A 70,796-nucleotide genomic window follows, 5' to 3' on the forward strand; every position below is an offset into this window, starting at 1 on the left:
CTGAAATCCCTCGGCCTGCGGGGAGAATGAAGAGAGGTCGTGTTTACTGGAGAGGCTCGCTCAGGGCAGGGGCCCGGGGCTGGGGAGTCGGTACCTGTGCAAAGGCCCGCTTCCTGTCCCAGGGTTTCCCCTCTTTCAGATGGAGATTGGTCCCCAGCACCACCGCCCCCTCCACCCCAACCCCGCTACAGGATGTTCCCCGCTTGCTGGGCTGACCGCTTCAGCTCACTCGCTGCCGCTGCCAGACCCTGGGCTGGAGGCTGGGATTTGGGGATGGAGGGGGTGGAGGCCTGGCCTTCATCCCTTCTTCTTGCTGAGCTCTTCCCGGCGAATTCCAAAGGGGCGCTCTGCGGGGCGGAGGAGGAAGATTTGGGGAAGAGTTCAGGCAGGGCCTGGACATAAATGGGGGTGGGGGTGGGGGAAGGGTGACGAGATACAAGTCATGGGCCCTGCTGATCAGAGGTCGGGCTAGAGATGAGGCCACAGGCAGGAGGCGGGTTGGGAGCTATGTTGGGTGAGTTGGCCTGGGCAGCGAGGCAGAGACAGGCAGTGGCTTCGGCAGGAAAGTGGCAGCGAGTAGTGGAGGATGTGGCAGGCTTTGTGGCCCTGATCCTCACCCCGGAAGGAGAATTCTTTTTTGTGGCATTACAATTCGCATTCTACTGAGAAGGCAACGAAGGCCCTGAGATCAGAGGGTAGCCCAAGGCCACACAGATGGTCAGGACAAGGCCGTGACCAGAACCCAAGACTTCAGACAACTTGGAAAATAGTCAGCTGGCACCTTTAGCACTCAGGGTTCTTAACTGCCAGCCGCCAAAACGATTCTGGCCGATACGAACCCAAAGGGAGGCCGTGAAAAGGGTCCGAGAGTCCAGGAGGGCCAGAGACCCAGGCCTGGGGTGGAAACCAAAGGGCCGAAGCGGATGCACGGACACAGATGCCTTCCCCACTGAGTGCCGGCCGCTGTCGTTCGCTCCCTGACGTGCCCCAGCCCCAGGGACTGGACCGGACCTGGCCACGGCTGCCCGCCAAGCGGCCGCTACTGCCCGGGAGCTCCAGCCACCGCACCTACTGCTTGTCCCTGCCCCCGCCCTCCCCCCTTCCTTTCTCACCAGCCCTGAGCCCCATCTGGGCCACGGCTGCTGGGGGGAAGGGCAGGCCAGCAGCACGTGCTCTGAGCTGGAAGTCAGGGCTGGTCGTTTTTAGCTCTGCCTCCCACCGGCTCGTGGGTGGTTAATACATAGAGAGGGGCGTCAGAGTTCCGGGGCCAGGGAGGATGACACGCGTCCACTCCACCCGGTTAAGGGTCACACGCCGTGTGCGAGGCCTGAACGTCGGGGATTCCAAAGAAGAGACACCGCTGTATGGAGAAGCTTGGAGCCTGAGTCCTAAACCGAGATCCTTCCCACGGTCCCCATAACACCTCAGCAAGGTGGATAAGACAGAGCATACGGACGGAGACACAGAGGCCCAGAGAGTGCAAAGGATGTGCCCGAGGTTGTGGAGCTCACGAACACACGCTGGCCTCGTACCCAGGAATTGGGGCTCAAACCCCAGCCTCTTTGTGGCGCACGGAGACCAAGTTACTGCAGGAAACAGAGCTCGACTCAGAACCGGGTCTGCCTGTTTGACGCTTGAACTGGTCCGGGGAGGCGGGGTGCAGAGAGCAAGCATCAGATCGGCGATGCAGGGTGGCTAAGCGCCCTGTGTTTATTGTGCCCGGACTGAATCCACCTCTTGTCTGTGTGTGGGAGTGCGGCGGGCTGGTGGTGGAATTCAAGAATGCCCGTTCTTTCAGCAGGAAGGGCAGCAAATGGCCCCTCGTGCGTCGGTTGGTCTCCGCGAGGACGTGGAACGCATTTCTCCGAGGCCACAGCTGGCGACATCTGTGGCATCAGGGGGCCGCAGCTGCCTCTGAGTTCCAACTGCGGAGTCTCTGCCCCGGAGCTGAAGGGCGGGCCACTGGCTGGACTTCACTGGTAGCCTGGCCTCTGGTCAGCTTACTGCGGCCACCGGAAGGCAGTGGGAATGTTCCGGCCCGGGACCTGGGGCCCCCGGGAGGAAAAGCGTCCTGGCAAGGGAGTGACTGGCTGTGTTCCCGAGGCCCCCGGCCCAGTTTACCTTGTCTGCAACCCCTGTGGCAACTTCAGGCTGGGAACCTGGAGAGACATTCTGGTCCTGGGGGAAGAGCACTGAATTTGGAGTCACACGACGCAAGCACCAGTCTCAGATCTGCTGTGGCCTAAGTGCCCAGCTCTGGGTGAGTCACTTCCCTATGCCAAGCCTCAATTTTCTCTCCCCTCAAATGGAATAGTGATATGGTGCGGAACGATAGAGCTTGCGAACGTGGAAGCCTCGGATCACACAGTGCATGACAGGTCCCTCCTGGAGACCGCTGTCAGGAGCACATGACAGTATGAGTTGGCTGAGGGCGGCCGCGGGGCCCCAGGAAAGGGTGTGTGTGAGGGCCTCTCACGCTGTGGTTTGGGAGAGGCCAGAAGTGTCTTGTCCACCAGCACCATTCTAAACGCAGCAAGACTGAGCCCTGGAGACGGGAAGGGACTTGCCCGAAGTCACCAGGTCCCATCCCTGGCCCCCTCTCTCTTCTCTTTAATCTTGCTGTGTTACTCTCCAGCTTGTGGTCATCAGATATACAGGGGAGGCTGCTGTTAGTAACACAACTAACACGGGCTTTCGAATCCGTCAGACTGGGGTGACGACGCCTAGCTGGGGCCTCTGTCAAGGCTAGCTTCGTAAGCCTCAGTCCCTCTTCTCTGTAGAATGGGGATAGTAATGCTAGCCTCCGTGAAGATTAAACGCCTGGTTCATTGAAGGCATTGAAAGGAAAATGAGGACAGATGTGGCTGAGCGGATAGAATCAGAACCCACTTGTCCCCTGCTGGATGCCATTGACCCCGGGGGCTGGCACGGCAGAGTCACTGACAGGGCACAGAGGAGGGGAACGTGGCTGTTCTCCTCCACGGGAAGACAAAGTCAGACTCAGCACAGCGAGGGCTTGGGGCCAGGCCAGCTGGCGTGACCCGGGGCCAGCGGCTGCCCTCCTCTGGCCTTGGTGTTCCCATCTACAAAATGAAGGGGTTTGTGGTTTGCTTAGATGATTTTAAGAGCTCTTCATCTCTGATGGTTAAACATTCTCCAACTGTATTAATCTCAGAACTCCTGACGGTATTTCCAGGGGCCAAATTTCCTACCAGGTCAGTTTTGAAATAATGGCGAGGGAGCTCATTAGTGCCTCTGCCCATACAGGCAATTCCTGGGCGGGGATGGGAGGGGGGGCACATTTTCTGCACTCGTGCACAGGCCAATTTTCCACCATCTCGTGTTCTCAAATAGTAATAACTGCTATTTCTACTAGATGGCTCACTCACAAAGGTCTCTCTGTGCCAAGGTGCCTGAGGCTGGGGTCTGGGCACACAGTTCTGGCAGTCTTTTCCCTCTGAGAATATGTCTCCACCTGCAAGGCAATTAACCAAATAATTTAAGTGAAAAACCCAAAACTTTACACCTGAAATATGCTAATAATTGAGAAGAAGAAAAAATTTTGTGGGAGTGTATCTAACATTAATTATCTGAATTGCCTCAGATCTTCACTTAGAGTATTCAGAAGTAGAACTCTCAGGAAAGTGAGTTTTCCCAAAACCAAAATACAGGGTTTCTGTGTCTTTCCTTCAAGGCCCAGAAAGGTTGGACTTTGTCAGCGGCTTCCCTGAAAAATCAGAGCACAGGGAAAAGAGCTTGGTCTTAGGGTTCAGGAAAACCTGGGCTTGAATCTACCACTTGCCGGGATGTTTCTTGAAGCATGTCATTTCACAGCGACGTCCTCCGTGAGGCTAAGTCGGCTGGTGTGTGCCCATGAGTGAGCTCGGGTGGCCCAGAGGAGTTCCCTGACTGACCGGGCGAGGCTGGGTGGAATCTCACCCTCTGCCCTCTTTCTCTTACAGGCTGCCCTCTCTTTAGTCATGGCCCCGACCTTCAGAGGAGACTCTTCATTTACCTACAATGCTCGCAAACCCTTGGCAGCCTAACAAAGGGTTCCCCATTCTCCGAGGCTCTCAGGTGTTTCTTTCTCTGGGAAGACTTCCCTGACCCCCACCTACCTATAAACCCAGTCTGAGCTCTTCAGCCCTGAATTCCCCTGTGTGCCCTCAGAGGGCTGGGGACAAGGTTGTCCTTACACACGGTTGAGTGAGTGGATAAAGCGGAAGCTCCTTTCACAGAAGCGTGTAGACCTAAGTAAACCTGAAAAAGCAAGCGTCCTCTTACCGGATCTCTTGGAGCGCACAGCAGGGCCTGGTGTGTGAAATGTAGTCGAGGAATTTTTACTGAGACAGTAAGTGCAACGCCGAATGAATGAGTGACCTGGAGAGTTCGTAATTAGGTCAGAGGCAATGCAAAGGATCTCATTCATTCGTTCCCTATTTACTGCGAACACAAGATGTCAAGGGGAAAGTCAGACACGGTTCTTGCCATTATGGAGTTCACTTCTATGGGGAAAGAGAGTCATTAACCAAGTAACTGCAATGAGGTTAAGGGTGGCAGGATATGGGGATAGATTGCAAGGGAAACCAATCTAGTCTGAAATCCTCCTGAAATAAGTGAGGCTAAGAGGGTTCTTAAGCTAAAAACTGAAGTATGAGAAGAAACTGACTGGATGGAGGGGCAGAGATGATATTCTGCTAGAGAGACAGCACATGCAAAGGCCAGGAGGAGGTGGGGGGCAGAGGATCAGGGAAGCTGAGGTTTATGAGGTGAGTGAAGGACATGTCTTGAGAAACTTTAGAAGCCATATTAAGGCGTCTGGGCTATGTCAAAGGAAACGGGAAGCCATGCAAGGATTTTTAAGGCTGTGAGTGACAGGGTTTTAAACCACAACCTGGCTACGGAGTAAGGAATGAATTGGAAGGAAGCAAGAATAAGGAAGGACCAGTGTAAGAGAACGGTATCCTTTGAAACAGTGAGAGTCTCCTTTTTTTTAAAATTTTGTTTGAAGTTTATTTATTTTTGAGAGACAGAGACAGAGCATGAGGAGGTGAGGGGCAGAGAGAGAGGGAGACACAGAATCCGAAGCAGGCTCCAGGCTCCGGCCATCGGCACAGCGCCCGATGCGGGGCTCGGACTCACAAACTGTGAGATCGTGACCTGAGCTGAAGTCTGACACTTAACTGCCTGAGCCACCCAGGCGCCCCTGAAAGGGTGAGATTCTAAAGACAACGACAATGCATAGAACAAAAAAATGTGCAGGGTTGAAATGATCATTGAAATGACAAGCATCACCAAATACTTTATGCGGAATCTACTATCATAATGATTCTTGGGTCCAGAAGCTCACAGTGTGACTGGGGAAGTCTCCATTCACACAAACATTAAAGACCTCATAGTATACGCTCTCACCTAGGCTAAGAAGAGCCTCAGTGACTGTAGGGGGGGAAAGATAGAGAAACCACGTGCTAAAATCTCCCAGGAGTCATTCTTGTCAGAGGCAAGGGGTGTCCAAAGCACCGACAGTGACAAGCAGATATGAGTAGTAGGAGGGAAAGCTTCCCAGGTCAAGGCTGGAATGAGAATAGCATGCCATTCACACCGAAAGAAGACTTACCTTGAAGGAATTATCGGAACCTGAGCTGTTAGAAACATCACAAGGTGCTGATTTCTTCAGATTTCATTTCTCATCTTTTAAAAAAAGTTGTTTTTATCTTCAAGATATGTCTAGAGACATTTGCTTATGCTAAGTTGGACTGTATTGTTTGAGGCTGGAAGCATTTGGCATCTTATAGGTATGCATTAGACCAAACTGGATTAGCATGAGTTGGGGTCATTGTTCTCAGAGATGAGCTGTCTTGGATGGGTTGATTGGGTGACATTGGATGGAGTGATTCAGATAGTAACCGGAATATGATGGAATTTGTGGAGATGGAAATATTGAGATGGCATGGGTCAAATTTAATTGAATTGTGTTTATTGTCATGAATTTCTTTGGTCATTCTAAGCTTCAAGGAGTTCAGTTGACTGATCTGAATAGGATTTCAAGTGGCTGACTTGGAATGAGTTGGAATAGATTGGATTGCATTAGGTTAGCACTGGTTAGCAAAGGCAGGTCTTTGGAAGATTTAAAAAATTTTTCTTTTAATGTCTATTTGTTTTTGAGAGAAAGAGAGACAGAGCGTGAGCTGGGGAAGGGCAGAGAGAGAGAGGGAGTCACAGAATCCGAAGCAGGCTCCAGGCTCCGAGCTGTCAGCACAGAGCCCGACGCGGGGCTCAAACTCACCAACTGCGAGATCATGACCTGAGCTGAAGTCGGACGCTTAACTGACTGAGTCAGCCAGGTGCCCCTAGAAGATTTCTAAAACTTCCCGAGAGTGTCTGGTGAATCCTTTTGGGGATCTATTTGCAGAGTGAGAGAAGAGGATGTGCCCCCGGCACCGTATTAGAGCTACGGACCCCTGGGTCGTCTGGCGGAGCAAGGTCTTAGGCAAAGCCAGTTTGGACCCATCTTGCTTCCCTGTCTGAGCTCCATTTTTTCTCTGAGCCTCGATCGCAGCTTCTGTGAAATGAGGGGAATGAAATTGCTCACAGTTCGCACAGCACTCCCACGTGTTGTTCCGTGGGACCCACATCCACCTCCCTGGCCAGTCCACGCCATCGTACTGATGGAGGACGAGGGCTCCTCAGGGTCACGCGGCCAGGGGGGCACCCGTCAGTTGCAGAGGCCTCTGGAAGGGGCCCCTCACAGAGCCCTTCGGAGCCTCCCTGAGGCTGGACGCTGGGGCCCAGTCGGGGGTTCCAACGTGCCTGCGAATGTATGTGGTGATGTCTGCCCGCGGAGAGGTTTGCGTTTGTCCCCCTTTGGTGTTTATGTCGATACAACCCCGCGAACCTGTAATGGAGCAGTGCTGGGGTTCACAGGGAGGAGTTGGGGGGGAGGACAGGACTGTGGTCCCTGACAGCGCGGAGGATGAAAGGAAGACAGTGAGCTGGGCTGGCTTTTCTGACCTGAAGAGGCACATGTCAGCCGCGGTCAGGGGACCCCCACCCCCCCCCCCCCCCCCCGCCCCCGGCCAGTGTGCCTCGCTGGACAAGTGTGACGGGAAGTGGCCAAGAGACCCTGAGGTGAGTCCCGCTTTGGGCCATGTTGGATGACTCATCCCACGTCTCCAAACCTCGGTTCCCGCCTCTGTGAGGTGGAGACTGTCCGTGGGATGGGAGGGCAGGACGGAGCTCAGGCCCCGGTGCATGGCAAGAGCTGTGCACATGGTCCCTTCTCCTCTGCCTCAGGAGCTCCACCTGGGAGCCTCGTAGGCTGAGGAAATTGGTATCTCCCGTCCATTCCCAGGTGACCTCCTGCAACCCCTTCCACCCCGGGCAGGTCGACTGACCTGTGACCCCGAGGTGTTGACAGAATCTCTGGCCTCTGGGAAGGAGGGGGTCACTTTACCGAGTTTGTGCAAATAGATAAAGAACAAAGTGGCCCATAAATCAGGGCAACAGGAAAAACAAATAATTCTCTTCCCCCTTGGGAAAGGAGCAGCAGGGATGTGGGCGGGAGAGGGGAGGCGAAAGCTGGCCGGGCAGATTCTCTCAGGGCTTTCCCCGGATGCAGGGGTGCAGTGGGGAGTGGCAGCTGCGGGGGGAGGGGAAGGTGCCCCTTTTCTCAGCCGCACCACTAGACCTCTACATGTCTCCCCGGAAGCTGGCCCCTGAGAGGAGACTCGCTCGGGGTTGGGGCACGAAGCTCTCTTTTCCCTGTGGGCATTACTGGTTATTCTGTGTCACCCCAGAACGACACGGGCCAGGAAGGGGCCTCCCAGGACCCCAGCTGGAATGTCAGGATCTGAAAAAGCACCCACTATGTGATCTTACACCAACCACTCCTGCCCGGACTCTGTTTCCCCATCTGCAACATGGAAAGTTAATCCCTGTCCCGCCTGCTTCTCTGGTACGTGGTGAGAGGGACAGGAGACAAGGCCTGCGCAAAACCCCGGGGGCATCGCAGTGTCCTGGGAAGGACGCTGGCCCTGGAGCGGGCCACCCGGATCAAACCCAGGCTCGCGGCCAGGAGAGTAGGCAAGTGACTGCACACCTCCCAGCCTCAGTTTCCTTCTCTGTAAAACAAGAAGGGTGACTGTGCCTGACTCCTGGGGTTATTCTGATGCATCATCGGAGACACCAGGTGTTATACTAGGTGTTGGCTGAAAAAAAAAAAAAAAAGTCTCTCCATCCTTTTCTTATTGAAAACACACCCCGACCGCTGATACCTTTCAGGGTTGGCTCTTGGGGGATCATGGAAGGGTAAGGCCTGAAGTGGCAAAGCCCGTGTGGCCGGTGCTGTCCCGGCTCTACCCACCAGCCTGCACGTCTCACCTGCTCATTTGGCTTCATTCTTCTGTGCTCCTCACTCAGGGCTTTGCACTTCCTGTTCTAGAGTGACCAGCTGCCCGATTTCCCCAGGACTGAGAGGCTCTCCAGGCATGGGACTTGCAACCCTGACCCATGCTTCACTTTCCTGGGAAGCCCACGCACGCTGCCGCGCCACCCCCCCCCCCCCACCTTCCCCCCATGCTCGGGCCTCCTCTGACCGCCAGATGCAAAATAGCGCCCCTCTCACCTTTCCTTCCTCCTTGTCCAAAGCTTTTATCACCATCTGGAATATTGTACGCGTGCTTGTTTATTTGTCTCCCTGTCTGCTGTACAGTGTAGGCTCCATATAAGCAGGGAATTTCATTTTGTTTTTAATTTTAGATAATGTACCCTTTTATTCTCTAAATAACCCCCACGGGCAAGTACTGTCATCGCCCTGGTTTTTACGAGGAAGGAAACCGAGGCTGGAAGGGGTTCAATCCCTTGCCCACACCTTCTGGAGATGAGCCTAGGTTTGAACGGGGAGGGCCCATTCTATTTCTGGTTTTGTTTTTGTTTTTATTTATTTTATTTTCTTTTTTTGCCGCTGTATCCCCTGGAGCCTAGAACAGAACTTGGCAGGTGGTAGGCACTTTTCTTTTCTTAAATTTTTAAATTTTGGAATGTTTATTTATTTTTCAGAGAAAGAGACAGAGCGCGAATGGGGGAGGGACAGAGGGACGGGGAGACAGAATCCGAAGCAGGCTCCAGGCTTTGAGCTGTCAGCACAGAGCCCGGCGCGGGGCTTGAACTCACAAACCGCAAGATCGTGACCTGAGCCGAAGCCGGACTCTCAACCGATGGAGCCACCCAGGTGTCCCTGGATGCGTTTTTCTTGAATGAGCAAATAAACGAGTGAGTCTATGGTCCTTGGGCCTAGATAAAAGCGGAGAAAGGGCCAACTGGGATTGCTCCTTTAAATGAGCATGAAAAATAAAAGTTAATGTCTGTCCCGGGCTGACTGATGAGGTGTGCAAGCTCACGGACAAGGCAGGAAGCGACGCTGGATGCTTAGACTGGACACAGAGGGACAGGGAAAGTGGAGCAAGACTTCAAAGCACCAACAGCTTCTCTGAGGCCGTGTCTAAACACGTGAGCCCCAGAAGTGAGGCAATTAATCAGGTAATTTCGGCCCCCTTCCAGCCAATGGCCTCAATTATCTGGCTATTTGAAAACTACCCGTTTTATGGGTAATGAGTGTTAATAGGATATTGTCCGGAAACAGTCTCTCCTCCAGTTTGCTCTTTGGCATTCAAGGGGCCCCAGGCTGCAGGAAAGGTCCGGTTAACTCTTCGAGACTCACCGTCTGCACGTTTACTGGGGACAGGATGACCGTCGTCAGCAGGCCGCTGTCAGGATTAAATGGCAGGCACAACACCTGGAATCCTGGCTTCGGAGCTCAGCAAACGTTCCGTCCGCTGTGGCCAGCCACGTTCCCCTCTGTCCCCACCAGCCTGGAGCCAGGCCCTCCTACTACCTTCCTCCAGGCGCGCCTCGTCTCTCCCGTTCTGCACACCCTTCTGAATGCAGCAGGAGGACTTTGAGAAGAAGAGCTGCCTTCTACCTCTCCCTGATTGCCCCTTAACAGAGCTTGCCTTCCTGGGAAAAGAATCACTGAGGAAAAAAAAAAAAGAGTGAGAAAGAAAAGGGAACTCTGATCTCTCACGGCTCTCCTGTGGGTCAGGCAACGTGCGGGGTCCTTTAAAAGCACGTCCTCAATCCTCACGACTCTCCTGCTAGGGAGGCTACTGTTACGATCCCATTCTGCGGCCTGGGAGACTGAGTTTCAGAGGTTTAAGGAGCACGAGTAAAGTTAGACAGGCAGTAAATGGTGGCACTGGGAGCCAGACCCAGGGACCAACGGCGTCGTCAGCTCCTGGGCTTTTAGAATTCTACAGGTAGGGAACCAACAAAACCAGGCCTGGAAAAGTCTTGTGAGATCGTGGGATGCCACCCTTTGTTTTACAGACGGGAAAACCGAAGGCAGGAAAGTGGAAATAGAGGCGGTAGCCTAACGGGAGGGTGACGGCGCGGTGGCAGCGGTCACAGCCGGAATCTAAGGTGTATCTGCTGGGCGTCGCATCCGTCTCACTGCCAGGCCCCGCTCCTGCCTCTCTGTGCGCCGCCTGGCCCCGGCCCGAGGTCCCTGCCTTCCCGGCGGCGGCTGCCCTCTGGCTGGAGACACCAAGGGGGCGGCCAGGCCGCTGCTGCAGCCAGCTCTGCGTGGGCTCCCCGGGCCGGCTGCCCCCCCCTTTCCACTCACCTCTGGGCCCCGTGTCCATCATGCCTCCTGTTTTCCTCCTTCAGATCCCCGACATCTGTTCCTCTGGCCCAATTCACCCTTAGGCTTTGGAAACTTGAATCTGAATGTAGTTTTCCCAGGCGTGCCTAGGTCCCTCTGTGCCCAGAACCCGCAGGTCCCCTCTGGGTGCATGGCCTCCCTGGTGTCCGGGAAAGATGAGACTTCAGGGCTGTGTGGTCAGAGTAGCAATCCCCTTGCTTTGCAACAGTGCCTAGAAGGCCTAGCCCCCGTCCCTCCCACATACCTCCAACCACTGTCCTGGCCATTTCCCTTTCAGAGGTCAAGGAGGGAAATCAAGGCATGGCCAGGAAGGAGGCGATTCCTCCAGGAACAATTGAGCAAAGCGCTCCTGAGGAGGAATGAGACGCTTCCCCCAGCTTCCCCCACCGGCACAAATCCTGCCCCATCTTTGGACCTGGTCTTGCCCCAAGAAGCTTTCTGCTCCCCCTCACCCACCTTTGGGCCCCGGCAGGCCCCACTGCTCAGCCAGCCGAAGGTACGGGGTGACGGCCATCCCTCAGGTCTGAGTGGTGAGCACTTCCTATGTCTCTGAGGAGCTCCCTGTGCGTTACTTCCTTCCGGCAGGTGGGACAGGGTGGCCCAGAGGATCGAAGGTCAAGAAGTAGAGGGATGTGTCTGAGTCACCCTGTGCAACAGTGGGGGGGATTGGGGCTGGGACCCGGATCTCCCGTGTGCCCCACAGGATGCCCACAGGGCCAGGACGGCAAACCCTCCCACTCGCCAGTCTCTGGGAACGGATTTTGGTCTCTGACCTCCCCTGGCCTTTTTGTCCCAGGCAGGTTAGCCCTTGACAGGGGGGTGGCTGTAGCCACAGCCATGGAGCACGTAAGTCAGGGTTGGCTTAGAAGGCCTAGAAGACACAGCCCCTCTGACGGCCTTGGGTCCCTCTCCCCCCATGAAGTGAGAGGTTGGGCGCTAGGCGACCTGGGTCCCAGCACCTAACTGCACACTCGTGTGACGTCCAAAGGCAAGCACTGGTCACGTTAAACCATGTGTGACACGCGTGTAAACGTTTCATCCATGTACAATTTCCCCCTCAGTCTCTGAACACACAATCCATCCTCCAGAGGGGAGCATGTCAACCTCCCCTGTTGTGTTGACATTGCAGATAATGTCATCTCATCGCCTGTCCCATTCTTCTGGCCTTCCTGAAGCCCCCTGCCCTCTCCCCTTGGAACACCAGGGCAGCGGGGGGCAGGTGCTCATGTTAGCCCCCGGGGCTGCCCAACCCTATTGGCCAGCTCTTTAATTTCTGACCGAAGCAAACAACGCAGAGAAGTTGGACAGCCCAACCCCCTTTGGTCAACTCCCCAGCCAGAAAATGTAGTGTGAATGATGTTGGGGAGGGCAGAGCGGTGGCCGAAAGCTGTGTCTGCTTGCTCCTCTCACTGGACCTTGTAGATCTGTCAGCGCTTTTTTCCCCCCGTGGTAAAATATACATAACCTAAAATTGACCATTTCAACTATTTTTAAGCGTCCAACGCAATGGCCCTAAGTACATTCTCCTTACTGTACAACCACCACCACCGTCCATCTGCAGAATTTCATCACCCCGCATGGAAACTCTGTCCTCATTAGACAATAAATAGCCCCCCAGGCGCCGTCCGGAGTGACATCTGTGCTCTCTTGCTGTGCCTACGAATTTGACGATTCTAGTCACGCAAGTGGAACCACAGTTTATGCCTGTTAGTCGATGTCAGAATTTCGGTTCTTTTCAGGGCTGAGTAATATCCCATTACACGTACGCACAGCATTTGGTTTATTACCGGCACGTTTTTAGCGTCCACCATCTGTCTGGCTCTGTTCCAGGCACTTTGGTATATGGGTCAGGAGTCTCATGACACGAACATAGCATTTTCTTTCACGCAGGATGGCTAGACGTTTTTGAAGTGATCGGCAAGTAAATCAGGGTGCTACCAAACAATGGTGGCTGTTTGGTGAGAGGTAGGAGACACTTTCCAAGGACCGGTCTAGTCTGAGATTTGGGGAGTAACCTGAAATATACAGAGTTTTCTGCATACCTGTTGATTCTCTCTTACAAGTTGTTCTTGTTTATACTTGTGTTTGAGCAGGCAGAGAGAAGGGGGAGCTAACTGTGATCTGTCAACTTCCCCTCTACCTGTCAACAATTCTGTTATCGCCGCTCCTATTGTGTGCCAGGCTGTGATGCCTCAACCTCCTTACCTCTTTCTCTTATTTGCCGTTTCAAACTTTTTTTCTCCTTACCATGACAAATATCTTTGGGAATGAAACAAAGTAGAAGAAATAGCCCTTGCCTGTAATCAATCTGTCAACTTGATTTCCTTTTGTTTGAAGTTATTGATCAATCTCACCCACCCCTTCCCCCCCCCCCCCGCCCGCCCTTCTGTCACCTCTCTGGCTCTCCTCTGTCCTGCTCCCAGTTCTGTCCACTTGGTTGCTTTAGAGCCGAGAGCTCAATATCTTCTGTGGGTGCATCTTCTAATCAGCAAGGTGGCCAATTAGAGCATGGTGTGAATGCCCCAGGTTTTTCTTACTCCTTTGTTGCTTGTTATTCTTTACATTGGTGCTATTTTGGATATCTTAGATTAATGGAAACCCCCTGGTAAGTGAGGGTTTGTGATATTTATTGATGTGAAGATAGCTTATTATGATTTATAATGAACAAACTCTTTCAAAGAGTCTTATCACCCACGACAGGACAATACGCACAAGGCTGGTCTTCTCACTCTGGAACATTCCAACAATACTCAGCTAACCGCTGTGGTCCTTATATACACGTTTCCCTCTCTTTGCTTTCACCCAACATCTCCCATGACCTAGATGTTGAAACAAATACGCTATGCGCCTTTCTGCAGTGGCACCTCTAAGGCTTTGCTCCCTGCATTTGTTTAAGTGTCTGCCGTCCCCCGTCTGGATCTGAGCTCTTCCAGAGCAGCGAGTGGTGCACAACAATGAATAAGTCACAGTCCTTTTGCTCAAGCCACTAACAATGACATGGGAAGACAAACATATCAAAGCCAACTACAAAATGAGGGTGTGGGGAATATGCTTTGGAGGAAGAAAGAAGTGCATAGAGGGGATGAATGCCTTGGGGAGTTTCAGTTAGAAACTGAAAAATGAGAAAGATTTACGGATGAAGAAGAACCGGGGAGGGTCGGCATCTCAGCCATCGGGAACAGCATGAGCAATGGCGTGGCGGCCAGAAAGCGAACGGTGTACACAGAAAGTGTTGCATTGGCTGCTGAGATGAAGGAAGTGACTTGGGAACTGGGGAAAGCCTTGGATTCCCAACCTAGACCGTCAGTGTTCATCCTGGGGCAATGTGGAGCCATTGAGGGCTGTGGAGATGGGTGGCTCTTGTCTCAGTTGGGGTGGCCGTACCGAGGGCAGGGAGACCAAGGCAGAGTCTCCTGCGATAGAACTGGAGAGAAGGCCAGAGCGGATGGAGTTGGGTGGGAGGGCATACCTAGGGGACTTCCCTGAACACGACTGTCACTTCCCGTGGGTGCGTCAGTGGGAGGAAGAAAGTGGGTGAAGAAGCATTTCTCCACCGACAGGGCTGTCGCCAGAAAGAAAGTCACTCTGCCAGGCGCACTGTTTATTGTTCTCTGTCACAGTCTATCTTCTGTTACATAATGCATCAGGCTGACCCTACCCCACAGACTCTGCCCCAGAGCCCTTTGTCGGCATCTGCCCGTGGGCCTGTGATTGGGCAGCTGGGCCGACCGGCCCCCCCGACCAGCCCCTCCTGGGTCCCCCTGGGGTGGGCGGGCTCCTGAAGGCAGCTGAGCTCCTGGGAGGGGCTTCTACCCCAGGTGCCGGCGGACCTACAAGGCAGGCAAATGAGGGCACATCAAAAAGCTGTCATAGCTGGTCCACACCTCATTATTTGCCTTGGGACAATCAACTGTCCACTCACTCAGTTTACTTATCTTACCTGCAAGAGAAGAAGATTCTGTCAACATAGAAAGTGCTGGAAGGAGGTTGCTCGATGTTGAAGCAAATAAAATAGAAATGGTACAATCTGCCCCGAATTGGACCATCTCCTCCAATACCGGTGTCGTTATGGACCCTCGTTCCCCTTTGGTCTTTAAGGGCTGGAGTAAGGGGTTGGGGAGGAGGGGCTGCTGTCCAGAGCTCTGGACGCCTCATAAGTGAGGAGAGGCCTGAGTGGTGGCAGGACTCACACTCGAGTCCAGCTGGAGACTGTGCGGGTCCGAGGAAATCAGTCCTTGGTCTCTAGACCAGCCACAGCGGAGCACTGAGGAGTGTGTGTGTGTGTGTGTGTGTGTGTCGGGGTGGGGGAGGGAGGAGGCAGTGTTTAGAGCTGGTGCCAGTTTGGACCCACCTGGCAGGGGCCTGGTCTGCCTGGGATGTGTGGAAGCCGAGGGTGGGCCCAGCACCACAGCGGCCTCTCTGACACGGCGGGACTGAGTGGGAACAGGCCCCGGGAAGGAGCTGCCCGAGCAGGCCCTCCGTCCATAGTCAGAGACGCCCCCGAGGGGCTGTGGGGTGCAGAGCCCTCAAAGCCAGAGCCAGAGACACTTGAGCCTGGTTTTGCACATCAAAACAGAAGCCGGCTCGCCCGCCGGCTCTGGCAGAGCCCAGGGGCCCTCAAGTGCACCCATCAGCTCTGTGTTCAGCTGACAAACGTGAGGCGTGGCCCCTCCTGTGCTCCACGCACTTCTCGGGCCGGGTGCGGCCGTGAACGCAGCAGGGGAACGCTGTCCCTCCTCGGCCGCCATCCTACAGTGAACGAAATGAGGGCTCACACAGAAGGTGGCGGCTTGCAGTGACCGCGATGGCTCCTTATCATGAATATGACAGAAGTCAGACGTGGGCCAGGCTGGAGGGGAGCTGCCGATGGAGACAGCCCCTCCCGGGGGTGCCGGGCTTCGCTTTGGGGGACAGCGTTCTCTGCTCCCCTCCAAGCGGCTGTCTCCTGGGTCCTCCTGCAATTTTCCCCATGCATCAGACATGTTTGTTTTGGAGGCTGAAGGACCAAATTTGTACCAGCTCAGAGGAGTCCATCCCTGGACAAAAGGCAGTGTGCTGGGACCCCTGTGCGCGCAGGAATCCGTCCCGTCACCTCTGTGTACCATCCATAACCCTAAAAGACTGCCCTGTCATCTTATCTGGCAAGCGAGGTTTTAGCAGTCCCTTCATTAAGCCTGGAGAACAAAGGCGGCTGGGTGAGGGTCTCCGAACGTCCAAACACCCTGTCACCCGGAGTGTGAGGCCGAGGCTGCCCCAGGGAAGGCTGGGCCTGTTTACAGATGGGAGCAGATAACGTCTGAGGAAGGTCACCCAGCCTTTTTTTCCCATCCTTTGGCTGGGCAGGGGAGAGGCGGTGGGGGCGGGGGTGGAGGGGACCCGACCACCCCGATGATGCTCCAGCTGGCCCCAGGGGGGGGGGGGCTCTCTCCAGCTCAGCAGAGGAATGCAAGCAGAGCCCAGGACCCCTGTCTTCACACCCTGCAAGAGAGGAGGGGCTGAGATGGGGGGGGGTGGGCAGGGAGCCCCAGAGAGACCAGGAAGGGGATTTTACAACAGTGTGACTACTGCTGCTAGGGGTGGGGAGATTGGGAAGCAGGTTACTGTTTGAGTCACCCTCTCCGGCTGGGCAGGAGTGTTCTGAGAGATCTCTGGTTTGTACTCCAACTAGCCTAACCTCCTCCCCCTGGGACAGGAATCCCCTCTGTGTTATCAGAGACACGGGGCTACCCGGGGCTGCTTGGATACCACCAGCCGACGGGGAGCTCACTCCTCCAAGGGGAGGTGGTCTGTTCCTTTGGAGGGCAGCTCATGGGAAAAATCTCCCCAGGTGAGCTATCATCTGCCCACCCACCTCCTCCCCCCCACCCACACCTCGCAGCAGGCTGAATGTTTGTTTAGGCTGAAGTCTTGACTTTGTGCTCTAAGTTCCTCCCAGGCTTTAGAGAGAAACTTTCTCTGGATGAATTATAATTATTCTCATTACCACCCAAACTAATGGTCATCATCATCATTAGTAATGACAATACCTTGCACCGAAAAAGCACTTCTCACAGCGCTTTTACACGCCAGAGTTGACCTGCCCTTCCCAACAGCCCTATGAAATAGGCGTAGAGTAACCTCATGGTTTAAATTAAAATTTATTTATTTATTTTGAGAAAGAAAGAGAGCATCCCAAGCAGGCTCCAAGCTGTCAGTGCAGAGCCCGATGTGGGGCTCGAACCCATGAACCGTGAGATCATGACCTGAGCCGAAGTCAAGAGTCGGACGCTCAACCGACTGAGCCACCCAGGCGCCCCAACCTCATTTTTTTAGAGAACCAAACAGAAGCTTGGAGAGATCAAGTCACAGGCACAGGCCATTAAGGAAGGGGTGGGGCCAGACCCCGGGTTTCCTACCTCCTAGTCCATGATGGCTCAGCCCGAATGTAGCTCACACCATTTCTAGACATTCACAAGGGCTGACTTCATGTTTTGTGCTAAAAAAAAAAGAATCCCTCCACTCTGAAGATAACGGCGGTCCTATTTCCCACCCCAAAATGGACAGGTGTCGTCACAAGATTTCCAATTCCGAATTCAAGAAAAACGTTTGAGCTTCGAAGCTGGAAGTGTCTGCTTTGAGAAGTAGCGAAGTCCCTGTGCCCAGAGGGGTGCATGTGAATTGATGAAGGACTTAGCATGGACGCGTCACAGGACATCCGAGGGCCAGCTGGGTGTTGGAGTACATGATAAGTGCCTTTTGAGTTTTAGTTGCAGGAACACTTGCCTGCCACGCCCCATCCTCAGCAGAATTTGCTCTGTCGGACCTTGGACACCTGTCTTCTCCTTCCCTTGGCTATTGGCACTCCTGATTCCGGGACCTTCAAACCCGGACTCAATTACACAACCAACCTTCTTGGTTCTCCAGGCTACAGATGGCAGATCGTGGGAACTTTTGGCCTCCGTAATTGCATTAACTCTTTCCTATAATAAATGTCTCTCTCTCTCTCTCTCTCTCTCTATATATATATATATCTCACATGGTTCTGTTTCTCTGAGAATCCTAATATACTCCTCCAGGACTCAGCTCAAACCATGTTCTCTAGGAACACAGTCTTGACCACCAGCCTCCCTGTCAGACAGCTCACCACGTCTGCCCTTCTTTGTGTTTCTACTGTATGGTACACACACCCATCCACTGGTTTGTCCAGATCACATGGAAGGGTATTGGTTTATCTGTATACGCGCCCTGGACGGGGTCCCGCCTAGGAAAGTATGCTCTCCTGCTCAGAAAAAGTAACTGCCCGTATGTCCAAACGATTTTGATGGTCTGTATGAAATGCCCCTATCCACACTTACCGCTCTTGATGGCAGGTGTGAATGTTCGTATCCACACAACACACGCGTATACCACACAGCGCACAACACACGTGCCACACGGCCTACGCCCGTAACGCACGATACGCGACACACTTCCCACTTCAAATTCCCACACATCTGCTGTCTTTTTCTGCCAACACGTGTATCATACACAGCTGTGTGGCCTCAGGCAAGTTCCCTGGCTTCTCTGGGCCTCATCTGTCCATTCCTGCGATCTGGAAGGCTCTTGACGAGAGGTGCAATGCTCTAAGATTCGAAGAGCAAGGGTAGGAAGGAGCTCTCTCTGAGGCCTGCCCCTCAGGACATTCGGGAAATGCTTCCTCCACCTCACGGGAAGACAGACTCATGAAGGGCCAAGTGTAGCATGGCAGGAACACAGGGCAAGGGGAGCAGAGGCCACAGAGGAATAGAGACGCTTCCAAGAAGGAAGCGCTTTGGAGGGAGGTCTCAAATAGCACCCCCTGACCCGTGAGCGGCGGGAAAGGCCGCAGGTGGCAGGGGGCCCTCTCTTTCTGTCCCTGCCAGGTGTTGAACGGATGTTCACCTGCCTGAAGGGACACTTCTGTTTACACCTCCCCAAAGTCACAAGTCCAGTGATACTGGGTGATCAGCAAATCCCCTGTAAATCAGGTGCTCCCGGGCCGCAGGGGCCTCTCTCCGCCTTGCTGTGGCACATCAGCCCACGCTGGGGCTCCTACCTGGGCTGGCTGGGGAACCCTCTTTCTGGTCTCTGAACAGAAGCCTCCCTAGGCAATCCCTGCCTGGTGCCGTGAGGCTTTTCTTTTGGGATCCCAGATTTGTGGTATGTCTACGTCAGTCGAGGGACGGGAGCCCCCGTGAGGATAAACCTGCAAGTCTGTGTGCCCGGGAGTTCACTCAGCCAAGAGGAAGAGCAGAGGTGAGGGTGTCTTCTCCGAGGCCTCAGAAGAGGAGCAGGGATGCTCCTGACGGGGAAGCAGAAAGAGCTTGAGCAGAGCGCGGGGGACACGAGGGAGCCCTGGTTCCCAGGGACACTGGGGAGGCAGGGTGCTAGTTCAGAGCTTGACCGAGGGAGCGGGGCTCCGAGCCCCGCTCCCTTGAAATGGAAAAAAAGGAACCCACTGTACGGGGGCTGCCGGCCGGTCCCTCGTCCGGCCTGGATGTCGGGGGGCTTGGGCTGGAACCTCCATCGCCACCAGGAAATAGCCCCTTCTTGGGAGAGATTGCAGGAGCTGGTGGGAAACGGATTTGGGGACATTAAGGCTTGATATTACTTCTTCCGATAAAAAGGCGTTGGCTTAACCTTTTTGTCTTCTGCTTAATGACTTTCAGAGGCTCATTAGGCTTCGAGGAAGTAAACTTTCAAACTCAAACCACATGCCGCCCTCAAAGAACAGACCCCCGCCCCCCCCCCCCACCCGCCATCACCACCACCATAGTGAAAGCCTCGTCAGTTCCCAAGCACAGAACCGTTTCCTCAGAGGGGACACTGCAGGGGACTGCAGGCCGCTGAGCGGCATGGTCCCAGCGGGGCTCGAGAGTCTGAGGCAACGGCGACGGCTGACTCTCCCAGACCCTTCGGTGCACCTGGCACTATCCTAGGTGCGTCGCACACGTGAACTCACTACGTGTCACCCAGAGGCAGGTACCATCATGATCCCACCGCCCCCCGCCCCCCAGAGCAGACCCGAGCACAGAAACGTCCAGTAACCTGCATCAGATCGCACGCCGCACAGTGGCAAATCCAAAACCCAGGATGCCTGGGTTTGCAGCCTGGCTCTGCCGTTGACCTGCTGCGTGACTTCGGGCGCGTTCCTTAGCCTTGCCGAGTCAGTTTCCTCACGTGTGGGGTGAGCACAGCAACCACATCTGTCTGCGAGGGGGCCACGGAAGATCGGGCCCACCGGGGGCCCACCGCGGCACCTGGAGTGTCGTGGGTGGCCATAAATGGATGTGAGGTGAGCAAATGAGGTCTACCCGAGATGCCACCACATTCACGAGGCCTTTGTCCCTGAGTGTGCTCAGTGTTCGCTCAGGAACAGGCGGCACCGGGAAACCTCCCCATTTCCGCTGTTCCGTCGTGTAAGACCGCACCGCTAGGCAGCGGGAGAGCCAGGATTCGCACTCCACTAATCTGGCCGCAGTGCCGTGCACAGTGGAGCCTCCTCCAGACAGCCTGCCTTCTCCACCGGACATTGGGCCCTTGGAGGCAGGACTTTGATGATTTGTGCTGATTTCCCAGCTCCTCACACGAAGCCTGGCCTACGGTGCTCAGAGAACGTATTTGGTCAATGAATGGATCAATGAACATAGTGACCTTCGCACTCTAAGGTTTTCGAATTCCACAGGCAGACAACAAAACGAGGCAACGTTTTCCCTGGATTATTTTGTGGAGAAATTCTTGCCGGCTGCCCTTTTTCTCCCAAATGCGGTGATTGGACCCAAGATCCCAGAACTCATTTCTCCTCTTTCTCTGACAGTGTCTGCCATTTCATTTCTCCCACGAAGGGGGAGGGAGCAGGTCAGTTATGAAAGCTTCCACAGAGGAAGTGTTTGTACTGAGCTTTAAAGAATGAACAAGGGCGATTTAGACACGAGGAAGCTCATGTTGGATTTCTTTTTATGTGGACAGAATGCTGAGCCTTGAAAGCGGGCCTGTGCCTTAGGTGTCTTTTTATCTTCTCCTTTTTAGTCTCTGTGTCTAGCACAGGCTATTCATTAAGTGCAGTTTATTCTTCCACCCATCCTTCATGTATCCAACTTCCTTCATCATCCATCCCCCCGCCCATCCATCCCTCCATCCACCCGTCCATCTGTCCTTCATGTATCCAATCTCCTTCATCCATCCATGCATCCACCCATCCATCCATCCTTCATCTATCCAAAATCCTCCTTCCTTCTTTCCTTCCTTCCTTCCTCCCTTCCTCCTTCCTTGCCTGTCTCCCTTCCTCCTTCCCTGCCTCCCCTCCACCTTCCTTTCTTCCTCCCTCCCTCTTTTCTTTCCTTTCTTCCTCTATCCAACATCCTTCATCCATCCATCCATTCATCCACCCGTCCATCTGTCCTTCATGTATCCAATCTCCTTTATCCATCCATGCATCCAGCCATCCATCCATCCTTCATCTATCCAAAATCTTCCTTCCTTCCTTCCTTCCTTCCTTCCTTCCTTCCTTCCTTCCTCCCTCCCTCCCTCCTTGCCTGCCTCCCTTCCTCCTTGCCTGCCTCCCTTCCACCTTCCTTTCTTCCTCCCTCCCTTCCCTCCCTCTTTTCCTTCCTTTCTTCCTCTACCCAACATCCTTCATCCATCCACCCATCCATCCATCCTTCATCTATCCAAGATCTTCCTTCCTTCCTTCCTTCCTTCCTTCCTCTATCCAACATCTTTCATCCATCCAACCATCCATCCATCCATCCATCCATCCATCTATCCATCCATAGAATACTTACTGAACACAAACCTGTAGTACCTCAGAAACACACTGAGGCCACTGGATGGAGGCCCTAGAGACAAAATGTTATCTTATTATCAATAAGGTGCCCTAGAATCCAGTTTGGAGGGCAGTGAACTCCTGGCCTTTGTAGCATATCAACCAGGATGGTCTATGTGTGATCATAAAGGCTTTGATTGTCAGTAGGAGACTGGAGGAGAGAGCTCCTCCTCAGTTTCCTTCAAGTGGAGAGTGCTGATACGGCAATCTGAGTGTGGGGATATCCTCAGCACCCAATATCCTGATGTCTTGTGTCCTTAGTCACTCAAGAACAAAACAACTCCCTCTTTAGAGGATCAAGACTCCCTTAGCCCTTCCTTTCTGTTGAGGCCTCACATCCCCCACGGCTGCTCCTTCCTGGCCAGAGGCTGCAGCCCCCGCTCCTCTCGGCACGGACAGTATGCGCCTGGCTCACCAAACACACAGCCCCCTTGTTCCAGGAATGCAGGCGGCTGCTTGGAGCCATTGCTGGAAATGGCCTCCCAACAGATGTGCCTTTAATTTGTTTCCGGGTCAGTGGCCCCCATGCCCCGAGGAGGCCGCCTCCCAGGCAGGAGGCCCCAAAATAGCCCTGTGTGTGCGTCCCTGGATGGGGTTATCCATCACTGCCCGGCCTCTGCCCCCGGATGCCTCACTCTGGTGGCTGGCTCTAATCGGACCACTTGATGTGGAGGTGGGGGAAGCCGGCTCTGTCCCCTCGGGTGTTGGCCCCTCAAAGGGCCAATTGTAACCACATGGAAGTGAGGCCTTCTGCCCTGGTCTCAGGGTCAGCCAAAGATCTCCCCCTGAACAGAAACTTCTAGGAAGGATGTGTGAGAGGTTTACAAAGTTGCTAGAGCAGAGACCATGATCTGAGGTTGCAATGCATTTCTTTATCCAGCATCCATTTGTTGAGTGCCTACCAGGTGCCGTAACGTGCCCTTTGTAGGCATCAACACCTGTCCTCTGATTCTCAAGGTAGACACAGTATTCCCATTTTGCGGACAGGGAAGCAAAATGTCAGAGAGTTTACGTCTTCTCCAACCCAAATAGTAAATGAGGAAACAAGAACCTCCGTCTGAAAAACCGGGGCGGTTCCCACAACACCACCACCTCCCTGTCTAAGACAGAGAAGCTTGCACCCAGCAGGCACTTACTAAATCAGCGTGTCTCCTTTATCAACATCCTTGCCTATAAAACACATATAAAAATAACTGTCTAACTGCATTGTTTTAAGGTTTAAATCAGGTAATGTATGTAAAGAGCCTAGAGTAGTGCTCTTTCAGTGTGGTGCCCAGTTAGCAAACAGTAGGCGCCAGTGCATCAATAAATAGAAAAGACTCAATAGGAGGGGTGCATGAACATATGGGTCACAGGGTTCTGTGTCCCCCGGGATGGCTCACGAGGCACTCCTGGCTCTGTGCAATGCTGTGGGGACATTTGCATTATACAGGCCCAGAGAGGGGAAGGTAGCAGGGCTCAGGCCCTGGCCAGCGCTTTGTCACTGGACCATGCTGCGTGCGCAGAGGGCATTGCTGAATGGGACTGTCACCAGATGTGTTCAGATGCTCCAAAGCGGGGCTGTAATCATGTCAACACCTCTCCGCAGACAACTTCCTGTGAGTCCCCACTGGCTCCCTGTTGCTACTGAATAAACTGCAAACTTCTCCTGGCCTCCGAGGTCTCTATAATCTGGGGTGCTAGAGTCACAGGCCCCGGTTCTCCCTCCTTGTGTGGAGCACCACGCGAACTAGATTATTCCGCGTCCCGAATACACCTGCGATTTCATGCTGACCGTCTCTTCCTCAAGCTATTTTCTGGGCTTGGGATTCCTTCCCCCCCTCTCTCTTTTTCCCCTCAGTTTCTGCCTATTGAACATCTTGTCGTTCCTTCCTTGAAGGCTTTCCAACACCTCATCAACACTCCAGTGGTGGTTAATCCCTCCTTCGTTGTGTTTCCAAATGACTTAAAATATAACCTAGGTCTTAGATCAGGGGCCCTCAAACTACTGCCCAAGGGCCAAATCTGGCCCACTGCCTAGTTTTGTAAATAAAGTTTTATTGGGACATAGACATGCTCACTTTTTTACCTGTATTATCTACAGCTGTTTTGACGTTACAGTGCCAGAGTTGAGTAGTTCCTTCAGAGACCATATGGCCCCCAAAGCTAAAATTTCCTTTACAGAAAAAGCTTCGCCACCCTTGTCCTAGTGTGATCAAATGATCTGTTTCTGTTTCCATCGTACTTATCCCGTTGGGAAGACGGTGAGGTCAGGAGCACCTATTTTCCTCTCAGTCCTGGGTGCCATGTACGAAAGACAGTGTACAAGGAAGGGTCATACAACCATATGGCAAGGATGTGCGCACACACACCCGGTCTGTTGTCCCAGCTCCATGTCACACTGTGGTGTGGACACAAGCTGCCCCCGTGACCCGACACCATGTGGTCCGGGACCGATCGGAACCTCGGCTCCATCCTGGCGACTGTCAGAAGTGCCAGAGAAGAGTGACAGGCGTCACTGGGAACTCAGTGATCGATTGAGGGGACCAGTGGGAGCTGACATGGTCGGTACCGCCCATCTATGGAAGCTCCGGACAGCCAGGCCATCTTCCTGGGCAAGGGTAGTGGCCCAGGCCCTGCTACCGCCTCTCCTGGACCTCCCCCTCCGCCCGGCTCAGCACCTCTGCCCCTCACAGGCTCTGCTCTTACCCTGCGGATGCTTCTGCTCAAGCCCCATGCCCTGCTCTGGGCTCAGTGGTCATACTTCCAGAACTCCAATCTAGGATGCAAGGATATTTCAGGAGTGTGCAGAGGTGTTGGGAGCTGGGAGAAAGCAATGGGAAGAGGGAAGAAGGAGGGGAGATCAACAGGACTACCTGTGGGGCAGCGTGAACTCATTTAATCTTGACAAAAACCGTATGGGGTTAGTTGCTAAGAACGATCTCTGCTTCGCAAGTGGGGAAACTGAGGCATGGTAAATTTGGTGAGTTTTTCCAAGGTCACATGGCTAATAGGTAGGTGCAGTGGTTCAGACCCTCAGCTCTTAACCTCTCCTCTACCTTCTTCCCCGTCCCTGTCCAGGGAGCCCAGATACTCCCTGGCCAGCAGCATGGACATCACCAGGGGGCTTGTTACAAATACAGACTCTTCGGTCTGCACCCAAGACTTGCTGAGTCAGCATTTTAACAAGACACCCCCCCCCCCCCCAGAAAATTCAGGTGTTCCCACAGCTTGAGCACCCCTACCTGAGATCACTTAGCCTTTCTAGGGATGAAAAGGAAGGTGGAGTTCGGCGAGATTAAGTCCCATGGCAAAGGTCACGTGGGGAGAAAATGCAGAGGTGAGAAGCTCGGACTTGGGTCCAGGCACCAAGCTGGAGGCGCTCTCATGGGCACGCAGGGCCTTCGGGGAAAGCAGGAAGCTTTAGTGTATTCTCAGTCCAAGTTCATATTCATGTGCTTGACAGATGAGGCTTTCCTGCAGAGAGAGGACAGGCACCAGGACTGGGGAGCCGGTGGGGGCAGCTGGATGAGATTAGCAGCCCAAGTGTTCCTCCTCCCAGCCTGGCTGCAGCCTGTCAGAGCACAGACTGTGGTCTCGGAGGGAGTTTCCGCAGAAATAACCCGTGGCAAATAGAAAAAGGCCTGAGCACAGTCCCACGTGGGCTTCAGGCCAGGAGCAAGCAAGAGACTCCATGATGCGGTCCCGGTGGAACGGAGTCCCCTGGGGCTGGGGGACAACCACCGTTACCCCCCAGCTGAATCCCAAGTCCCCTTTGTGGCACTCTCGCCAAGGGACTGCCCAGTTTCTGCTTGCACACCTCCGGCAGCAGAGAGATCACTTCCTCCCGAGGAAGCCAATTTCGTATCCAAGCCCCCTGACCCCGGAAAAGCCTCCTTTGTGACAAGCTGGAACCTTCTTTCCTGCAGCTTCTGGACTTCCGCCCTAAAGACACTGAACGCATGCCGAAATCACACACGGCCTTTCAGATCTAAGAAACCAACATCCCGCCCGGTTCTGAGGTCCGGGCCACTGAGCTGCTGCCCCTGCTCCTCGTGTGGTCCCCGCAGAGGACGGTTCTAGGCTTGGGGGAAACAGATGTTGTCCAAAACCATCTGCGAGGAGCCCGCCGGGAGGCGGGGAGGATGGACCGTGGCTAGGGAAGTTGGTGCTGGACACCTGGCTCCAGGAGGGGTGAGGCAAGAGGGGCAGGCCGAGGTTGGTTGGGGGTCAGAAGCACCTTCTCGTGGGGCGTTCAGGCCAGAGGATCCCTTTAGATGGTGCCGAGCTCACTGCTGCTGGCATGTGCGGAACCAGAGGGTCAGGACCACGTGTCCCCGAGCCTCCCAGGCCAGCCAGGAACAAGGGGCTGGGACAGGCACTGCCACCCCTTGGCCTGTGCCCTGGAACAAATAACACAGCTTTTCCGAATCTTAGTTTTCTTGTCTGTAACACAGGAGCAACGACAACCGGTCCTTGTTTCTGTCGTGAGTAGCAAATGCTCGGCATTTGTGTGGCCCACACAGTGCCCGGCATGCAGGAAAGGTTGTAGCCTTTTAAAATATGTTCTCCCCCACCCCCCCTCTGCCCCCCGGGCCAGAAAGGGAGGAAAAGATAGTTTTTGTTTCTAAGGCGCGTGTGGACCCTGCCTCACCTTCTACGAAAAATGAGTGTCCTGGCCGAGTCCCTGTGTTTCATCAAGGGCTCTTTCCCTCAGCTGCTGGGATGCCAATTCACATTCCATCAGTATCTGTTGTTCCCCGAATGGTCCGGACCCTGAGGGCGTCACGGGTGTCACCTCATTTAATGTAACCCGCCCGCAGCTCTCGGGTACCGGTTCCATTCTTTCTGTACAGCTGAGGAAACTGAGGCACAGAGGTTTAGAGAAGACTGGTGTGAGGTCACCCAGCACCTGAATGAGGCTACCTGGGGGCTTTTCGCTGGACCTCCTCCCTTATCTGTCCTCCTGACCCAGGCTCCCCCCCCCCCCCCCACAGGCTGGGGGGGCTTTCAGGGAGCCCGGTCTGAGCTGGGTGCCTGCTCTGATCCCTGACTCCACCTTGGCTCTTTCTGGGGTGGGGGGCCGCGGGCAGCAAGCCCTGAAGCTGGCGGGCCTCCTTACCTCTGCCGAGTGGAGGGGGGGCAGGAGGGCAGGGGTGTCCCCACGAGGCCGGCCCTCCCTCCGGAAAGTGCAATCGGCTGCAGCTAATCTCCCCGAACGGGGCTCCAGCAGCCCAGCCGTCCAGTCCACAGTGCAGCCCCCCCAGGCCCTTTTTCTGAAATCTGTGATCTTCCTGCTTGAAATCACCTTTAATTTCCCTCAGGAATGAACAAGCATTTAGAGGGTTGGTTTCAATTACACCTGGAAAAAAAAGTTTGACACAAATTTCAAGCCAAATAATTTAGGAAACCACAGAGCTGGAAATACAAAGCCGGGGATGGAGAGGCCGACCTTGGCTCTCTGGGTACATGCAGGCCCTCAGCCTGGCCGCCAAGGCCACCTCGCAGGGCTCACGGATCGTGGAAGGCTTGGGCCCTGTTCTCTGCTGCTCTGCAAGGCCCGGACAGCCTTTCCCTCCCCTTCCCAGCCCTTCTCCCCCAGGAAGCCTTCCCTGGCTGCCCCAGCCACCGCAGTCTCTCCACCTCTGAGCTCCCCACTTCTGGGGGCACCCCACTTCTGTGGTGACTCCCTAAGAAGAAAGAAGGGCTGTGCAAGGACCTTTTTCCTCCTGGCTTTGTCCCATCCCCCAGCCAGTGTTGACAGGTGGGAAAAGCAGAGAACCCTCTTTCTACTTTCATGCAGTAAGACCGACTTCCCTACCGGAGCCGCCGCTGTTCCTCCTTCCTTCCCTGCTGAGAAGTGTCCCCCACTCCCCAATCTCAGCTTCCACAGCACCTCGTGAAGGAAGGCTTCCTTGATTGCACCGGTCAAGTGGAGGGTGGGTGCCGGAGGGAATCTGAGGCCCCTGCCCATCCAAGTGCAAGGTCCCAGGGCGGCCCTCTGCCCTCATGGCTAGGGGTCTGGCTGGAGACGCCGGATATGAGAGCCTCACGGCCACTCGGAGCCCAACACACACAGGTGTGCGATCACCCCCTGCCTGTGACGCAGCCCCCTGGGGGTGAGGCCTCCGAGGGCCAAGCGGTCCCAAATAGATATGAACAAATGGTCCAATAGCCCTGTCCCCAAAGATGGACCAGGCTCAGACATGAAGCCTTGACAGAAGAATCGGCTCATCCTGGCCCCGGAAGAGTGACATGGAGCTGGCATGCGACAGTGGCCCCGCTTCTGTCACGTGGGCGGGGGGGGGGGTGTGGGTCACCCGGGGGTGGTCCACTCCCCCTCCTCGGGCTCATTCTGGGCTGTGGCACCGCCCCCCCCCCCCCCCCCCCCCGCAGCGTGTGCCAGAGCTCCGGCTGCTCCCCTCCTCCCCCAGCCCGTGCGTTTCATTCGGTCCGTTCCACGTGGCCATTTCCACCCTCCCGTCCACGGGCATGTCACCACCCGCGGGCCTGCCACCAGCAGCGCGTACTTGGGCCACCGAGATATCCGGTCTCCCGGTTCCCACACAGCAGCCACGCTGGGCTGGGGTCAAGGAGAAGCCGCATCACCCGCTCCACCTGAGGCCCTGAGGCGGCTCCCGGTCCCCGCGGCTCACTAGCCTGGCACACGAGGCCCCTCAGGCTGCGGCCCGTCCGCCTTCCACATCTCGTCGGTCTCCCCCTCCTGCACCCGGGCTCCGTGTGTCATTGTAACCCCGACTCCCTGCTTCCGCCCTCCTGTGCCTCTGCACACTCATCCGGCTGTGCCTGGAATGCTCTCCCGCGTCTCCTGTCTGCCTGCTGAAAACCCTACTACTGCCGTCTCAGCTTAGACATGGCCTCCTCCAGGAAGCCTTCTGGATTACTCATGCCCCACCTGGCTGAGGTTACACACTTTCCTCTGAGCTGCCACCAGATTTACTTCTATCACAGAATGTGGCATACCGTTTTACTTGTTTTTGTGTATTTTCTCCATTAGACTGTGAACGTTTTGAGCCTAAGGCTTTTAGCTGGTTGATCTGCAAATGAATAGTCTGTACGTAGCAACCTCAATAAATATTGGTGGAAGGGAGGAAAGAAGAAATAGAGAAAGGGTAGAAGAGAAGCAGGAAAGGAGGGAGGGAGGGAGACATGGTGAGTAGGTGTTTGTAAAGGATGCTAAGCTGATTCAGATACTTCTGGGGAAAAGCCCAGCCTCCCAAGTTTGAGCTTCAAGACGCCCACAATATGGCCCGAATACTTCCAGCCTTATCTCTCACTATGAATAAATTACACACACACACACACACACACACACACACACACTCCCCAGCTATACCCTCTATACTGTTGTCCATGGCCTGCCCCCATCACGAAGCTGCCTGCCTCACTTTCCCATCTCTGTGCCATTCAATCCCCACCTCCCACTCGGGAGGGGCCCTTCCTTACCAGCTTTGAGGGCCCGTCCTCGGCATCCAGCATGAAGAACACTCATCTCTGGGAAGACAGAGGGAGATGATAGCAATACAGGGTCGCGAGTGTCATAGCAGAGGGGCTTCTGGGATCATCTGGGGCTTCCAAGGCTGCCGAGGGCAGGAGTCAGACACAGCTTTGTCCAGACTGAGACTTGGAGGATGAGGGGTGTCCTGGGACATCCTGGACACAGGTGGAATGTGAGCTGGACAGACAGTCACCAAGGACCTGTGTTTTGAGGCTGTCCTTCTTCTACCTCTGGCTGGGAATTCCTTTTCACCCTAGACTTTCCCGGTTCTCTGAAGTCCTCTCTCTGACGGGTATAGTCTGCCTGCTTCCCACTCAGCACTCTGCACCCAGTGCTGCCCTCTCTCAGCCAATGGCTCTGGCCCTGGGTCTGTTTTACTTTAGGGTCAGCAGAGTAAACACACATCACCCTCTTGCTCCTATTGGTCAACAACAGGTGGCTTCTTCTTCCCCAGGTGGTGCCTGCAGAGTCTAGAACAGGTGCTCAGTACAGACCAGACTGACCTAGACACAAGCACAGCTATGACCTCTAGACGGTGTGCTGGATGCCGTGCATGCAAAAATAAAAACCCATTGGTAAATGCATGTAACCATGCCACCTAGGGGACACCCGGCCTGGGCTAAGCGCTTGGAGCAACCCCACTGGGATGCTGTGACAGAGAGAAGAGACCAGCGTCCCCCTGAAAATCCCCAAAGAGCAAGGCCGGGTCTCAGATGCAGGTTGCTGGGACTCCTGACCTGACATTGTCCCTCCAAATGCCCCTAATACCCTCCCTGATCCCAGGGTTGTCCCAGGATTGGCAGGAAGACTATGTAAGCAGTACCCAGAGGTCTTGGAAGGGCTTCGCGGGCAGAGACCCCAGCCGTGAAGTCCCGGCTGCTTCCTGGACGAGGAGGCAGTGCAGGTGGGAGCCCAGGTACCTGGTGACCGGGACGGCGGCCCGATCCTCCCTGTGCGTGAGTGACAAGGACCACAGCCTCCGGCAGGCTCAGAAGTGTCCCAGGAGGATTTGGAAACTGGAGAGCAAAGTCAGTATGTCCCACATTATCCAATTTTTCTGGCACCAAAATTCCTGCGCTCCCAGCTCGGTGGTCATGAGACTAACCCCGGGCATACCGTTTCAGTGATGTCAGCGCATGAAATCAGAATCAGAAACACATGCATGAAAGGGTCTGTGCGGGTTCAATGAACCTGGGAAATTGCACTTTGAGGGGAAGACCCACCGGATGGGACCGTCAGAACTGCAGAGGTCTATACCGCGTGTTTGGCGTGGCCCTTGGCATGAGGCACATCCCTGGCCTCCCATCCCCACTCCCACCCCCCCCCCCCACGTGTAGTGAATGCCAAGGGCTCTGAGATCATATCGGCAACTGCTTGGCACCCCAGAGGATAGAACAAAGCCAAAATAGGATTCTGGTGCATCAAATGTTTCCACGTCTGTCCCTTCAGCTGCATCCACAGCACCCCTGGGGATGGGCGGTCAGGGGTGGTCACCTCACTTCCCAGGTGGACAGCAGGCCAGAGAGATGAAATGTCCTGCCCGAGGTCGCCTCATCGAGTCAATTCCACAATCCCTTACCGGCACCGACTCCGCACCGGGCGTGGTGACGCTTTGCACACTTCATTGGATTTCATTTTCACAACAGTCGTAAGAGGCAGAAATAAATACCCTCACATTACAAACGGGGACACTGAGGCTCAGAGAGACCAAGCAGTTGGGCCGACGTCGCCCAGTGGGTCGGCAGCAAATCTGGGACTCCCACCGTCTGTCCCTTCGCTACAGCGGCCGTCTCTGGAGAAAGCGGAACCTGGCCAAAGGGCACTGTTGTCCCTGAGCTATTCCTTATCTGCCCAGGGCGACAGGCCAGCCTGGGGTGGCACCGGCAGAATCAAGAGTCAGGAAGTGAGCAAACCCAGAGGGGTGGAGGCAAGGCCTCCAGCGTGCTCTCCCCTCCTCCCCCAAGAATCTGAGCAATGTTTGATGAGGACGCGTGGCACAGCCCCTCAGCTGCCCCCAGGGTAAGACTGGGCTGGAGCCTTCCCGACCCAGGGCGGGCTCCGGAGGCGGGGGTTTGGGGGCGACAGGGGGGCTGTGTGTCCTTTGGAATGAATACGGCCCACAGTGACAGAGCAGACCTTGGCCTGGAACCCAGAGGCCAGCGGCACCAGCATGACTGCCTCATTGTGTGGCCCCCATCACGGGACCCCACGGGGCCGCATGCTAATGAACCGGCTCCTGGGGTGGGGGGGGGGGGGTCGGGGCCACGAGCCAGACCCGGCCCCAGAGAGAAACGCTGGGCACACGGCCTCACCCCTCGGGGCCGCTACCAGCCAAGACCCAAGGGAGGGCTGCCTGGGCCTGTGCCCCTCCACGGAGACAAGTCTGCAACGCCACGGGAATGCAGGCCTGTGCCCTCAGACCCTTGCCAGTCCGAAGTCCCTCCAGAACCGAACAGAAACCCATGTGCGCGCACGTGCGGTCATGCCTCACACGTAAAGGCCGGGGTCCAGTGACTGAGGCCTGGGCGCACCTCCCCAGAAACACGCAAATACTTGCAAAATTACCGTAGAGCTTGGACAGACCTACCGGCCACCCGGCCATTCCTCTTGATTGTCTCATTTGATTCTCACAGCCACCTTTTGAAGTCAACAAAGCAGAAAACCTCTTCCCCGAAAAAAAGCAGCTACGGTTTGGCCAGGGCAGGTGACTGTCGTCAAAAGTCTTCCTTCCTCTCCCACCCCTGCTCTGCTGGGGTTCCCAGCGTCTGCCCACTTGCCCTGGGCCTGGGTTCTCCCGTCAGCGGGCTCCCCATGGATACTGCCTGGCTCTCGAGTTTCACTGTTCCTGCCTTGTTCTGGAAGCTCATGGCAACCCGCCTTCTGCCTCGGCTGCTGGGCCCTTGGGTCCTCTTGACCCAGCTGGGCTCAGTCCCAGGATTTCCTCCTGCTCAGGAAGAGTGAATGGAAGATGGTCATGAGGAGAGGAAGCTTCAGCTTGGTTTTGCTGGGGGAGAGAGCCATTGACTCAGACACCAGGGAAAAATTCATCCGGCGTGTTAACTGGTTCCCTAACTGGAGGTGGGGTTAAGGGGATGAGAGACCGTCATGGCCCCGACTAAGTACCTTGAGGAGTGTTACTTGCTTAGTTTTTACCTTCGGGGGCCAGAATCTTCACTCACAAGATCTGTGAGGTGTCCTCGGCCTAGATATATATTCCAGACGTCTCCACTAAGTTCTGTTTTGTTTTGTTGAATTCAGGACTCCTAAAAAAAATGGCAGAAGAGACCGAAAATGACTTAGCCCGCGCTGTGAACGGTGAGCGACACACCGTGGGCCTGAGCAGCCATCTACCATGCCCACGTCAGAAATTTCTGGACTATCTCGACCAGGTGAGGCATAGTTGGGGGGCAATCAGGTGACCATCTGGGGCTGGCCTGCCCACCCTGGGGTCCTTAGCCTCCTGCACAGAGCCGTAGACATTGTGTGTATATCATACGTGACGTGAGTGGCAATCCTTATCCTCCGTTCTCTCTTATTTGGCCTGGAAATAGACTTTGTCTTCTGAATTCCTTTTGTCCTCGTCTGAAAACAGGGCAGATGTGGAAGGCCTGGCAAGTGTCTGTGATCCGGGTGAAAACATCTGCTTCCAGCACAAACTAAACACATCAGCAGGAGCCAAGAACGTTCCCCTGCACTCGCTACCGTTTGACTTCTTTTATTAATAACTTGGGAGGATTGCAGGCAAGGAGTTCTGGCAGGAATGAAAGGAAATGATCCAGGGGAAAAAAAAAATCTAACCCATAAATAAGTTAAAGTCACCGGTGGAGGGTGTTTGATCTTTTTCTTTCTTTTTTTAAAAGTGAAATATGGGTACTTCCCTTCAGAGACAAGGGAGGGAGAAGCCAAGGGAGCCGTGTTCTTGGGGGCTCTAGGGGGTGGGGGTAAAGACATGTCACTTTCAAACCATGGCCTCTATGGGTCTGTTGGGAGTTGGGGAGTCTAGCTCTGCTGAAAGGAAGGCAACAGCATGGATTGGAAAAAAGAGCGTGAGCTTTGGAATCAGGCAAAGCTGAGCTTCACCCTAGCTGTGTGATCTTGGCACAAGATCTTGGGCAAGCTGACCAAACCTCCTGTTGGTTTTGCATCATCTGGGGGAAGTAACATCTGCCTCGCAGAATGTTAGTGAAAACTGAAGCTGATGGTGTGAATGTATTAATCAGGGTAAGTATTCACTGACTGCCACAGTAGACGAGCCTCAGGCATTCAGTGGCACAGTATAACACAAATCGTCTGCTCTGAGTCCAGTGCAGGAGGAGGGGGACTCCCCTCTACCCTGCGACTCAGGTCGGAGGACCACACGTGCAGGTTGCCTGGGGCCATGTTGGTTTACACCTGCTATCCGATCCTAATGACATTGGCCCCTCTCCTTCATTCTCAAAAGTGTCCTACCTTAGGTGATTGGTTATGTGAGCACTCAAGACTCAGGGAACCGGACTCCCTCTGTCCCCTGACACCACCATCTCTACATGTGACATCCAAAGTCGTCCCAGCACAACGGCCCTCAAATTCCACAGCCCAGAAGTGACGCGTGTCACCATCCTGTCACCATTTTGTTGGCTAGACTGGTCTCGTGGCCTCATTTACCAGCCCAGGTGTCTCGCCAGGTGCCCACGAAGGAGAGGTGGGACAGATACGGGTGTGCTGGCCTGGGGTGAGTATCTCAAGATCTCTTTTGCCCCCATTCTGTTATTCCCCACCCTTCCTCTGGAGGCTCCGAGAATATGGGGAGAACAATGTGGTTATATAGACATGTTAGATGAGAAAACATCAAGTGTCCTGGGAAATACATGTTTGTAGGGTAAGATGAAACAGAGCCCTTTACTGTTTCCAAAAAGGCTTTCACATGCATGACCTCACTCGATCTTCCCAATCGCACTGTGGGGCAGATGGTGGGTTTTCACTTACAAGAGAGAAGACTAAGGTTCAGAAGCACACACCCACTTCCCAAGGTGACGGGATGACGGGGCCAGGGCTCACTCCAATCCCCTGCCTCGCTATCTGGCCTCACCGCTTTCTCCCTGGCCCAGGCTGCAAGGGCCCACGCTGGATTTCCTGCAGGGCTGAGGTGGGTGGTGAGGTCAGGGCAGAGGGGCGACGGCTGCTTATCTAGGATCACAGAGCAAGAGGGGTGCTGGACACCCCAGAAGGCATTTTACCCAACCTCTTCCCCATTGTGTTTGGGGAAAGTGAGACCCAAAGAGGGGAAGTGACTTGCCTAAGACCACAGAGTGAGCTGGCAGCTAGCCAGCTGGCTCTCCTGATTCCTGCTCTGGTGTTCTTCTCCTGCTCTTTTGCAAAGTCAGAAGGGAGCCAATAAGGGATGGGCTGTTTTCTTGGTCATTAGGAAAAAAAGAGAAGCTAACGTAGGAATATATGATCTCTGCCGTGTCAGTGGCAAGCGAAAAGATCAAGTGAGGTCATGAATGTGAAAGCCTTTTTGGAAACAGTAAAGGGCTATATTTCACTTTACCCTAAAAACACGTATTTCCCAGGACACTTGAAGTTTTATGGTCTGCTATGTCTACATACTCACATTTTTCTCCCCATATTCCTGGATCCTCTAGAGGAAGGGTGGGGAAGAACAGAATGGGGGCAAAATATATCTTGAGATGCTCAGATACTGAACAATGGCCAGCCTCAGTCAGCCTGTGTTCCTGATTTATGGAATTGGCCAGAGCCACTGTCCATCTGAGCCACTCCACCCACAGTCCAGGACTATATGAAAACAGAATGAGTTTCTTGTTCTTTTTTTTTAAGTTTATTTATTTATTCTGAAAGAGAGACAGGGGGGGGGGGGAGAGAGAGAGAGAGAGGCGATCTCAAGCAGGCTCCACACTTGCAAGGGCAGGGCTGGATGTGGGGCTCAAACTCACAAACTGTGAGATCATAACCTGAGCCGTATGACACCGAGAGTCAGATACTCAACTGACTGAGCTCACCAGGCACTCTGAACTCCTTGTTCTTAAAACTAAGGGATTCCTGAGAGCTGTTCATTGTAGCAGTATAGTTGGTTCCAACACAGCCCTGAAGGCCAGCTAAACCTTCCAGAGGAAGTGATGGAAACAAGTCTTTCTAGTTGAGAGGAAGCAGATGCATGAACGTGTAGATAGACATTCATCCATCTATTGCTTCTTTCAACAGATGCTTACTGAGCACGTGTACATGTACTCAGTCTCTGTGCTGGGTCCTGAGCATGTCAACACGAATGCTTTGGTTCCTGTCCTCAGGACGCTCCCCATCCAGTTGGACCGATCACTGACCAGGATACAAGTACTCAGAGAGGGAAGGCATGAAGCCAGCCTGGATGGAAATAAAGAAGGTTTAACTCCTAAAGAAGGAGATAATGGAGCCGATTTGCCGTGGGTGAGCAGTTCGAGGTTGGCCGGAGCAAGGCTTGAGCCTAGCTATACTGAGACACGATGCCATCTAGGAAGACACAAGCAAAGTGGATTCTGCAAGAACTTGGTTGCAAAGAATTAGCGCATGATCCCATAGGCAATGGGAGCCACTGAAGAACTTGGAGCAGGAGAGTGATGTGATTGATGGACGAGTGTCTAAACATCTCTCTCTCTAGCAGCTGCGAGATGGATGAGGCTGGAGACTGGACTGAAGTCAGTGTTTCTGTGGAGCCCATCCTCAGCACAATGGTCTGGTCACCATCATCTCTCACCTTCAGCTTTGCCCCAAGAGGTCAGTGCGACCCATCCTGCTTAAAGCCGTCTGGAGTTTGCCATCACCCCACCGACAGCCCCTGCATGGTTCGGCCACCGGTCACCTGCCAACCTCAGCTCTTGCCACTTTTCACTCACCCTCTGTGCACCAGAAAACCCGTCGTTCCTCAAACCGGCATGTTCTCTTTCTTCCGGGCCCGCAAGCATATGGTTTCCTGTTTCTCCTGCTCGCCTCCTAACCCTATCCCTCCCAATGCCACTACTCTTAATCTTAACCTAGATGTCCCTTCTGTTTGGAAAACTTTTCTGACCCCCAGGGCCAGGTGAGGTACTCCTGCCCTGTGTTACCCCTGCAGCCTGCACCAGCACGGTCCTTGCCTGCTTTACAGCCTATGCTCCCACCAGCTTGTAGCAAGGTGAAGTTGTAACACGAAAAGTGGACTCTCCTGGTGACTTCTCTGCTCTAGTGCCTGGTGCGGCCCGTGGCATATTTGCACTGGTCTTTACTGAGTGCATGACTGGAGGCGAAACAACCCTGAGGGTCACCCACACATGTGCATGTGCAGCAGAAGGCTCAAGGACAGAGTGGGGCCAAGGGGATGGAGAGAAGAAGCAGAAGCTTCTGAAGACTTTGGCGAGTGCTGTCAGCGGTATCTAGCTCCTCTTCAGCTTTCCCTATCACTCCTGTCAGGTGTGGTCAAGGATCCACGGCTTCCAAGAATGCGTCCTAAGGGGAGGAAAGCGTAACGTCATGCGACAGACTGTAAAATCACGGCTCCCTATGAACCCCTCCACGACAACATTCACCACGTAGCCTTCCATCCTGTCTTTAAGCTTCTCTCCCGCCGGACTAAAAAGTCCTTGAGGGAAGGGCGAGGGCATATCAAGGTCTCCACCCCCAGCGATCTGCAGAGCGTGGTGCGCAGTAGACTCCTTGGAAAAGCTGACTACGTTCATCAGAGGTCGGCTGAGATTCAGTTCCTGGCCTCGAGGAGCTCACGGTGAGTTTCAGCTGCACCTATGGGCACGAATAACTTTTCAAAGTGGGGGCTGGCAGTAGGTAGCTAAAGCCCTGCGATTGCCGGCGAGCACAGAGGAGCGCTCATGAGTTCAGATTTGGGGGAGTGTGGAGGGCTGCCCTGGAATGTACAAGTATGCCTCCTGTTTCAGTGCTGAGTATCTAGGGTCCGAGAGCAGGGTTTTCTTCACAAGGAGCTGACTCCCTAACAAACTGCTACCAAGTCTCAGCGGCTTAACCGATAAAGGTTTGTGTCCTGCTTCCATCCCAGGACGATGCCAAGATCCACACAGTCATTCAGAGACCCAGGCTCTTTCCATTTAGAGCAGGGTTTCTCAACCTTGGCTTACTGACACCTCGGAAGGCTGGAAGTCTTTGTTGTAGGAAGCCGTCCTGTGCTTTGCAGGACATTTGCCAGCATCCCCGGATGCTATTCATTAGACACCAGTAGGACACACACGTTCCTCATTACCACAGTGTCCCCTGGGTGGTAATATCATCCCCAGTTGAAAACCATTCATGTAGGGCTCTACCCTTCTCTAGAGTCTGGAGTGCTCCAGATCCCTCTAATCCAGACAGCAGAGGAAGAAAGGGAAGGAACACTAGGGGCCAGGACGGGAGCGGGTGTGTAGCATGGGTCCTCACGTTCTATTGGACGGGGTCAGTTACACCAGCACGGCTAATTGCAAGGGAGTCTGGGAAAGGTAGCATAACTACGCCTAGGAGGGAAAGGGAAGTAGTTTGGGGTGCAACGAACTAATCTCTTCTGCGAGTATTTAAGAGTCCGTGTACAGTAAGATCTTGGTTTGTTAGCATAATTCGTTACGGAAACACACTTGTAATCCAAAGCACTTGTATACCAAAGCGAATTTCCCCGTAAGAAATAACGGAAACTCAGACGATTCATTCTGAAACCCCAAGATAGTCATATAAAAATGATTACGATACTGTAATATAATACAACATAATGATCAAGAAAATACAAAATATAAAGAAAAATAAATCAACCTGCACTTCCCTTTGAAAACCCTCATGATTGGTGTGAGGGAGACAAGAGAGAGGAAGGTTATTGTGTAGGACCACTTGCACCGTCACTAATGGAGTCACTGCTAGCTATTGACTCAATGGAATCTTTTTCTGCATGGGATCCATCATACATCCTTGCACAGGTGTTGGCTTCAGTACAGTATTAATAAACTCTTGTCATATACTTAATTAATGTAAACTTTCTTTAATGTAAATTTAAGGCAGCAGAAGAAAGGGTCTGTATCTGCAGGCAACCTGCCCTGGAACAAAGCAAAGCATTCTGAAGCTTACTCTTGCATGGAAAAGCAAAGGAGTGTCGATAGGTGCTTCGAAGCGACAAAAAATACACGAGTGCCAGTTGTGGGCACCTTCCAACGTCCCGAAACATCACTGGTTTCTGCCAAACATTTCACATACTCCTCATATTGCAAGACGTTGCTTGTTTATCAAGTTAAAATTTATTAGAGGTGCTTGCTTGTCTGGTGAAACACTTGCAGAACAAGTTAGTCTCGATGCAAGGTTTTACTGTATTTGATGTTCATTCTTGAGGATAAGAAAATGGGAAAATGCTTTTTCCCAAACTACCAGTAGAGGCTCAATAAGGGTCTCAGTCCATCAACCAACCCCCCTTGGCTTATAAGATGAGCCAGACGGTCTTGGCTTATCTGGGAAGCCATGAAAACAGACTCCTCCCACGTCACACCATCCTCCTGTCCTGCATGACTGACGGGAACCTAGCGACACAGAGAGTTCTTGACCCCCTCCAGCCACTGCATGGATTTGGTGTCTACTGTGTTACCGTGGCATCTTGGAGTGGCTGCCAGGCCCAGACATGCCCGTCCCTGTCCTGGAGGAGGGCGTTTCCCTAGCTGTGGCCCAAGCTTGCTCATGTACCAACCGCACCGAAGAAAAGATATGTACAAATGCCAGCAAGAGTTCAGCAAGAGCCGCGGGTATGAGAATCTACACGAAAGGGGGAAGTCAAGACAACCGTGGTGCTGGGTGAGTCTGGTGCTCACAGGAAGCAGAGGGGTTTCCTGACTAGAACAGAAAGTACCCGAGAGAGGAGGGAGAAGACCAGCCTCGTGGAGGTGACTCGGGGTCATAACGGAATGTCAACCCCAATCCTTTAGTTTGTGTCTTACCGCTAGTTGAGTGAGCGCTCTTGACTCTGGATGGTCTCCATTAACACTACCAACGAGAATTTTTCCTGAAGCCCTTCTCGGGAAGTGGCTGTTTGAACCCCACCAAGAGGCCCTTTCTCCAACAGTGTGCACACTCCCGGAGCCCCTCCACACAAATGTTTCATGTGGTGTAGCCGAGAATTAATTAGAAAAAGAAAAAAAATCTCTCAAGTCAAAACACATATCTCACAACCTATTAGCATTAAGATTAGCATTAAAGAAAGTTGGAAACTATAACATTTTAAGCACAATTTATAAGTCTAATTTCCTGTGTGTCACTCTCAGATAATAAATGCTTTTCCTTCAAGTTGAAAAGTCTTGGTGGGGTGGGGGCGGGGGGGGGGGGAGAAAAGAAAACGTTAATTTAAGGCCTATTAGTTTATTTTTAGTTGCCCAAGATCTGAGGGACTGAGAACATTTCCCTTTTCTGATAGAACACGCCTTCCTGTGTAGCAAGGAAGTCCTCTGACCTCAGGCCTCCTCAAGGTGCTACTGATTTTTGACAGAATTCCTCAGGCAAGGACTTTGAAAAGAGGCTAAGCCCGGCCTGCAAGGGGAGGGCGATCCGAGGTCCTGAGGGACAAGGTTAATTGCTTGGAGCATTGGAGAACGGCGTGGTGAGGCAAGGGGATGCCGGGTGACCAGGAGGCCCGCTTCCTGTATTGCTCTGGAAGAAGTTCGTCGCCCACGGCTTCCATAATAAGACATTCCTGCTAATTTGCCAGGAGCTGAAAGGGATTTCTGTTTTTAGCTTTGGGTCTGTGGCAACTGTTTTGTTTTAAACGAAAATTAAATGGGGACGTGGAGCTGGAGTTGGGGGATGGGAGGCAGAGCCATAATTGAAGTGCATTACTGGTAATTACCTCGTTCTTTCTTTCACTCATCATGTTGACAGAGAAATCTATTACCCGGCAGCTCCATTTCCACAAATTGCCCTTCCCTGAGGACTTGGGGGTGGGGGGTGGGGAGTGGGCCACGGTGGTGCTGGAGGAAATCACTGCTTTGTTCGAGAGAGTGGGCCTCCAGCCATCCCCAGAACATGGCTCCACTGTCCCTCACACAGAGGGAGGGGAAGGGAGTGAGGACCCTGAGAGAGGACGAGGGAGTCACCTGGCGAGAAGGGTCTTGTCCCAACCAGGCCTGACCATGCAGATCCATTTGGCATGCTGTGTAGAAGGACGGAGATAAAGCCTCACCACTGTCTGAAAAAAATGAAAGGAAGTTGGAGGCAACCATTGACGGAAGTAGCAGCCCCGTTTTGAAAGCTCTTGTGTGCCTGTGCCATGCGGTAGGGCTCTTCACGTGGGAGACGAGCCCTGGAGGGGCCTGTTCCCGTTGCTGCAACTGCCAGTGGCCTGCCCTTGGGTCCCTCCCTCCGTCTCTCTCATTTCCCTCTTCTAGTGTCAACTTCCCTGCCCCCTTTCGCTCTCTCCTTCCTTCTTCAGCTCCCGTGTCTTGCCCTCCTCTCTCCTCTCACCTTCGAGCTCCGTGTGGCCTCACCTCCCAGAGGCCGGTCTCCCCTCCGACTCCACTCTGCCAACAGACCAAGTTGGAAGGATTGGAGAGGGTTTTGCCACTGGCGTTCCTCTCCGTCCTTCCAAATCCTCTCTTAGACTGAGGCCTCCGGCATGTGTTAGGGCTTTGGAAGCCTACCAGGCAGTAAGAAGAAAAAATGAGCAGGGGGTGATCTCAGTAGAGCCCCTGGCTTCAGGCCTCTTCCTCCTTGGTCCTCAGCAGTGGCTCCTTCAACAACATATACTGAGCCCCAGCTGTCAGTGAGGATTCAAAGACAGAGCAAGACACTCACCCTGTCCTTAAGAGGTTCGTGTTTGGCATGGCAGTGAGGTGGGGGTGGGGGAAGGCATTTCATTACACTTGGAGCCTAAAGCAAAATGTCACCAAGGCGAAGGGGCCACGAGACCTGGTGTCTGCTCCATGTTTCATTCAGTGAGCAATCCAGCAGCCACAATAATTTCAAAGCAACAGAAATCCTAACTTCAGTGTCCAAAGGGAATATCAAAGGGAGATTGCATTCATAACACAGGACAAAGCTTCCGAAAATCCTTTTTTAATCAAGCGATTTCAATCTCTTCCTAAGACCAGCTTTCCATTCTCTGTGCTTCCACCAGTAGCTCCCTGCCTTGTCCAGTGTAAATCCTGCTTGCTGCCTCAGTTCTTCCAACTTTGCAGCCTGGTGACCCTTTGCTTCCTCGCTCCGTGCACCGCCTAGACAGAGACCGCTTCTTCAGGGTGGTGGGAAAGTCTTGGCTTTGAGGTATTTTCCTTGCCAGTCTGCAGCTGTTGTGGGCACATCACCCCGTTCCCTAGCCCAGCTCGTCCTTGAGCTTGAGAGGCACATTACAGGGGTCCAGCACAAGCCTGGCTATGACCACGTGACCACGCCTTGTGGGAAGGTGTGACTAAAGACCATGGGTGCAGGCAGCCCCCTGAGAGCTGCTGGTGGCACCACTCCGTGGGCATACAGACCTGGCATAAGCCCGGCCTAAGACCTGGCATACAGCAGGAGCAAAGCAGGACAAAATGTCTGCTGATGGGTCTGACCTGAGAATTGTCTCCCCCAAAGTGGGAGAAGTATTAGCAGGAAAGAGCTGTATGGGTCTATATCAGATCCCAGGTAAATAACACTGGAGGGGACCCTGCAATGGGGGGCTAGTCAAAGTCTCAAGATACCTCCTCTTTGGGTATCCCATGGGGCTATAGCCCTCTCCCCTTTCCTCATGCCCTTCCCAGGGGACCCAGGTATCCTTGGAGGGGACAGGTCTGGGGGCTTTCAGATGCCTTTTACAAGGAAACGACTTCTCCTGACTCACCTCCTTTCGGGTCTCATATAGCCAGTTACTCAGGGAGAGTCATGAACTGTCCAACTGTCCTCAACTTACTTGGCTAAGATCCACTTGAGAAGCGCGTTGTGCCCTCCAGCTGGAATTGTGTGACTTCCCTGGAGTCACCTTAAAACAGCAATCCAAGTGGAAGGTGCCACTTGCTGAGTACCTACTGTGCACCAGGCCCCTGCATGCTGGGCGCTCCTACATATTTTTCCTCATCCTCAACAACACTGTGATGAGTATTGTTGTCCTTATTTTAAAGGTAAGGAAACTGAGGCTCAGAGAGCGTAAGCAGAATTACCCCAAATCACACAACTTGTTACATAACCAGATTTTGAGCTCAGACCTTTTTTTTTTTTTTAAAGTTTATTTATTTTTGAGACAGAGAGAGACAGAGCATGAAGGGGGGAGGGGCAGAGAGAGAGGGAGACACAGAATCGGAAGCAGGCTCCAGGCTCCGAGCCATCAGCCCAGAGCCCGACGTGGGGCTCGAACTCGCGGACCGCGAGATCGTGACCTGAGCCGAAGTCGCACGCTTAACCGACTGAGCCACCCAGGCGCCCCTGAGCTCAGACCTTTTTTAAAAAAACATTAAAAAAATATGTATTTATGTATTTATTTATTTTTGAAAGAGAGAATGTGAGCAGGGGAGGGGCAGAGAGGAGAGGACAGAAGGTCTGAAGTGGGCTCTGTGCTGACAGGAGCGAGCCCAACTCGGGCCTTGAACCCACGAACCATGGGATCATGACCTGAGGCCAAGTCAGACGCTCAACGGACAGAGCCCCCCAGGTGCCCCAAACTCAGACCTTTCTGACTCCCAAACCTAGGCTGTTTCTACCAACTCTGCTACTCTCCAAGCTGAATGGCAGTCAGCTCTTTCATTGTCCTCAAGAAGAAGGAGGAGGAGGGGCCAGGTGGCCTTTTTGGAAACCTTCTCGTGTCATGATTATTCCCTCGTCATGAAAGCTTCACGTAAGATCCTTGTGTGAGGATATCCGACCCTGAAACAAGAGTGGGTCTGACTGCCATTTCAGACCCCTGTGCCAGAAGGCTGCCTATGGCCATTCACAGGAGGAAAAGGGCTCCGCCAGAATGTTGTTCCATGTCAGACTCACGGTGACCAGCCTCAGGACTGGGGAAGACAGACCACCCTGCCAAACTCTTACCAGTCACGGAGGCTCCCGGTGGACCCTAAACTCTCAGCTCTACTTTTTTATCTTGACAGTTTGCTGTGCACATTTTAAATGAATCGAACCTACCTGAGCCCACTGAATTTAGTTCAACATTCACGGACCACCATTCTTGGCCAGGCACTAGGAGGACTTAGGTACTGAGAGAGAAATGGGGCACAGCCCTTGCCCTTGGGGTGATGGACTGCGCCGGCCAACTTGCAAAGCACTTTTAGAGAAGAACAGGGGTGTGGGGAGCAGGGGAGCCACAGTGGACCCAATCCAGTGGAGAGGAAGGCAGGGAAGAAATACTTCTTGGAAAATATGTAAAAGACTCCAGTGATGTCTAAAAGGCTCCCAATCCCAGAAGTAAAGTGTGAGTTCACAGATATTATGGAACTACTCTGTTTGTTAAGAGCCAAAGTCATAAAGGAAGAAGAGGGGGGTTTTGCTTGCTTTGATTTTTGTTTGCAATATTCATTTATTTATTTATTTATTTATTTATTTATTTATTTAGAGACAGAGCACGAGTATGAGTTGTGGAGGGGCAGAGAGAGAGGCAGAGAGAGAGAATCCCAAGCAGGCTCTACGCTGTCAGCGCAGAGCCCAATGTGGGGCTGGAACTCACGAACCCTGAGATCATGACCTGAGTCAAAATCAAGAGTCGGACGCTTAACTGACCGAGCCACTCAGGGGCCCCTGTTTGCATTTTTTTGAAAACCCTGGAAGATGTCCATCTATAGATGAATGGATAAAGACGTCGTGAGACACACACACACACACACACACACACACACACACACACACAGAGGACTATTACTCAGCCATAAAAAGAGTGAAATCCTGCCGTTTGCCACAACATGGGTGGACCTAAAGAGTATTATGCTAAGTGAAATAAGTCAGAGAAAGACAATTACCATATGATTCCACTCATTTGTGGAACTTAAGAAACGAAACAAACGAACAAGGAAAAAAGAAACAAAAAACCAGACTCTTAAATGCAGAGAACAAAGTGGTCGTTGCCAGAGGGGAGATGGGTGGGGGACGGGCGAAATAGAAGAAGGGGACTGAGAGGACACTTACCGTGATGAGCACTGAATAATGTATAGAAGTGTTGGATCATTGTATTGTACACCTGAAACTAATATCGCACTGAACATTAATTGCACTGCAATAATAATAACAATACAAAAAAACCCCGGGGGCAAATCTCCACGCTTCACTACCCAGGGCTGTACCCACAGGCGTGGAGGCTCCGACAGGCGCAGGCGATGGGAGCGGTCAGTTTGGTTTTCTTTGGCTACATGTGCCAACGTGAGAATGAAGGAGAAAAGAAAAAGAGCAGAGGATGAAGAGTCTTTTGCTTGAATTCAGTTATTTCCCCAAAGCACTGCTCACACAGCACGGGCCTCCATTTTAGTTATTTCGTTTTTAATGTGTTTATTTATTTTTGAGAGGGAGAGAAGGGACAGAGCATTTTGAGAGGGAGAGAGGGAGGGGCAGAGAGAGAGAGGGAGACACAGAATCCGAAGCAGGCTCCGGGCCCTGAGCTGTCAGCACAGAGCCCGACGCGGGGCTCGAACTCACGCACCGAACCGTGAGATCACGACCTGAGCCGAAGTCAGAGGCTTAACTGACTGAGCCACCCAGGCCCCCTCAAGCCTCCATTTTAATTGATGTCTGGGGTACTCACTATGTGCCAGCAACAGCGTCGTATGCCTTATGTGTATTAGCTAATTGAAATCTTCAAAACAAGCCTGTAGTAGATACTATTATCCCCTTGTGCGGGGGTAGGGAGTGGGAGGCCGGGCGGATCAAGAGCGCGGGTCTTTCCCCCTAAGCAACACCAGCTTCCGAACACGTAGAATGTTTCGCTAGCCTGCCCTTACGTTGCATTCTGGTGATGGTCTCCTGGTTCTGCCACGTTCCAGAACGGCGTCTTCCTTCTTCCTTCTGTCTGAATGTGCTTTCCTCTGAGCTGGCTCTCTAAGCGTGCTGTCACTGCAGCCACCTGTGTCTCCTGCCAGAAGCCGGAAAGGCAGAGCTAGAGGAGAGGCTCCCAGGGAAGGGGGCTGGGGAGACCTTGAAGCTTCCCGCTCTCCCTTGGCGTGGAGGTCCCCGAAGGTGTGGTCTGCGCTGGATGCTCTAAGTAGCTGGCCACCAAGCCACCCTTGGGCACAAACGCCATCCCTGTTGCTGCACACGGAACTGAATTTCCTGAAGGAACACAAGCTGTGACGGAACGACAGAGACAGCGCCCTCCGCCGGGACATCTAACTCGGTTCCGAGTGCGCATTTGTGCAGAAGTAGAGGCCGCGTTCATAGACGGTCATGGGCGGGAGGGACCAGAAAGGGCACCCGGTTCAGTGCCTTATGGGACTGAGGGGGAAAGGTGGACCCAGACAGGGGAAGGTGCCCAGATCCCCGGCGTCCTGCCCCCGCGTCCCCTTGCCGGGCTGGAGGACTCCGTTCCCCGAGGACAGGAGTTCTTTCCCTAAGACAGGGACCAGGACTCCGTTCCCCAAGAGAGAGATGGAAAGACTCCCAGGATGGAGGAGCCTTCCACCCTCTCCGCGTGGGCTTGTTTTTCAGAGATTCACGGACATACATTTCAGTTTTTTCAAAATGAATGCTTAAAATTCAAGCCTCCTTTTGTTCCGCTTGATCCTGGAAGAATAATTTTAGGGATTTCAAGATCTCACTTAACAAGCTTTACATCTTGATGAAATGCTGATTTTCATATTGTTTCCCAAACTGCACAGTTGCAGAAGCCACTGCCAAGTGAAAGCAGGATATTTCGAAGGAAAGCATTTAAAATTTAAATCCCTGGTGACAAGTCCGAGGGTGGACGGAGCGAGGCGCACAGCAGTGAGGTTTCGCAGCCTGCGGAGAAAGGCGGCAGAGGCGAGAGACGCTGGGAGGGTGACCGGGGGCCTAGCTCAGCCCCCGCTGGCTGCGTGACCTCCGAGGACAGGTCAGCCCGCTCGGCGTCCCCATGTGCGGAATGGGCTTGCTCGCGCTTCCTTTACGACGCGTGCGAGACAAGATGTGTGGAAACTGCTCAGTGGAGCTGAGCCGCCAAATACAATTCCGTCTGTAGACGATGGGAGAGTCTGGGCTGGCAGCGACGGTCCGGCTAGTTGCTGGGGCCTCCTGAGGTGCAGGTGACAAGAGACAAGCTGGAGAAAAGCCATGTCTCCGTCAGACGGTGCCGAGCGTTCCGAGTGTCGACGGCGGCCTTCAGTTCGGGGACGGTGGTAAAGGAGTGGGGAGCTTGGGTGACATCGTGATGGAGGAGGAAGAATTTGACCAGGAGTCAGGAGAGGGGCCTCCATGGCTGGCGGTGTGACCGCGAGCGGGTCAGCATCCTCTGGGGCCTCGGACTTCCTGCGTGGACACGGAACTAGTGGGTCAGAAATCGCATTCGGCATCTGGGTCATCGCCACTCCGGGTGCACCGAATAAACCTTTTTCGAGTGAATGAACTGGTGACGGCTGTCCTGGGCCCCGTGTGGAGAAGAATCGGGAGGCCTCTTCTCGGTGTAGCAGGAACAAGCAGGAGCGGCCAAGGGCAAGGTTGGGGTGGCTCAAGGGCTTCCCTTAGGGTCATAGGCCTGACTTTGGACTAGATGAGCTCTCAGCTCCTGCCTGTGGTGAACATCAGGCTCTGTGTCCACACAACATCAGAATCGCCCGCCGGAGAAGGGCTGCCCCATACGGCTGCACAGGCTGCGCCCTGCATAAATCCAGGGGGCACCCTTCCCATTGCCCACAGGGAGCACGGAGCCTCCTGGTATCCGTGCGGCACAGTGGTGCCAGCTGGGAGACGGCAGTGTGCCACCAAAGGAGCACTGGCTTGGGAATCCGGAGACCCGGCTTCTAGCCCCCCTGGGTCAGGGTCAGCCGCCAGCTCCCCGTAGGGCCACATTCCGGTCCCGACCCCTCTGTGTTCAAATCGCTGGCTCCTTAGGGCTCTCCCTGGTCCAGGTTCTTGGATGTTACAAGAGTTCTGTTTGCTCTGCTCCATGGCCAGACCTCCAATCTGGGCAACTGGAACTTTTTTCTGTGCAGCTGCAAAGCCAGGCTGACCCTTCGGATCAGGGGGACTTGTGGCGGGGGGCGGGCTTCCGGCAGAAGGAAATGCCCCTGCCAGCTCCGAGACTGTAGGGTGCCACACCAGACCCCTTGCCCCCTCTCAGGAGCACACAGGTGGCAGTGACCTCTGGATACGAGTGTGGGGCTGGTCCCCAGCTTTCTATCCCTGCTCAAGGGATGAGGCTAGCCCCTCCTTTGCTCCTGTCCGTCCCCCAATGTCACCGCAGTCTGCTGCACATGCCCCTCTGTGCCCTCCCTCTGAGCCTCTGTGTTGGCCATTCCTTCTGCCTGGAATACCTTCCCCTTTCCTCACACCTTATCCAGCAAAGTCCCACATGAGCATGAGTATCTCAGTGAGGCGTAGCCTGACTCCCTCCCTCCCGGAGGTAACTCCTCTCCTCTCCTCTCCATCTCTGCCTCTGCCGCAAGGCTTCCCTACAGAGCACTGGATGCTGCATTGGGGTGGTCTTGTCCCCCCAGTGCCTGCGAGCTCTTTCGGGGGGTGGGCAGACAGCTGCGCAAAACAGGAAGAGACCACTTCTATGAAGCACTGACCACGTGCCTGGCCTGTGACTAAGCACTCCGTGGGTATGGTTTCGTGGTTGTAACCAAACTGGACTTCATTTTAGAGAAGAGGAAACTAAGGCCCAAGGTCACGGCAAGTAAGTGGCAGAATGGGATTCCAGCTGTTTGTTGCCTTGGAATCTGGAGGACCGGACTCCTCTCCTCGGCCATTCCCCACTCCCTCTCCAGGGCGGGGACCGGTCAGGTGGTCCTGGAGGAGAAGCTCTCTGAACATCCTGGGGGTGGACAGGGGCAGACGGCAACATGACCCAGTGACAGGAGCAATTTTCTGAGATTGCTGTTATCTGCATAGATCTGCTTGTGGTGCACTGAAATAAATTCCTTCCAGGGGGATTTTTCCTTCCTTTCTTCTTCCCTTCCCGTCCCTTCCCTTTGCTTCACTTCCCTTCTTTCTCTCTCTCTTTTCCTTCCTTCCTTCCTTCCTTCCTTCCTTCCTTCCTTCCTTCCTCTCTTTCTTCTTTCTTTCTCTCTCTTTCTTTTCCTCCCCTCCCCTTTCCTCTTCCTCTCCTCTCCTCCTCCTCCCCCTCCTCCTTCCTCTTCTTCTTCTGTGTGTGGCAAGTGTTAAAACTAGTTTTCAAGCTCTGTTAATGAATGCCAGAGTGATTATGTTGATATCCCCATCAGTTATGCAGAAAATCAGGTAACCAGACTATTTACTTTATGTAATAGATGTGTGGGCTTCTCGTTCACTCTCTGAAAGAACATTCCCGAAAGGGTCATTTTTTATTTCCTGAGATGCCTTTTTTCCTAATTGCTTGAAGGTTTGAAAATTGCTCCCTTTCCCCCATTTTCATTCTGTGCAAATGCATTTCCTCGTGTCACATTTCCCTGACACCTCCGGTCCCCTGGAGAAGCAGGGCCCCTCCTCCAGCCTCCCACGTGCCTTCTGTCTCACCAGGAAAGCCTCCGCGCGATTCGAGATTTCAAACCAACTTGGAAGAAATAAAGCTCCTTTGGTTTTTCTCTTTTGTAAACAGATTTGACAAAACGAAGTGGGAAGAGCCCCAGACCGCATATGAGGAGAGCTGGCTTTTAATCTCAGCCCTGCCTTGAATTTGCTCAGTGATGGGCAGGTCCCTTTTCCCTTCTGTCTCTTTGAGTGTACATTGAGGGACGAAGACAATCTGTGGGTCTAAGAGGAGGAACAAGGGCCTGAGAATGGAAGGTCCTGGAGCCAGATTTTACTGGATTTTGAGGAAATCTCTCTCTCCGAACTCCCCACCCGCCCAGTCTGCCTAGTGGGATAATCCCAGCTGTGACCGGGCCACCCTCACGGGAAACTCTGCGACCAGGGAGCCAAACGGTGGAAGGGTTGGCCCAGGCAGCTCCGGGTCCTTGGCTGGAGACGGTCAGAGGGCTTGTCTAGCCTACAAAGCAGCAGTACCCTTTGCTGGGTGCCCCTGCCTTGCAAACCACGTGCTCACATGCCTGTCCACAGGTGCTCCTCTTAGGTCCTCCCCCACCCCTCGCGATAAATTTTATGGATCTGAGCTGAGCGCACCCTCCTTTTTCTTAATTTTTAAGTTTTTCTTTTTTGAGAGACAGACACACGTACAGAGAGAGAGAGAGAGAGATACGTGAGGGAGGGGCGGAGGAAGGGACAGAAGCGCAAGCAGACTCCACACTCAGTGCAGAGCCCAACGCGGGGCTCCATCCCATGAACCGTGAGATCACGACCCGAGCCGAAACCGAGAGTCGGTCGCTTAACGGACTGAGCCCCCCAGGCGGCCCTGTGCGCACCCTCCCTGACCCATTTGGGTCTTGGATTTCATCCGACCATGCTGCAAAACAGAAAGAGCCCACAGGTTTTCCTAAAAGTGACCCCATCTTCACGGTGGCTGCAAAGGGGGCAGGCCAGCCGAACGGAGATTCTCCGGACTCGTGCCTCTGTCTGTCCTTTTTGAACATTGTGTATTTCCATCCTAAGAAGAGCCAGTCTTCGGATGCGCCTGGATGGGCGCAACTGAGCACATATTAAACACACGAGCCAGAGCTTTCAGTCACCCCCTGAGCTGGCTCAGCTGGTCTGCCCTTGAACTGCCCATTCCTTCCCCTCCCGGGAAGCTCCCCGGCACTGACTGTCCCCAGGCCCAGCCTCCCGCCAGCCAGCACGCACACACGGAATGCTTCATGAGTGGGAAACAAACTTCTGCTGTGTGAAGCCGCTGACATTTTAGGGTTCATTGTTATAGCAGCCAGCACTAGCCTAGCTGATTTGCTCAGTTGGCCTCTTACCACTCCCCTACGTAACTGCCCACGTGTCTTTCTCACCAGCCTGGGAGCTTGATGAGAAGGCGCCCAGTCTGATTTGCCTGTATGTGTGGAGGGTGATGATCGTGTCTGCAACACGTGTTAATTGAATGAATGGACGTTGAAACGTGCTGGCTGTCGAAAATTGTAACCAGAAAGAGAAGCTGAACGTGTTGTTTGACATCTTTCCCGTGAAAATGGGACCGGAAATCCTAGGAGGCTTCCTGGAAGAGGTAACTAGAAATTTAAAAAAAAAAAAAAATTTTTTTTCTTTTTGATTTGGATCAATGGCAAGGGAAGAACAAGTCCTCTGGCAGGGACCACAGTAGACATGTGGGGAGCTGAAACTGAAGGCAAATTGGCGTGTGTGGGGGAGGGATAGGGTCTTTGGGAGTGGGAGATGAAGCACCGTAAAAGTGACTGGGAGAAAAAGGAAGGAATAGAGGGGAGCCTTAACTCTGGGCATGCTCTCTGCACAAGTGCTCTCCCACCCCTTACCCTTTCTCCAGCCCAGGAGGGCCTCTCGGAGCTTTTACAACTGAGCCTCGGAGGCTGAAATATTTGCCCGAAGCCATGCCATGGGGAGACCTGGTCTGTTCCCACCCCGAGGCCCTGCTCTTCCCTTCATCACACCCACAAGACGGGACTGCTCTACAGCAGAGAGAGGGGGCCACCTCCCACCCGGCCACAGCCTCTCGTCCTCCCAGGTGAGCAGACTGGCACGACTAGAGGAGCACTTAGAATCAGGACACCTGCGCCTAGGCCCATCCCTGCCTGCGACTGGTCACCTGACCGTGAAACGGTCCCTCCTGTGAGGTTCAACTTGCCCCTCTGAAAAATGACAGATTGGGGCCAGAGGACCTCTGAAGGCTTCTCGCCGCACAGGATCCCCGGCCCTGGGCAGGAGCGTGTGAGCCACACTCTTACGTATGAAGGAGAGAGGCCTTTGCCAGTCCCTTACCAGGGAGGGCTGGGAAGCAGGAAGACCGTGGTGAGGGGGCAGAGTCAGAGCAGTACAGCAGGAGGAGAGACGGGCCCTGACGGCAGCCACGTGTGGCCTTCGGAAGTGGAAAAACCCATCTGGGGAAAGAAGGTGCGGGCTTGGGGTCAGCAGCCCCACCTGTGCCTGCCGAAGAGCCCAGGCTCAAGCCCTCGGTGAAAAAGAGGGAGAGCTCTGCTTCTGTGAGGTCTTTTAGTTGCAAGAGATGCAGACATAAACGTCTCTCTCTCGGAGCCAAGTGCATACCGTGAATGCTTTTGACAGAATGGTTCTCCTTCAGCATTCCTAGTGATTGAGATAAGTACATTTATTTCCCTCCCCACCACCATCTTTGCTGCTCTGGATATGGGACGAAGCTTAGAGTGGATGCCTTTTGGTAATTTACTTTCTTGTCGATTCTTTCCTTCGGTGGATCTTTATTGAGCACCTGGCATCTTCCAAGTTCTGTGCTCGGTGGCAGAAATACAGTGGCAGGAAAGTCAGTCTTCGTGGAGTTGGCATAGCGGGGTGACCAGGCAGTGATGGTGGTTAAATATACAAGACTCTGTAAGCCAGGTTTTCCCCAGAAGGCATGAAACCAGAGAGATACTGAGACAATGGCCAGATAGAGGGCCTTACTTGAGGTAGAATGCCCAGGGAAGGCCTCTCTGGAAAGGGCCGGCTGAGCTAGGATGTGGCTGGTGAGAAGGAAGCAGCCGCACAAGGAGCTGGGAGGAGGGGCCTTTGTAAAAAGACCCAAGAGACCCCGGGGAAGACGGATGCTGTCTGGCACCCAAGGCCACTGAGCTTTTGCTACTTACTGCCTGGGGCAGAGGCATTCTGGGGACAAGACCCCCAAGGAAAGGCCACGACCAGGCAAACTCTCTGGGCCACAGGAAATCACAACCTCTGATTCCGGCGTCTGTCCTCATCAGTCCTGATGTTTGACAACTATTTCCTTCCCACCCCTGGCCCAGCCTCCAAGTGCAGAAACCCCGGAGCACGCCAATGAAATTGATTTAGTGCTGGCGGTACATTCTCTTCCCCAGCCTCGGGCAGGAGAGATTTACGGCTCCTGGAAGTACTGCCCCTCCCTGCTTCCTGTAAATCTCCCACCACATTTCGGGCGGCTGGAGCTATTTGGGTAACCTTTATCTGAACCAGAACTTCCTCGCCAGGAACTTCAGAGGGTACCTCCAGGAAGGACGGGAGAACCCCAGGGGCTGGCTTGTTTTGGGGAGGATTCCAGGCCTGCTGAGGACAGCTGCTCGGCAGGCATCAGGCAGAGAACAGAGTTCTTCTTTGATGCCGTGACTGCCTTTGTGGGGTTGGCACAAAACCCCAAAGGAGCATTTAGGGTTTATGGAGGGCGTGCGGATAGGCACTGCGTTATTGAGCCTGAAAGCCGGGCCCCTGGAAATAAAAAGGATTCGGGGAATCGTCTGAGGCCAGATGCTCGGGGCTTCGAGGGAGCTGTGCACTGTGGGAGAAAAAGAACGGCTTTGAGTCAGACGGGTCTTGCAGATGTTATATTATATTATATATCAACGTGTTCACGGGCTGTCTGCCTGCCTGGAATCTCGTCTCTGTGAGGCCAGGTCTTTGATCATTCCCAGATATATCCACAGCACCTAGAACCACGCTTGGCTTGTCATTAGCACTCAGTAAGTAACTGGTGAGTGCATCGGTAATTCCAGAATATATTCTGGCCCCCAGTGTGTGACCTTGGGCAAGTCACTGCCTCTCGGAGCCTCAGTTTTTTTTCTCTAAACATTGGGATAAGGACGGATCGATCAAAATGTGAAAGGAGCTGCTATTTGCTTAGACACGTTCAGTAAATGTTCTCTCCCTTCTCTTTCCTCTGCTGCCTCTCTCTGAGGCCTGGGACTGAAGACAAAAAAAAAAAGCCTGGGTGCTGTGCTCTCAAAGCGGTAGGCGCTGAGCCTCCCGGGGTGGGCACCTCCCAGGTCACAGGGAGACGTCACACTGGTCAGGTCACTTAAAACGTACGTTTCTTTGGGATTCTGGGACCGAGAGATTTTTAAAGTCGCCTGGTGCACAGAGGCTCTGTGGAAGGGCTTAGTGGAGGGTTGGGGGAACTTCGCAGCCCTGCAGGAGGCTGAGGGAAGGGACAGCCCGCCGGGGTGGCCGCGAACTGCACTGCGGGAAAAGGCACAGCACTCTGAGTTCCAGGACAGAGTCCCCCTGAGCAGCTGCCAGGCGGGAAGCCTTCTGGGACCAGCTCTTCCTTTGACCAAAGGGAGCGGGACGCGTGCCCCTGGAGCACCCACGTCCTGTCTCTGAGAGTGCTGTCCCTTCTCCAAGTGCTGCCGCCCCAGACCTCAGAGGCCAGGTCTGCACCTTCCTCCTCTTCTTTCCTAGGCTCCTTTCACAGAGCCAGGTGACACAGGAGGGGGTAAGAGCCGTCCAACCTCCCCCGGGGCCTGTGGTGACATTTATCCCGAACAGGCTAGCCAGTGGCTGCTGTCTTTGCCCAGAAGGAGTAAAGGGAGCACCACTGAAATTGCTTCAGTAAACAGCCCAGTCAGAGCAAACCCCGGGCCTCATTAACCACAATTAGGATTTCTGCTCTGGCTTCCAAAGAACTCGGCTTGGGACCCAAGACTGTTTATTTGAATAAGACCGTGGCCGGGGCCGTGGGAGGGGAGGGACAGAGGTGGAGGTGGAGGTCAGGCGGCAGGCGTTGGATCTTTCTGTCATTCTGGACACTTTAATAATGGGAAAACCTTTGACCTGAGCCCTCCCAGATCCCTGGATTCCAGAACCCAAATGACTACAGGGACGGCAGTTTTGAATCTCCCTCAAATTCTTAATTGAATGGGATAAGGTACCCAAAAGTGCCCTGGGCCTAGCAAGGACTCAAGAGACGCTTGTTACCTCTTCGCAGTTTGGTCATGTCTAAACCACAAAAAGGAAAGCTCATTTTTCACTAAAACGCTTTGTTCGGGTCACGGTATCTTTCACTTGGCCATTCTTTTTTTTTTTTTTTTTTCCTGTATGAAAAGCAAACAAGCAAATGAACTACCAGATCTCTGATAGTACGGCTTATCTTTTAGGTTCTGAATACTGCATTTCTTCTAACATTCCCCTCCCCCGCCCCCTGAGATTCTGTTCAACCTAATTTGTCCCTCGGATCCTGGGAGCCCCGTCCACTTCCGTTATCCCGCACGGCGGCAACAGAGCTAACGTTTTTCTTAGGGCTTTGCCGTTCGCAAGGTCTTTCTTTTCCTCCCCATAGGTTTTCTTGTCGGAGCCTCCCAAGAGTCATTTCACGTTAGTGTGATTAGTGTTTTCACTTTAGATCAGAGCAAAGAGAGTTTCCGAGAGGTTAGGGGGTCCTGCCCGCTATCTTCAGGCCAGTAAGGAGCTCCCTGACCGCGGAGCCATTCAGCTAACAACCATTTACGGAGCACCTGCACAGTGTGGGCACTTGAGATACAAAATGAGTGACACGGTCCCCGCTCTCCACCTGCTCGTCCTCTGGTGGTTTATTCGGCTGGATTTCCGTGGATCTCTTCAAGCAGCTTGCACCGGACTGGACGGGGTCCAGTTGCTGGTGTTTGCTGGTTGGCTTGGCGAATGAGCGAACGTGGGACGTTTCAGGTTCCGCCAGCTCCCACTGGGCCGGGGCTGGGGCTGGAAGCCTGTGCGCTGTGGGCACGGCACTCATACTCTTAGGACCAGGGATCGGAGCACGGCTGGCTCCACGTGCCTCCCTGGTGAACCATGGAGTCGGACGTGGCCTAAAGAGGGTAGGAGCCAGACCCGCAGACCAGAGAAGACCTCTGCCTTTAACCTGACCCGAGGCTCCTCAGGCCAGGCCACCCAAGGTTCCGAATGGGCTAACAATACTGATGGACAACCGCCCTGGGTCTGAGCAGAGTCCACGGACACATTCATCCAATTCTAAGTGAAAAGCAGGCTCTACTCCCTGAAACTTGAATGATTACCTGCCAGTCTATATGTTTTTGTAAAGATCTAGAAAATATAGCTGGCAGGTTGATTAGAAGTCAGCAGCAAACTTTCTTTTGTTGGGTAAGAAAGCAGGCCAAAAGAGAGTTTGCCTAAGCTCATTTGGCATATTCTAGGACATATTGTAAGATGGGGCTGGAGACCAGAATTGGACAGGGAGAGAGTCTCAGCTCTCCGTTGACTTCCTGTGTGACCTTGAGTGCACCCTCTATCTCTGGGCCTTAGTTTTCCATCTGTAAAATGGGAGGTGGTCACTGTAATCCTTCTAGCCCTAAAAGGTAAGTGAATCTAGATTTTATACTCCATGTGCAAAGATTAGGCTGTATGGAATATTAGGTACCAATGTAATGAGCTACAATAATCACCAGGTGGATAAGTTACCTTTTCTCTGATTAGGTGATCTGGAAAGAGGAAAGGACCTCCTTGTAATGGTGAGTTGAATTCATGCAGGCTTTTAAAGAAGTTTAAAGAAAGGCCTTTTAAAGGAGTTTAAAGAAAGGCCTTGTGACATAGATCAGTACCTGGTCAATGCCAGGCTCTCAAACATTTGTCAAATGAATGAAAGGGAGTTCCAGGTGTGGGTTCTGAGGAGGTCTGTCTACAGATGGACGTCAACTGGTCAAACATATGTAGGTCACTGGGAGCTGGTGAGTGCAGAGATGAGAGATGGATAGGTAAATGGGCACAACATACACCCGAGACCCCGACCTAAGAGGCTCTGTTGGTGATGTTCTCTCTGAGGAGTTTCTGGGGTCCGTGCTCAGAGCAGCCCAAGGTAACAAGCCAAGCCCTACTGCCACTCAAAGGGCCCCCTTTGTGTTCACCTGCTTCAGACCAGGGGCCTCTCCTTGGCCGCTGTGGTCCCTTGTCCTCCGAGAGCTCTCCGGGGACATGTCATGGGGAAACCCTAGTGGAGCATGAAGGTCGAGAGCAAAGGCCCGTGGGAGGAAAGCACAGACTTGACCAGTCCAAATCCTCAGCCCTCAGAGCACATGCTCATCCCTCGCCACTTAACTTCTTGGGGCTCCCACGGAGACTTTTCCTTCCCTCTGCTATATTCTCACCTGCTTCTCACGCAAATGTGTGGCTGGGAGTCTCCCTTGCTGACCTGGGAGGCTGTGCATCGTCTCCATCCCAGCGCCTTCCCTGACTCAGGGCCAGGCTGGGTTCGTGGTCATGCAAGGAGTGGCCGAATGAATGAACGGTTGATTCTACCACCCACAGTGGGTGGATCCCCCAAACTGCAAAGGACGCTGAGTAAACAAGCGTGGCCCTCCGTTGTGGTTGATAACGTTTTTCCAAATGGGAATAACAGTGTGTATCTTACATCATGGTACGGCAAGAGCTTTTAGATTTGAACAGGAATACTTTCTTTAGCAAAAAAAAACCTTCCTCTTTGCATGACCCTTTCCAGTTTTTAAGGTTTTATCTTGATCCTCTCATTTTTTTCTCAGAGCATCTTTGATAGGAAGCTGGGATGAGGATCATCATCTCCCATCTGGGGAAGGCACCGAGGCTCGCGGAAGTCAAGGGACGCATCCGGGATCATGTTGAGGGTCAGGGACAGCACCGGGGTCAGACCCAGCTTTCCTGGTTCCCCGTCCTGGGCTCTCCCCAAGTCATGGCTTTCTATTTCTACATTCCCCCCCGTGGCCATGTGTAAAAGAAGCTAGGAGGCAGAGAAAGGTTTGCTCAAAGAACGCTTAGAAAGAATGATGTTCTTAATTAATAACAAAAGCAAACGCACACTCTTAGTGGGTTCGTAAACAGCAAGCTTCAACCTAATTGATTAAAATGCCCTGGCACCAAATTAACAATGACTTCAAAAACAACGAAATCCAGCCAAGGCCACAATAAAACTGTTTCCCCCCCTTTTTAATTATCTTTGTTGTTTTCAAATTTGCCCGAAACTCTTCCGTATGTCTGGGCAGGTCGCACCTGCCACTGTGACCAGAGCGGGAAGGCAGTGCGTGCGTGTGTGTGTGTGTGTGTGTGTGTGTGTGTGTGTGTAAGCCCACAGACAGGGGGTTTTACTCTGAAACTTGCCAGCTCTGTGACCTGGAGCAGGTCACCAAATGACGGTAGCCCTTAGCATCTCCGCCTTTAAAATGTGGAGGGCAACACCTGTTGCGTAGACTCGACACGGAAGATGTGGGTAACGCAGCCAGCAGAGGGTCTGGCACATGGTAGGTGAACGATAAATGGACATTCGCTTCCTCTTTCTGCATACGGTCCTTAAAGGACCTCAGAGACACTTTAAACACAGGAAAGAGAGGTCGCACTGCCCAGGGGTGGAAACCTAATGGCCAAACTCCGATGCCCCACGTTACCTGCTTCCTGCAGGACTTTTGCGATCAGATCCTCTGTATGTGATGTGACATGAGGCCTGTCATGTAACCTCTCCGAGCCTCAGTTTCCTGATCTGCTAAATGGCCATCCCAATACCGACATCGGTGGCCAGGCTCCGTGAATGGTGGCTGTCGCTATCACGTGGACTACAAGGGGGGCTTGGAAGAAGGTGTCAGACAGCCAGATTCAAGTCCTAATTCTGCCACGTACAGGCATGCTGTGTCTGCTCCGGGGCCGTGTTTTCCTCATCTCTAGAAGACAGAGAATGAATCCTGGCTCTCCCACCCGCAGGACAGCTTCGGGGACCCAGGAGCCCAGGGATGATGTCCACCTTGGCTTCACATCACGGCCACCCAAGGAGCTCAACAACTACTCAGTGCCGGGGATCCACCTGCCTCCGATTGGCTCGGTCAGGATTTGGGTGGCTGGGACCCAGGCGGATGTGTTTCTTACACATTTCGGGTGAGTTTAACGTGCTCCCAGGTTGTGAGTCACCGGGATGAAGATGTACCCCTGTTTTCTAAATCGGAGAACCCTGTGCACACGCGGGGGTCAGGCAGGAGGGCCCCCCTCCTGGTCCTGCTCTTGTGGGGCAGAGAATTCTTGGGGCCACCATTAGTTCCTCTGCCGCGGGGTCGGGAGGCTTCAGCTTCTTTGATTCCCTTTCAACACTTCCCAGGATTCTGTCGCATCTGAAGAGGGAAGCAGGGTGCTGGCAGTAACCGGGGCATGCTGACTTTAACCTTTAAAAAAACAAGCTTTATGGTGAAGACCAAAAGGTCTTATAAACCTTAATGAGCGGCATATGTGAAACACATACGTGAATTGCTTGTTTGAAAAATATTTCCCGGCTAGCCTTCAATAGCATAGCCTTATTATTCTAAACGGGGAGCTTGTCTTACCAGAGGACCGAACAAAACCCCAGTTGGAGATAATTATCTTAGCAGAATTCCCCGTGGGTCCCTGGGGAAGGGATGGGGCGGGAGCCTCTGGAACACATGTGCTAACTTAGGCCGCCTTTGTCTACACAACAAACACAAAAGCTGGGCTCTCGGCAGCGAGGAGAATTCCAGCTCCCGAAACGGTGACCTCAAGACTCATTCCGCGGATGGCGAATAGGTTTGTTTCCACGGGTGGGGGCTGGAGGCGGGAAGGTGGGGGTGGAACACACGTGCGTGTCCAAACTCATGTTCCAGGCAGGAGCTGGGAGGCGCGGGGAAAGACATAACGGGGCTAATTCGGGCTCGGGGACGTGACTTTGAGCAGATGGCCCACGCTGTGGAGGTCTCAGTTTCTCCGTGTGTGAAATGGGGTCCCTGTGATGATTCCGCGGGATGACAAAAGTGAGGAGAAATGATTTGATCCAGAGTCCCGTGAAGGAAAGCAACCTCTCCCTCTCCTTCAGTCCCTCCCGGAGGCCGCAACCTCACGCGCAACCTGCCTTCACTGCGGAAAAGCAGAGGCTGGAGACGCTGCCCGAAGCAAGGATTTCAGGTTCCCAGAGCTCCCTGTTTCGGGAGGCTATTCAGGTGCCATCACCTGAAGGTTCGGGCGGTCAGCCTTCCCAGCCTGGCACCCCGATGTTCAGGGAAAGTGGGCCACTGAGCCTCAATTAGCTGGATAATTGCTTCAATTCCCCACTGCTCCCTACCCCTTAATTATCTCCCTCCTGCCCCCCAGTCCTGAGCTGAGGAGTGCCACTGAGCCGCCCTTTTCCCAGGCTGGAAGCCACAAGGGGAAGCCACTTCCCTGGGACTTGTCCCACGACTGCAGGCAGCCTGAGGAGAGGCAGGCAGGCCCCATCAGGCCCAAAGCCCTCTTTGATCCCCGTCTTCCCGCTCCAGACCTCCTCCGGAGGCTCGGGATAAACCTGGCTGTGGGGGTATAAGTGGGGCAAGGGGCGGAGCTGGAAGACTGGGTCGTGGAATGGACCGACCCAGACACTCAGAGGAGTAACCCTGGGCAAAGGACTTGAGTTTCCCCAGCCTCCGTTTTCTCATCTGTAAAATGGGGCTGAGAAGGTCTCTCCGGAAAGATGGTGGTTGTCAGGGTCGAGTAAGTTAATTACCCAGCGCGCATGCATAGTTAACCGCAGGGGTGCTCTCTTAAACAGCCCCCTTCTCCTTCTCCTTCTTGACTCCTTCCACCAACGATAACTCTTCAGGCCAGTGAGGCAGCTGAGTGACGTGGGAAGTGGTGCAGAGCAGGGGCCGTGGGCAGCCAAGCCCCGGGCGCGCTTTGCGCCTCAGTTTCCCCACGTACAGCGTTACTCCCTGAGGGCGCGTGCGCCTTCTGATGTTCTATGAGGAGCGAGGAGAGAACCTCCTCCAAACCCCGAGATTCCACCTCCCAGGCATCGCCCCGTGTTCGGCTCCTCTCCTTGCCTCGAACGCACGCACCCTGCATATGTTCCCACCAGGGTAAACAGAGTCATTAACACTTTATCTTAATTGCCACTAATGATGGTAAATTTGCTTGATTACGTAAAACGGGGCTTTCTGGAAACATCCTAAGCTGAACTGGAACATTTAAAATTTCAGCTAATTCCAGCTTTGCAGCTGAACCTAATTGGTCAATTGTGGGTTATTAATGGAGGATCTGACTTCTCCGAGGATAGGCTGCTGGGGACAAATGTGGGCCAGGAGCGAAAGGAAAGGGCCACCACCCAGATTAGGGCAAGGCTGGCAAAGGAAGAAGCAAAGGATGGATTTTTCCTTGATTACTCCATTCAATTCTTGCTTCAGCCATTTTCATGGGTTTCCTTAGGTATTCGTGTGGGTTTTTCCCCCCACATTTCATAAAGTGTTTTAAATCCATCAAATTGGCACTTTTATGAAATTTACTAAAAGATTCAGAGTTGGTTTTGTCTTCCACCCATCTCCTCACCGTTTCATATACACATTGATCGATTTTATATTAAGGTATCTCTTCCGTTATTTTTTTTAAACCAGAATTCCATTTTGGGTTTTTTGACAACGCTCTCTGATTCTAATGCTTAACTTTTCTCATTTAAATTGCTTCCTTTAAAAAAAAATTCAATAAATTGCCTTGAGGCCCGTGGTAGTGTCTGAATGACAAATGCATATGTGTGTCTGTTTTCTTCAACAATCTAAAAGTTAGTTTGCCAGGATCTATGGTTGAAAATTTTAACTTAAAAAAATTGCAACCCTCCGACTCGACTGCTACTTGTGCGGCCACAGTGGAAGGAGGAGACGGTGTCCCAAGCTTTCTCCTGCCCAGTGCGCTCCTCCTCTAGAATGCTGGGAGCAAGCCTCCCAAAACACACAAAGTCAAGGGCTAAAAGGTATTACTGTATATGCTCTTGCCCAAGTAAATCTGACCCTTATGTAGTCACCCTTTCCTTTCTCACTCTTTTTATAAACGTTTTTTATTTATTTGGAGAGAGAGACAGAGAGAGGAGTGCACGTGTGCTCACAAGCGAAGGAGGGGCAGAGAGAGGAGAGAGAGAGAGAATCCCAAACAGGCTCTGCACTGTGACATGGGGCTTGATCTCATGAACCGTGAGATTGTGACATGAGCCGAAATCAAGGGTTGGATGTGTAACTGACTGAGCCACCCAGGTGCCCTTCCTTCTCATACTTGAAGACTTTCCAGTTTATGAAACCCTCTCGAGTTTTTTTCCCAGATGATCCTACAACAGCTTTATGAGGTTGAGGCAGGTCAGTGGTTGGAAAACCCACTTTACAGATGAGTCCACTGAGGCTCACACTGACTTCCTCCAGCCTCCATTCACATAGATTCAAATCCAGCTCTTTTGAGTCAGAATCACCAGCTGCTCTGCCAACAGTGGAGGCTGTCAGGTTCGAGAAGACCACAAAAGGAAGGCGGCAGTGGAGGGAGGGGCTCGGGTTATCAGCCCTCCACCCTGAGGTCTGTGGCGTCACTCCCTCAGTCTCTGGCTGTCCTTTAGGAAACGATGACTGTGAGTTTGTCCACATGGGACCTGTTATGGACTGACTTACGCGCCCCCACCTCCCCCCCGCAAGTCGTAGGTGGAAACCCTAACCCCCATGTGATTGTATTTGGAGACAGGGCCTTTAAAGAGGCCCTGTATGGGTGAGGCCCAGATCCAATATGGCGGTGTCCTTATAAAGAGAGGAAGGGACACCAGGGACTTGAACTCACAGAGAAAAGGCCATGTGAGGACACGGCAGGAAGATAGCTGTCTACCAGCCAAGGAGAGAGGTCTCGGGAGAAACCAACCTGGCCCACACCTTGAGCTTGATCCTCAAGCCTCCAGAACTGTGAGTCATCAGTTTCGGTTGTTTAAACCCCCATCTGTGGTATTTTGTCCTGGTGGTCTGAACAGACCAACCCAGGGTCTGCCCGGTCACTTTGTGTCTCTCCCTGCCAACACTCTGGCAGGGCAGGGGGGCGAGCAGGTTGGGATGGCTCAAGATGCTAAAACCTAGTCACCTTAGAGCACTTCGCTGCAACCCCACTGCGGGAACAGGGCTGCCCCTGGGTATGCAGGACCCTTTGCAAACATTTTTTTGCTGGGAGATTCATGTGCCCACATGAGACCCAACGGGTCTCATACTCGTGGTGTTACTGCAAACATCAAATTAAAGGACACTGAACTATCACTCCTCGGGGAAATACAGGGGTAGGTTCCTGAGAGCCTCTGGTCCCATTTTTGTGAACTGATCACCGCATAACCTTGTTTTATGTGCTTCTGTTTAAAGACAACTTATTCAATACGTATTGTTGATTGATTAACATTGAGCTCATGTCCAACGGCACTGCAACTCATGCCTGAACCCGTGTCCTCTCTGTTAGGCACGTCACGGCCTTCTCATACTCAGGAACACTAAGAGACTTTAGCACTGTGCTTGTGGTGAGCAGGATTTTAAACAGTGAAATCACCAAGAAAAAGCACAAAAATTCAGGAAAAAAGAAGGCGACACTAAATGTAATTGAAAAAGACACTTTTTCGGGGCACCTGGGTGGCTCAGTCGGTTAAGCATCTGACTTCAGCTCAGGTCATGATCTCACGGTTCGTGAGTTCGAGTCCCGCTTTGGGTGAGCTCGAGCCCTGCATCGGGTTAGCCCCGCTTCTCTCTCTCTGCCCCTTGTTCACTTGTGCCCTCTCTCTCCCTCAAAAAAAAAAAAAAAAAAAGACACTTTTTTACAGTACAAGAACTGAGACCAGATAGGCCATTGTCTTATCCAACCTCAGCTGGTGGGAGTGTGCACACTGGGTGACTCAAGTTTTTACCACTCTGCACATTCATGCAAATAACTGCAAAAGCAGTTATTGGGGGGTAGGGTATTGGGGGGCACCTGGGTGGCTCAGTCAGTTAAGTGTCCGACTTAGCATTCCTAGAATGTAATCTCTTTCAATGTTGACCTTGCCTTTCACACACTGCTAGGTTACTGGCTCAGGTCATGATCTCACAGTGTGTGAGTTCAAGCCCCACATCGGGCTCTGCACTAACAGTGTGGAGCCTGCTTGGGATTCTCTCTCTTTCACTCTCTCTGCCCCTCTCCCATTCTCTCTCTCTCTTTCTCCCTCACAATAAAGAAATACACCTTAAAAATAAAGCACCTTGGGTATTGGTTTTGGGGCTACAAATAAATTTAGCGAGGAAGAAAATTTGCAAATATAGAACATGTAAATAATGAGGATCAACCGTATAATGGCTCCTTGATGAAGATTTTGAATGATAGTAGAAAAGAGGTACTTATATGTTTGTTTATCATCTTTTTAAATTTTTTAAAACATTTTTGCTTATTTTGGAGAGATAGAGTGCAAGCAGGGGATGGGGAGAGAGAGAGAGAGAGAGAGAGAGAGAGAGAGAGAGGCAGAATCTGAAGCAGGCTGCAGGTTCTGAGCGGTCAGCACAGAGCCTGACGTGGGGCTTGAACTCACGGACAGTGAGATCATGACTTGAGTCTGAGTCAGACCCTCAACTGACCGAGCCACCCTGGCGCCCTTGTTTGTTTATCATCTAATCAGTGCTGCTGAAGATTCCCAATTAGTGTCCGAGCACCGTCTGTGACTGCTGAGATCTAGGGATCATTTCGACAGGGTCTTTACTAACAAACGCTTGGTTCCTGGTTAGTTGCCGATCTCCCACTTAAAGAAAAAGAAGAAACACTATCAGTGCTCACAACACTATGGCTCGTCAGGATGTGCTTGTATGGAAACCATCTAGAACCTCTTGCCTCTTGCAGTTTCCTGATACCATTTGTTGAAGGCTGGTTCCATCATCACCAGTGTAAGTCTCATACAGGAAGATGTCATTGATAGCTCATGTTCCGGTCATGTTAAATTTACTGTTCAGAATTTTGTAACATAATCGTAGGATCTTGAGGTCTGTGTGTCATTATCACTGCATTCCAAGAATGTAATTTCTTTCAGTGCCGACCTTGCCTTTCACTCACTGCTAGCCGTGGGGAGGATGGGCAAAGGACCTGTGGCACCAGAAACATCTGTCTTCATCTTTCACAGCTTAATATCACCTGGGGAGAGCATACATCCCACATCAACTGGAGGCAAGAGAGGACATTGATTGGAAGGTCCCATTTGGTTTGTGTAGCAACTGTCTTCAGAAGGCCCAGGAGAAGACAAGAGCAGCCACCCACAGAGGACAGCTTGGTAAATGGTATGGAGCCTGTGGAGGGAGCGGATTGCCACTCAGGGTGCCAACAGTGGGGATGCAAGGGTAAAGGTTGTCTGCTGCCCTCCCCCCACACCTCTGTTGGGTAGAGTAGATTGCAGGAGGCACTGTGATGGGAATATGAGTAGTCAAGAGTGCATGGTGCATGGGCCCATATGTGCAGCTCAAGCCTAAGGGTCAGCAAGGATATCCCAGAACCCTGAAGTCCTCCTATGTCTATTGTGAATCACCCCAAATCAACCTGAAGCCTCCATGTTGGCAGTCCATTCTTATGTGATTCTAGAAAAGAAATACAATGATGGCAACAAGAGTGATCTGGTCACCAGGCTGCCCTTCTGGGGCTGGCAATAACCATAGGAACCCCAAACAACCCCGTGGGTACAAGGCTTAGAGTTCCTCAAGGCATCTGGTCAACCTTGTATGTGGGGTTGGGGGGATTAGAAGGTCAGAAAGCACCCCAATGGGGAGAAATGAATGCTAGAGCCCTCCCCAATGGCTCTGCCAGCCTCCAGCATCCCAGGCACGACGGAGGGTAGGACTCAGATAATTTTGAGAAGGCGTTCCAAGTGTAAGAGGAGCGATCAGGGTGTTGCAGTAGTCCAGACAAGAGCTTACGGAGGCCACACATTTCCGTTATGAGTGTAAATCAGTAGATTTCTTTTGGAAGACATGTGGTAGAAACTACCAAAGCTATACCTACATACACCTTACGATCAGCAGTTCCTCTCCTGGCTGTGTATTCAGTAAAAATGGCTGCTCACTAAAGGATTTGTGCAAAAATATTCACAGCAGCATCATTTATAATAGTAAAAACTGGAAACAGCTCAAGTGTCCATCAACAGTAGACTGGGTAAATAAATCGTGGCATATTCATACAATGGTACACTATGTAACAGTGAGAGAAATCTACCCACAACAACATGGATTAATTTCCCAGACGTTATGTTGAGTTAAGAAGCCAGCACAAAAGAATACATACTGTATTGTTCCATTTGTACCAAGTTCAAAAACAGGAAAAACTAATATATTATGCTGGAGGTCAGATACAGGTTACCTTGGGGGGGTATTAATTGGGAAGGGGCACAAGGGAGTGTTCTGGGGGTCCTGGAAATTTTCTACAGCTTGATTTGTGTGTGGTTATGTGGGGGCGTACATATGTAAAAACTTACGGAGCTGTACATTTAAGATTTTTATACCCTCTGTATGTAAGATATATGTCAATTATAAATCCTAAAAGGTGTGTGTGGTGTGTGTGTGTGTGTGTGTGTGCATGTGAGAGAGAGAAACGGGGGAGGGCTGGAGGGGGCTGGACCAAATTGGTGGCAATGGGGATGGTGAGCCATGAACTAGTTAACTGGAGAGATGTTAGGTGCTAGGGCCTAACTTTAACCATACAAAATGTGTCTCACTGTCCTCATAAAGGAGGAAACAGGCTCAGAGCAAGTAGGTGGCCAAGTAGGGACTTGAGCCCCACGCTGCTTAATTCCAAGTCTGGGAGCATCGACTCCCGCTGTGGCCACATGCTCAGGGAATGTGATCCCATTTTCTGTTCTTGGGTGGCCACTGATCCCTCTAGGCTGGTCATGACAATCCAATTCTACTTGCCAGAGAGTTTAGGGTTGGCAGGGGACCAAGATCTTCTCAATTAGATGTGAAGAGCAGTCGTCCGGGGGTTTCCAAGAAAGTTGTCCTTGCTTTTAAAAGGAGACATCGGGAATGCACACTTCTTTTCTATCTATGGGCATTGTTGTGTCTGGATGTGTTGGCTGGTTGCTCAGCTGACATTTCTAGAGTTCGAGGGGACTAGCTAAAGCCAAGGCTGACACCCTGAGGGGGAGTAGAGAGATGGGACATATCTGGACACTCATGATACCTCTAGCCACTACAGTAGCCAGTCTAGACCACCCTACCTCAGGACTTTTCTAGTCCTTCGGATTACAGTGAACACTGTGAAGAATGCTTCCCGCCCTTTGGGATCTAATATGTCGGCTGTTCTAACAGCATTTGTGCAAACACCAAAGCAAGCCCATGTGAAGGGTTGGGAGCCAGGTGGTCAAGGAGGATTTCAGGATGATCGTATGGCTACAGGGCAGCTTTGAAGGATACACATGATCGGAGCAGGGGAGAGTGGCAGAGGGAAGGCCAGGAGGAGGAGGATTTCGCAGCATGGGACATAGACAGGTGCTATTGGTGCCTTGTGCTACATGCCCTTGGCCAACTGTCGGTTCCACTGCTGGACAGTTCCTGTGCATGCTGACTGCTTCCTATCTCAAGCACCCACTGCATTTCCTAGCTCCGTAACTGGGAGCTCCTTCATCTTAGGAGTCTCTCTGTGTGTGTGTGTGTGTGTGTGTGTGTGTGTGTGTGTGTGTGTTTGCAGGGGGTTAATGCTTGAAGATCAACCCTGTGGTAGGCAGCTTCTAAGATGGCTCCCAGTGACCTCTGCCCCCATGTTGTACCAGAGTTGATCGGGTGGCCAACAGTGAACCACAAAAGTAATAGTGTGTCATTTCCAAGATTAGGTGATAAGACTACAGATTTCATCTTAGGTGCTCGTTCTCGTCCTCTCTCTCAGATCACTCACTCTGGATGAAGCTATGTTGTGAGCAGCCCTATGGAGAGGCCCCTAAGGCAAGGAACTGAGGTCTCTTGCCCACAGCTGTGTGAGGCTGTCATCTTGGAAGTGGACCCTTCAGCCCTGGCCAAGCTTTCAGAGTCGGCAGCCCCAGCAGACAGTCTGACTGTGACCTCATGAGAGACCCTGAGCTGGAACCATCCAGCTGAGCCAGTCCTAGATTCCTCACCCAGAGACACTGTGAGATAATAAATGTATGTTGCTGTAAGCCAGTAAATTCTGGGCTGCAAAACTGTTCCTCAGCATTAGATAACAAATCCAATTCTTAACCAATGAGAGATAGAAATACATGCCTCAGCCTTTTATCCTTTGGGGGAATAATTCTGTATCATGATTCAGAGGGTTCCCAATGGATTGGGTCTTCGTTACCATGGTGAAAAGCAGCTCAACAACATACCTCTTTCTAACTTTCCCCCTAATCCTGTGTCCTCCTCGCTCCGGCTTGCCAGGATCATTTCCCAAATGAGCAAACTGCACTCAAATACTTGTCTCAGGCTCCGCTTCGGAGGGAACTCTAACTAAGACAAAGGACTTCGTGTTCAATGGCTTAGAAGCTAGAATATGAAAACTCCATGAGGGGTAGGGGAGACGGGACTGGTTGGCATGAAAGTTTTGAGGAGTATTCATGGGCAGCGCAAAGTTCCAGATTACTTCACTCTCCTGGGAAGACTAGACCAGTCCTCTTAGCCTACCTGAAGGGGCCGGGGGCTGTGCTGCCCACATCTTTGGCAGCAGGGTGGGAGGGGGTCAGGGGGTGCCTCTTGGTTCTCCTACCAACTTGCTCTATTCAGAAGTTCTCTTTACCTCTCTGGGCCTTGTTCCCTCATCTTAAACGGGGCTCGTGCCACTCACTGCTCTAGACCCCGGGAAGACTCATGAGGGAAGAACCGTTAAGTGGTGAGGGCGCCTGACGTGGTCTCAAAGCCCCTTGCAGCCCGATCCCCTGGGACCAGCACCTCGGGGTGCTTCCGAGGGGAGAGTGACCTGGTTTTCGAACCACATCAAAATCGTGGAGACTGGGAATGGGCCCGGCTGTCAACATTAAGATCTATGTGCTCATCCTTCTGCCGTGTCGCTCAGAGATGGGATGGGAGGGGCAGACTTCTCACGTTGGAAAGTGACAGCATCATTTCCTAATTATCACATTTGGGGGAACAGATGGGGAAGCATGTGGAGGAATTATGGGCTTTTTTAAAAAGGGGGGGCATGTTTTCTAAAGAAAGTTGCCACAGAACATTTCTACCCTGTCGTCCTGAAAGCATTTGGGGTTTACAAGGCAGTTAGTAAATAGGATGCTTTTTTACAGATGGGGAAACAGAAGTGGAGGGCGGGGGCTGGGCAAACACTTACTGAACACCTGCAGTGTGCCAGGCATTTCGTATTATTAATACACATAAGGTTTATAGCAACTCTGGGCGCCTGGGTGGCTCAGTCGGTTGAGTGCCCGACTCTTGATTTCGCCTCAGGACATGACCTCACGGTTCATGGGTTTGAGCCCCACATCAGGCTCTGCGCTGACAGCACGGAGTCTGCTTGGGGTTCTGTCACTCTGTCTCTCTCTCTCTCCCTCGCTCTGCCCCCTCTCCCTTGTTCTCTACCTCTCTCTCAAAATAAATAAGAATAAACTTTAAGAAAAAGGTTTACCGTAACCCTGAGAGATAGGCATTATGACCTGCTTCAAAAATGAGAAAACAGAGGCTCAGCTATCGAGAAGCAGAGCTGGGATTTGACCCCGGGGTTGTCTGGCCCCAAAGGCTCCAAAGACCCCTTTGCCATGTGGAAACGAACGTCCTCATACTCCCGGGTCAGTGTGCAGGTGGACATACAAAGGCCTGGCACAGTTCCTCAAAAAGTTAAACACAAAATCGCCATCTGACCCAGAAAATTCACAACGCGGGAGACACCCGAGAGAATCACAACCGAGGACTCAAACGGACCCTTGCACACCAGTGTTCACAGCGGCCTCATGCACAGCCGCCAGAAGGTGGAAATGACTCAAGTGTCCGTCAACAGATGAATCGACAAACAAAATGTGATGCACGCACACCACACGAGTACTATTCAGCCATAAAAAGAGATGAAATCCTAAGGGACGACAGCACGGATGAACCTTGCAGACATTATGCTGAGAGGAATAAGCCAGACTCAGGAGGACAATACTCCACTTCTCCGTGGTGCCTGGAACAGACAAAGACACGCAGACAGAAAGTGGGGGCTGGGCAGGGCGTCACGAGGACTTGTTGTTGAACGGGTACGGTTTCGGTTTGGAACGATGAAAATTTTCTGGAGACAGATAGTGGAGGTGCTCGTACACATTGTGAGCATACTTAATGCATGTTACTGAATTTACACTTAAAAATGGTTCATGGGGCGCCTGGGTGGCTCAGTCGGTTAAGCGGCCGACTTTGGCTCAGGTCATGATCTCGTGGTTTGTGGGTCTGAGCCCCGCATCGGGCTCTGTGCTGACGGCTCAGAGCCCAGAGCCTGTTTCAGATTCCGTGTCTCCCTCTCTCCCTGCCCCTCCCCTGCTCATACTCTGCCTGTCTCTCTCAAAAGTACACATTAAAAAAATTATTTAAAAATGGTTACAATGGTAAAACTTCACGCTGTGTCTATTTTACCACACTTGAGAAACAAAAGCCTTGGCACAGGGCGGATTTCTGCTCGGAGTGTCGTGGGAGCCTGGGCGGCGGGAGTTGGACTCTGACGGGACACATCTGGGTGGCCTCCTGGAGGAAGCAAGAGCGACGTCTACGTGACAGACATAATGGGGAGAAGGCTGGGAAGGAATGGGCTGGGCGACTCTGGAGGAGTCTGAGGGCCGAGAGGTGCCCACCTGCACCCGAGGCCGAACGGAGGGGCAACAGCATGGTGTGGCACAGAGACGCCTCCTCAACGTAAATGGAGCCAAGAAAGGCAGCACCAAGTGATCCCTTGCGACAGCTCAGACCTCCTACCGTCTGTCATCACCACCGCCTGGTCTCTTCGCTCTCGGATAGGCTGGCTGTGCGCCTTCCTCCACTCCCTGTGGCCTCTGCTGCTGAGACCAGCTCGAGGTCCACCCGCACAGATACACCGGATGTCGGCTTTTCCAGGTTTCGAATCACTGCCGAAAAGTGCTAATAGCCACACAGATTAAGGAAGGAGGATTTGCTCCTAATTATCTAGGAGTGATATTTACTGGGGGTATAGTCTGAAAGTTTGTGTCTCTCCAAAGTTCATATGTTGAAATGAATTTCCAAGGTGATGCTGTTAGGAGGTGGGACCCTCGGAGGGTGATGGGGGCACGAAGGTAGAACCCTCATGAATGGGATCAGTGCCCTCAGGGAAACGGCCTGAGAAAGCTCTCTATCCCCTTCCTATGTGTGAGGACACGACAAAAAAGTTTGCGAGCCGATGGGGCACCCGGGTGGCTCAGTCGATTGAGCGTCAGACTTTGACTCGGGTCGTGATCTCACCGTTGGTGAGTTCAAGCCCCGCGTCGGGCTCTGTGCTGACAGCTCAGAGCCTGGAGCCTGCTCTGGATTCTGTGTCTCCCTCTCTCTCTCTCTCTGCCCCTCCCTGTTCGTTCTCTCTCTCTCTCTCTCTCTGTCTCTCTCTCTGTCTCTCAAGAATAAACATTAAAAAAAATTTTAAAAGAAAGGAAGAAAGAAAGAAAGAAAAGTCTGTGAGCTGAAACCGGACCCACTTGACTGTGCTTGTACCCTGATCTCAGACTCGCCATGGAAGGCTTCCCACGTGCAGGCACCACGTGCATAGCACTGTTCCTCATATCCATGTGGCACGTCACAGTTACAAAGATTTCACCCCTTGTATCCTTTGATCCCTTGAACACACGGCGAAGGAACTATTATCTCCGTGTTACAGATGTGCAAAGTGCAGTTGTGAGGTTGTGTCTCTGACCCAGGTAACCTCATGTTATGACGCCCTGCTCTTTCCCCACTACGGACCCTTCCTTCTCTGGACCCAACTCATCTCTTGAGCCTGGGGGTCCTTCCGGGACCCTGCTGGACCAGCACGACCCCAGGCACGGCTCATCTTTTCCCACCCGCTCACTGTCGCTCCTGTTTTTCCCTCTGCCCGACACGCTTTCCCCATTCTGTCTTCCCACACTCCAGCTCAGCTCCCGCCTGCGTGGGGACTTTCCTGAGTAGCCCCAAAGCTTTGCTTTTCCTGATCACTTCCACGCTCCTCCTGTCTTTCTCCCTCATTCACCACGGCTGGGAGAACGTTTTCCCCTTCACCTGGTCCCAGTC

The 70,796-nt window shown here is 52.8% G+C and overlaps 2 long non-coding RNA genes across 2 annotated transcripts; both read left to right on the forward strand.

The window, feature by feature from the left end:
- The first annotated feature begins 1,342 nt into the window (after positions 1-1,342).
- LOC131484385 (uncharacterized) lies at positions 1,343-39,225 on the forward strand. The gene is made up of 4 exons (XR_009248209.1): positions 1,343-2,260; positions 32,296-32,426; positions 35,239-36,769; positions 38,034-39,225. It is a non-coding gene; the product is annotated as an uncharacterized LOC131484385 (long non-coding RNA).
- Positions 39,226-58,224: 18,999 nt separating this feature from the next.
- On the forward strand, positions 58,225-66,757 carry LOC131484386 (uncharacterized). Its single transcript, XR_009248210.1, has 3 exons — positions 58,225-58,380; positions 63,737-63,890; positions 66,481-66,757. It is a non-coding gene; the product is annotated as an uncharacterized LOC131484386 (long non-coding RNA).
- The last annotated feature ends 4,039 nt before the right edge of the window (positions 66,758-70,796 follow it).

This window comes from Neofelis nebulosa, chromosome 9, assembly GCF_028018385.1.
Source record: "Neofelis nebulosa isolate mNeoNeb1 chromosome 9, mNeoNeb1.pri, whole genome shotgun sequence".
Lineage (NCBI taxonomy): Eukaryota > Metazoa > Chordata > Mammalia > Carnivora > Felidae > Neofelis > Neofelis nebulosa.